This window comes from Neolamprologus brichardi, chromosome 18, assembly GCF_056152115.1.
Source record: "Neolamprologus brichardi isolate AB-2024 chromosome 18, ASM5615211v1, whole genome shotgun sequence".
Classification (NCBI taxonomy): domain Eukaryota; kingdom Metazoa; phylum Chordata; class Actinopteri; order Cichliformes; family Cichlidae; genus Neolamprologus; species Neolamprologus brichardi.
In genome coordinates, this window is record NC_142121.1 from 3,538,576 (window position 1) to 3,599,523 (window position 60,948).

The 60,948-nt window shown below is 40.9% G+C and overlaps 5 protein-coding genes across 5 annotated transcripts in view; 2 read left to right on the forward strand and 3 right to left on the reverse strand.

Moving 5' to 3' along the window:
• The window catches only part of il20rb (interleukin 20 receptor subunit beta), a 10,133-nt gene extending 8,020 nt beyond the window's left edge, over nt 1-2,113 (forward strand). The window contains exons 6-7 of the mRNA XM_087831724.1: nt 426-580; nt 818-2,113. Of these exons, the coding sequence (XP_087687850.1) occupies nt 426-580; nt 818-946 (284 nt within the window). The 3' untranslated portion in view covers nt 947-2,113. The remainder of the gene's footprint in view (nt 1-425; nt 581-817) is intronic.
• A 2,592-nt stretch (nt 2,114-4,705) lies between these two features.
• LOC102776635 (uncharacterized) lies at nt 4,706-6,945 on the reverse strand. The gene has a single exon (XM_006804617.3). The coding sequence runs from the start codon at nt 6,833-6,835 to the stop codon at nt 5,183-5,185; it is 1,653 nt and encodes a 550-aa protein (XP_006804680.2). The 5' UTR covers nt 6,836-6,945; the 3' UTR covers nt 4,706-5,182.
• A 14,385-nt stretch (nt 6,946-21,330) lies between these two features.
• Nucleotides 21,331-28,613, reverse strand: LOC148097326 (uncharacterized). The gene is made up of 2 exons (XM_087832199.1): nt 28,478-28,613; nt 21,331-23,564 (listed from the first exon to the last, which is right to left on the reverse strand). The coding sequence occupies exon 2, from the start codon at nt 23,438-23,440 to the stop codon at nt 21,773-21,775; it is 1,668 nt and encodes a 555-aa protein (XP_087688325.1). The 5' UTR covers nt 23,441-23,564; nt 28,478-28,613; the 3' UTR covers nt 21,331-21,772.
• Nucleotides 28,614-31,237: 2,624 nt separating this feature from the next.
• Nucleotides 31,238-43,512, forward strand: LOC102776344 (uncharacterized). Its single transcript, XM_087832568.1, has 4 exons — nt 31,238-31,347; nt 33,383-33,502; nt 36,198-36,305; nt 39,181-43,512. Exons 2-4 carry the CDS (start codon nt 33,442-33,444, stop codon nt 42,888-42,890), a joined length of 3,879 nt encoding a protein of 1,292 aa, XP_087688694.1. The 5' UTR covers nt 31,238-31,347; nt 33,383-33,441; the 3' UTR covers nt 42,891-43,512.
• Nucleotides 43,513-58,823: 15,311 nt separating this feature from the next.
• LOC102799678 (uncharacterized) lies at nt 58,824-60,494 on the reverse strand. The gene has a single exon (XM_035916596.2). It carries the CDS (start codon nt 60,492-60,494, stop codon nt 58,824-58,826), a length of 1,671 nt encoding a protein of 556 aa, XP_035772489.2.
• Nucleotides 60,495-60,948: the final 454 nt, after the last annotated feature.

Below are 60,948 nucleotides of genomic sequence, written 5' to 3' on the forward strand. Positions count from 1 at the left end.
AAAAGTCTTCCCTTTCCCAACACTTTTTAAAAGAAATCCAAATTTTAAAAAAACATTCACAATTTTAGAAAAAGATCTTCATTCTCTTATTCCACATGATCTGCCTATAAAGTCTTTACTTCACAGAAACATCAAGATTTGTGCTTATAATTCAATTCAAATATGGAAGCTTCCTTGTTGTCCAGATGAGGCTTTTCTTAGTTTTGGAAACAGTGGTCCTTGTTTCCTCATCAATTATTCAAAATAATTAAATGTTCAATTAAAAAATATCTGAACATTAGAAGCAGAGAAAAACTATAAAATCCAGAAACCTAAAGAACTAAAAGGTCTGAATCTAATTCTGATCTAATACCATTGAACAGACATTTTTAAAGCCAGCATTTATGCAGTGAACTAGAAGGTTTTGACTCCCGACTCATCTGCAGATCCAGATGCTCCTGCCTGGAAGACGCCGACCACCCTGACGGTGACGGTCATCATCACGGCGGGACTCCTGTTTGTTTTATTCTGGTCCATCGTTCACTGTCGTCCAGAAACCTGTAAAACACATTTCCATAAAGAGCCTCTGCCACAGTCTCTGGTCAGTGCTGCCTGTGGTGTAAAAGATCTGAACCAGGAAGTCAAAATTTATATCAGCAAACCTAACAGCAGCAGTACTTTAGCGCACCCTGCTGGTGATACATAATTATTGTTTCTACCGAATATCTGACACCTAAATCATAAATGCACATAGTAAAGACTAAGTTTGAGGTTCAGTGTGATTAAAATGATCTACTGTTTAGTGAAGTTTTCCATGTCTTGGTCTGTTTTTCTACAGAGAGGTAATTGGGACATTCAAATCCCAATGAGCCCTCAGGAGAAGGAGCTTTGTGACCAGATGGTGATGAAGCCAAATCGAAACTCCTCACAGACTGATGCTGCACTGATAGCCCATCAGGAAGACTAAACCAAGCTGAAACTCACTGAGAATCTACAGCAGGACAACAAGGAAGTAACGTCGTGCTACAGTCCTGCAATATAGCTGTTGGAGGGTCACACGGAGCAGCACGCAACATTTGAATGGTCCATTTATGAGTTTCTGATCAGAGTTGGAGGTGGAAGAAGAAGCCCCTGTGAGCCCTGATTTATCGACAAAGCTGACAAGTGTTTACATTCCCTCTTGACTTCTCTTCAGAAGACAAAACTGGGTATTTGTGTGACTTTTAAAGCGCTACGAAGCCCACAGAAGGAGGACAGGATTTATTCAAGATTCAAGCAGATCCACAGTGGTAGTAAACAAAGATGTAGGGGAAAAAAAAACTTTGGAAATGAAGAGACGTTTTAAGTATTACTGTGTAACTGCTGATTGTGAAACTGTTAAGCAAATGAACCATCACACTTTGATCGTGAAATGAAGCAGTAATGAATGAAGCAGGGATACAGGCTTATTTTCACCGAGTACATTTAAGTTTATTACTCAAGAAAATATATTTACCAAGATTAAAGATTACATTCTGTTTGAATCGAACCAGTATGAGCTTCTTACAAAGTCATCAGACCAGCAGACCAACCAGAGAGGATTCACTGCGTGTGTCAGTCTATAAAATTCAGTTCAAAAGTTGTGAGCAACATGCTGCCTACAAATTAAACAAACCATCAGACCTGCAGTAGGAGCTCGGACTGACTTCAGCTTCTTAATATTTTGGTACTAAGAGTTGTTAATGCTCATTTTAGAGCAAGCTTTGCAAATCTGTACTTAAAACACTCTGGTGCCAGACTCTGTTCTTATCTTACAGTGCTACCTCTTTAGTTCTTTTAGTGTGAAACTACATGTGTTGATTTCTAGCTGGTGCTTCACGTTAATGTCGCCTTTGTTAACGTGTATAATTAAACTGCAGCGATGTGTACGAGATGCTGTCACATCACTGTTGAAAATGTGCTGTTAGGATGAAGTTATAATTAAAGCACATGCAGTGTGTCATATTGTTTTTGAAATAAGCTTGCTGTGATGGAGCAGATATTGTTGGGTTACAGATGAGCATTATTTGTTTTCTGTAACCTTGGACCTGAGGGGTGAGCCATGAAGTCAGCTCAACATTGTCAGGCTTTCTTGGTGTTTGCTGGCTCAACAAAACCTGAAACTTCAGTCAGAGAAAACCTGTATCAGAGAGGTCACACTCAGTTTCTGCCTTTAGGAGAAACTCGATACCACACTTAGAGCGTGCTGTCGAGTAAACAACCAATGTGACAGAGACGATTTTAAACAAACGTTGAATGTTGATCTACTCTGGACCAAGTGATGTGCTCAGTGTACTCATTGTGGTCCGTGGATGTGTATGTAATGTGTCATTGCAATGTTATATATAGATATAGATATAGATATATATATGTATATACATTAAAAAAAATTCCCCACTCGCCCCTGTGGGCGGTCAATCCTTCAAGCTCGGATCCTCTACTAGAGGCCTGGGAGCTTGAGGGTCCATGTATATATGTATATATATATATATATATACATATATACATATACATATATATATATATATGTATGTATATATATATATATATATATATATATATATATATATATATATATATATATACATATATATATATATATATATACATATATATATATATATATATATATATATACATATATATATATATATATATATTAGGGGTGCAACGATACACAAAATTCACGGTTCGGTTCGATACTTTGGTGTCACGGTTCAATATTTTTTCGATACAAAAAAAATGTTCATGCTTTTTTAATTTGTCATTTATTAAAATTATGAATAGATATTTTAACTCAAAAGTACAGTTTTTAAATTTAATGTTGCTGAAACAACAAAGTAATAAAAAAATAAATCTATCTGATGGAGAAATCCCTCATCTTTGGAAAAGAGAGTTTATTACAGAGAAATGTCTCTTAACAAAATAAAAGCTCTACTATACGCTTCTTCTGGGCTATATTCTCAGCAGCATATTAAACATATCAGGTCCCCATAAGGAGAATCATGTGCTAACGGCTGTCTAAATGACTCGGGTAAAGTTTGTAGCATGCGTGCTTGTTGTTTTTGTCTGCTTCCACTTGTCTTTGCACGAGGATGCTGTCGGAGTAAATGTGCAGTCATATTCGTTGTGTTCCCACTAGTGCTGGCAGCGTTAATCTGAAATGACGTTAACGCCACAACACGGCAAATCTCCGTTAACGAGCTACCGCGGATCACCCCGTGCGTGGGGCTGGACGGCCAACACGTTAACGAGCTAACTGCGCTAACGCACTAGTTCCCACCAATGTAACTGAGCATTGCTGGCACATCTGACATACTGTTTTACTTTAGTCCATGACGCGCTTACCTTCAGGGTCATACGTCACATGAAAACCAAAATAGTTCCAAACGCCAGATCTGAATGAGGGTGGGGGAGGTTCAATTTGCCATGTTGCAACGAGCTTAACTTCTGTCTTGCTAGCTTGCGCTGCGCTCAGTGGATCTGCGCTCGACAGTGCAGCCTAGGCGGAGTAGTCGAACGCAGATCCACTGAGCGCTCAACACAGACAGCACCGTCAGAAGAAAAGTTGATAAAATGAATTAAAAATTTTGAATTGTTCGATACATATGCGTACCGAACCGAAAGCACTGTATCGAATGGTTCAATATCGATACGAGTATTGTTGCACCCCTAATATACATATACATATATATATATATATATATCCAATGAAGAAAATTCATTGAATAAACGTGTTTGTGGATTATCAGCCTTTAAATCTTTTTACTAGGTGTTCTGCGCCTCTTGCTTTTGCCGTACTGGAGTTGTGATGGATTTGAGCCTCCCTGCAGTCTGAATTGGATGGATGTGTGGATATGACACATTTTTGTTAAGGTCATGATAATATTTACTGTTTTAAGAAAAAAAGAAACTAGATTGTGAGAAGCGTCTTCAGAAAGCATCATTATTGCACTGTATAACCTATGAGGAAATTTACAGCAGGGCAATAGGCCATGTCAGGTATTATCATTGGAAACACTCTAGAAGATGAGTATTTATAGTTTTGCTTTGTCGTAAATTTGTGAAAATATAATTATTTGGGGGCAACGGTGTAAGTCAGTGTTTTGCCCTTAGTCTGCATGTTCACAGACTAGCCCAACATTATTATTATTATTTGGTGGTAACTCAATCTGCAGACATTTTACTCACTTACAGAAATGAGGAATTTGGTCATATTGCCCCTTAAGATTAAAGGGAGTTTTTCTCACGGCATTGTATGAAGCAATTTACGTCATATTTTGGTAATTTTTATGTCACTTGTCACCATTTGAAACTATATCATTAATAAAAAAAAACCCAAAAATTAATTTGTCCAGTTTCACAGCTGTGTGAAGTGGAGAGAGAGAGACCCAAATGCAGGCACTGGCTTATGTGCAACGAGTGAGCTTTACTTACACGTGGTGTACACACAATACAACAGGTATGCACAGACACGAGCTTAACACTATCAGACATGGCAACAGGGAGGGAACAGAGACACAGAACAGAAAGAGCTCAAAACACAAAACCTGAGAAGTAGAAATACTAGGACAAAATATTAACAGTGACTGTTTGTCACCTGTTTATAACTCGAGTTACCATCATTTCTACACTGACTGCAGTACAGAGTGAGTGAGATGCCAATCTGTGCAATGAAGGATCACGACAGACAACAGCTTATGTGCTCTCAAGTTTATCAAAGTTTATTATTTAATGATGTCACCATCATTCAGCAGGCTATTACAAGAATAGACATAACATGTAACTCAGAATAAAAATCTCTTATATCAATGATATTTGCATTTTATGACATAAAAACATTAAGCAGGTTTAAAACATGGAGAACACAGTGTGTGTGTCAGGCATTATAAACAGTTAAGAGGGAATAAAATAATTGAATGAAGAAATAAAACAGTTATGTTGTGATCACTGTTGTATGTTATTTGGGTTTTATGTTGTCTAAAGTGATGTAAAAAAATGATAAAGCATTAAACTGTAAAAAAAAAAAAAAACATTTAGAATTGCACAAGTGGTAAAAACTTAAAATTACTTAATATTGCTGTTGCTGGCTGAGATTTAATGCCTCTAAATATTTGATGCTACTTCTGTCTTTATTTACCTTATGTTATTTGTGAATTGTCAAAGATGTAGCATCAAGAAATGTTTAATTACATTTCTCCACGTGAGCCATGAGCTCTGCTTTTTCCTTCATGGACATCAGAGACTGAACTCGTTGCTTCCAGCCTGGTTTAGCCTCAGATTTCTCTCCTTCAATAAGCATGTCGATGTACTCTAGAGTGGACAGAGGGTTTGGCTTCAGTGCTATCTCTTTAAGTCTGTTCAGACACTCTGCAGATCTCTCCACCAGTTTCACCACCTCAGCCTGCAAACAGTCGTACTCAGCATTCAGTTTGTCAACCAGTGCTTGAACAGTCATCTTCTCTCCTTTGGCCTTCAAGTACTTTTTTCTCAGCTCCTTTATTGTTCGTTTCTCTTTAACTTCTTTATACACCCATTTATACTTCTGATTATAATGTACATTCCAGATGCATTTCCCTGGGCACTCTGTACAGTATCCATCTGGCCCCATTGCTGCACAGCCATGTTTATCTGCATCATTTGCTATCTGGCAAGGGTAGTGACAGGTGTAATGACACTGCTTGCAATTCGTGATGTAGTTTCCAGGATTCGAAATATCCTTCTGAACAGGGATTTTAACAGAAACTTCAAACTCAAAGCTTTCATTTCTGCTGATCTCTGCCTTGCAGTTTTTAATTTTTTCACTCGTCTCTTTTATCTCCTCAAGCTTGGCTAACCCAAGTTTCACCTGCAACTGCAGATTCTCAACTGAAATCTCGAGCTCCTTTCTTTCTCTGAGGACTTCCTTTGTCAGTGTCAAGCTTTTGGTTACTATTTTATTCAAAGCAGCAAAAAACCTCTTCATACTTTTCGTCCCCATCTCCCAAAACATCTGATTGAAGTCCTCTTCATCATCATCATTATCATCATCATCATCATCATCACTCATGCTTTCTGCTACAGCTGATTTGTTATTTGCAAACAGTGCTGAGTTATTGAACTTGAAGTGAACCGGCAGTCCGTCTTTTGTTTTAGGACATGGGACTCCTGCAGCATTGATCGCCTCTAGAACTGATGGTCGTTGACTGTCTGCAAATGTCACCAGAACCCTGATGTTTTCTGCCACATCTTTGCCAAAGATTGAGAGCACTGAATCAAACACATATCTTTGTGCTGCTGTGAGTCGTGCTAAAGCAGCCTGAGCTACAAAACACACAGCATCGATTTCACTGACACCATGTGGGAAAGTGAAGAGATTACGTAGCTGCTCTACAGTTTCTCTGTCTCTTTCTATGCCTCTTGTATCTCCAAAGCCTGGAGTGTCCACAATGGTCAGAGAGAACGGGATTTGAAATCCCTCCTGGTGGTTGATTTTGTAAACAGCGACTTCAGAGGTCTGACTGTGAGCTTGTGATGTTGACTGAGTTTCATTCACTAAGTTAAAGCGATATGGATCCTCCCATTTAACACCTAAAATGTAATTGATCATCCCGTTGATGAGAGTTGTCTTCCCAGCACCGGTTGCACCCATAAGCATTATGGTGCGATTAGGTTTACTGGACTCTTCTCCAATACTGAAACTCTTGCATCCATCGACATTGAATGTCATGTTCTTTTCCAGGTGAACCATATAAACTGGGAGAAACCCTGGTGGCGTTTCAAGTGGTTTGCTGACTTTTATTTTAACAGCATCTGAAAGCTTTATGGAGCCACCTCCTTCTTTAAAAAACCCAGACATTTCCTGTTGTGTTGTATATTATTTTGTGAACTTACAATGGAAAAGTTATTTTTCTAGTTCTAAAAAAGCAAATATTTGAAATGATGTGCAGTCAACTTAATGTCTTCTGCTCTCGAAGTGACTGAAGATCTGCCAGACCCAAATCTGCAAAAAGACAAATACTCAGAATTCAATCATAATACAAACTGGCACAGACTCAGATCAATATGACATATAGAAAGATGAAGTGGTGCTCAAATACAGTATCATTAATCATAATTGATCTCTATTTAACCTGAAAAGACTGCATTACAACACAGAGAGATAATTTTGTAAGACGATGAAACAATATGCACGGAGACCAACAACAGTCTAATATTGAGCATCTTTGTGATGCCATCAAAAATTGTGGACTCCATGCTTTGTAACTGCACAGAAGTTGACAAAAGTTGTTCCACTTTTCAATTTCCAGATTTGTTCTTCATCAAAACGCAAGAAACATGCAGCTATACGTCATAAAGTGATAACAAATTATGTTTATCCAGATGAAACAGAAAGAGTCTTGTGTGGTTAGGTAAGATACTGAGGAGAACATCAACTAGAAACTAGACTGAGGGAAACTAGAACATAGAAGGATGATTGCATGCATGCATACAAATACATATAACACATATAATCTAGGCAGGTCTGAGGCCTTAACTCATTTGGTGTCTCACTATATTTTACTCTACTTGGCAACAGATGACCAGAGTCAATAATTAGCCCCAGAGACCCTGAGGGCTTGAAGTTTATTACCTTGTATGGAAGATGTTATAGAAAAGAGAAGTTCTATGTCTGTTTATAGCCATTAAAGATGTACAAGATGTACCATTAACTGTGACTAATGTCTTTAACCTATTTTAATCTGTGATTGACGCCATGGGGGGCGTGTACCCCACTGCTATATGATTAAAGAATAAGAGAATATAAGAGTTATTGGTCAGTTTATGGTTTAATAAGTGTCAAGTTCAGAAGTGCAGACTTCCTCCCTACTGGAGACGTCCAGTAGGTGATCCGGCGTGGCCGTACTGGAGATTGACCATCTACCAAGACTTGGGACCTTGGTTTAAAAAAAGGTTGTGATCAGAGGATCATTTTGGGAGACACTTATTTGTGAGAAAAAGAGTAATACCGGACGCAGAGGTCCGAGGAGTTGACATATGATTTAAGAGAACTCAAGCCAGCCGTGAGCTTGAGCGTAACAGTAAAGTGAGCCAGAAGGAAACCAAGGTTTACCGTGTTGAAGTAACTCTGATAATATTACTGCAGGTTATGAGAGATGATTAAAGCATTACCTGTGTCTGTGAAGATCCGCTGTGGTCCGTAAAAAGCCGTGTTTCTGTTGATATTTCCTCAAAGTCTGCGGACCGGTTGAGGTCTCACAAAAGACGTGCAGCTGTGTTGATATCCGGATTCGCTGTGACGTGTGACATAAGAAACTGTCTGAAATGATTTAAGTGCCACTGGAAGCAGGTTATGTGTGTGTGAGGCTTTGAAGTCTCTTTTTCCTTTCTCTTCTTTCTGGTTAAGAAAGTGCGGAGTTAAAACTTGGGTGCGGTCACTTCTCCTTTTAAATTTTAATGTAACAGGCACGTTGATCAAACCAGAAACGTAGTAATAAATGAAGGTGTGAGCATCCTCCTGATTGCAGAGAATTTATAGAATTATTTGAGTGAGTTTCCTTGTCTTTAAAAAAAAAAAAAAAAGGATTCTGCACAGTGAATCGAGGAAAGGTTCCCCTATCAGACTTTTAATTCAAGCACATTAACTGGTTTTACCTTCACTATTTTGCTGACACCTGTCACTCATGGGGAGCCCGGAGAGGTGTTAGTGGAGGTGTTGGTTTGTTGTGAAACATCAGATAGAGAGTTTGATTTTTCTAGAGCAGAGATTTTAACCGAACCAGAGTTTCCCAGCTTCCTGGCTGATTGTGTAGAACTGCGTGAAGGCTTAGCCCAAGTTCTGGCACAGCACGGTTATTTAGAAGAGTGAGAATTTCCACAGTAAATGTTGGTGTGCCATATTATTTTGTTTCAGTGGAAACTGAGAGAATTTCTAGGTGTCAGGACTGGCTGGTTTGTGCAGTTGAAACCATTTGTTTTTTTTATCAAAATTGTACCAGCAGATATTGATTCAGCTAAGAGCTACTGGGTGCGGCCAACTTCCCCTTTTTACTTCCCCTTTTAACCCTTTAAGACCTACCATAGAACCAAGTTAGCTGCATTTATCGTACACCTGCATCCTGTATAGATCAGTTTACTAAAGAAATTTCTGTAATATTAGAAAAACACAAGGAAAAGGTGACTTTTTTTTGTGGTGATTTTAACATTGATCTATTGAAGGTAAACAACCATAATAAGACTTCAGAATTTATTGATACAATGTTTAGTTTTGGATTCCATCCATTGATTCTAAAGCCGAGCAGAATAATGATGGATAGTGCCACTTTGATCGACAATATTTTTGTCAATAAGATAGACGGCAAGATACATAGTGGACTGTTAGTCACAGATGTAAGTGATCACTTGCCTGTCTTTTCAGTGTTTGAAATGAACAATCAACTTCATTTTCAAGAGGAAAAGCAGTGGTAGAATAAAAACACCAGAACAAATTGCAGCTTTTAAAACAGACGTAGAAAATTATGACTGGCAAAAAGTTTATGTGGAAGACACTAATGATGCATACAATGCGTTTTTGGATATATTTTTGTCAATCTATGACAGCCATTGTCCAATTAAAAAGTTTTCTGGAAATTATAAAAAGAAAAAAACATGGTTTACACAAGGTCTGGAAAGAGCCTGTAAAAAGAAAAATAGGTTATACAGGAATTTTTTGACACATAGAACAAAGGAAAATGAAGACAAATATAAGAAATATCGAAATAAATTAACATCTATTATGCGATATGAAAAGAAGAGATATTATGAACAGCTGCTTCAAAAACATAAAAGTAATATTAAGGCTACCTGGAGTGTATTAAATAGGATAATAAAAAATCAACATAATATATGTTCTCCAACACGTATTGTAACAAGAGGTAATGTAGTGATTGAAAATACTGAGAGCATAGTTAATGAATTTAATGATTACTTTGTTAATGTAGGTCCCAACTTGGCAAAAGAGATTTCTGTACCAGGAGGAAATGATGAAGTAGATTCTACTTCTTCTAAATGTAGCTCAATGTTTCTTGGTGGAGTCTGTGAGAGTGACATTGTAGAAGTGGTGAGTAAATTCAAGAGTAAAAAATCCATGGATTGTGACGACCTTGACATGTCGCTAATTAAAGAAGTTCTTCATAGTGTCCTTCAACCGTTAACATATATTTGAAACAAATCATTTCAAACTGGAATTTTTCCAGATAAAATGAAAATTGCCAAAGTGATCCCAATATATAAAACTGGTGATAAACAGATTGTGTCAAACTATAGACCGGTATCTTTACTGCCTCAGTTTTCAAAGATTCTTGAAAAACTATTTGCAAACAAACTAGATTCTTTTATTGATAAATATGATTTATTGAATGATCATCAGTATGGGTTTAGAAGAAATCGCTCAACATCTCTAGCTGTGATGAAATTTATTGAAAATATTGCAACGGCTGTGGATGAAAAACAGTTTGGAATAGGTGTGTTTATTGATTTACGTAAAGCCTTTGATACGATAGATCATTCTTTACTTTTACAGAAGTGTGAAAGGTATGGTTTAAGAGGTCTTGTACAATTTTGGTTAAATAGTTACTTGAATAATAGGTTCCAATATGTGAGTATTAATAACATGAAATCTAAACTTAGAAAAGTAACTTGTGGAGTTCCGCAAGGATCTGTTTTGGGACCTAAGTTATTTTTACTTTATATAAATGATATTTGTACAGCCAGTGATACTTTAAAATATGTCATGTTTGCTGATGATACAAACTTATTTTGCTCTGGAAAAGACATAAAGAAATTACTGAAAACAGTGGAAACAGAACTCATGAAGTTAAATAGATGGTTTGTATTTAATAAACTATCATTGAATGAAAGTAAAACAAAATTTATGTTATTTGGAGGTAGTAAAAGTAATATTAAAGTAAAATTGAATTTAAATAATGTTGAAATTGAAAGAGTATATGAGACAAAATTTTTAGGAGTAATTATTGATGATAAACTTTGTTGGAAACCCCACATAGAACATGTGAAACGGAAATTATCCAAGTCTATTTCTATTCTTTATAAAACAAGAGATTTTTTTAATAAAAACTGCCTTTATTTATTGTATACTTCCCTTTGTTTGCCTTATATGACCTACTGTGCAGAAATTTGGAGGAACACATACAAAACATATTTGGATTCAATATTTAAATTGCAAAAAAGAGCTATCCTCCGTGAATCGCAACCTTATCGTGGTGGAGGGGTTTGTGTGTCCCAGGGATCCCAGGGGCTATGTTGTCTGGGGGCTTTTGCCCCCTGGTAGGGTCTCCCATGGCAAATTGGTCCTGGGTGAGGGACCAGACAAAGAGCGATTCAGAAGACCCTTATGAAAAAAACAGAGGGAACAGTTTACCCTGCCCGGGATAGGGTTACCGGGGCCCTGCCCTGGAGCCAGGCCCGGGGAGGGTGCCTGAGGGCGAGCGTCTGGTGGCCGGGCCTTAGTCCATGGGGCCCGGCCGGGCACAGCCCGAAGAGGAGACATGGGCCCATCCTCTCGCAGGCCCACCACCTGCAGGAGGCGCCATAGGGGTCGGGTGCATTGTGTGCCGGGTGGCGGCCAGGAGCGGAGGCCCTGGCGGACTGACCCCCGGCTGCCAAGACTGGCAATAGGGACATGGAATGTCACCTCTCTGGTGGGGAAGGAGCCTGAGTTAGTGCGTGAGGTTGAGAGGTACCGGCTAGATATAGTCGGGCTCACCTCTACGCATGGCTTGGGCTCTGGAACCAGTCTCCTGGAGAGGGGCTGGACTCTGTCTCAGTCTGGAGTTGCCCCTGGTGAGAGGCGGCGGGCTGGGGTGGGTATTCTAATATCCCCTCGGCTTGCTGCCTGTACGTTGGGGTTTTTCCCGGTGGACGAGAGGGTTTGTTCCCTGCGCCTTAGGGTCGGGGAACGGGTCCTGACTGTCATCTGCGCTTATGCGCCGAGTGGCAGTTCGGAGTACCCAGCCTTCTTAGAGTCCCTGGGGGGGGGTGCTGGAAGGTGCTCCACCTGGAGACTCTGTTGTCCTGCTGGGAGACTTCAATGCTCACGTGGGTAACGACAGCGAGACCTGGAGGGGCGTGATTGGGAGGAACGGCCTCCCTGATCTGAACCCGAGCGGTGCTTTGTTATTGGACTTCTGTGCTAATCACAGTTTGGCCATAACGAACACCTTGTTCGAACATAAGAGTGTCCATAAGTGCACGTGGCACCAGGACGCTCTAGGCCGTGGGTCGATGATCGATTTTGTAATCGTATCACCAGACCTGCGACCATATGTTCTGGACACTCGGGTAAAGAGAGGGGCTGAGCTGTCAACTGATCACCACCTGGTGGTGAGTTGGATCAGGTGGCGGGGGAGGACGCTGGACAGACCTGGTGCACCTAAACGCGTAGTGAGGGTGTGCTGGGAACGACTAGCAGAGGCCCCAGTCCGCGAGATCTTCAACGCACACCTCCGGCAGAGCTTCAACAGCATTCCGAGGGAGGCGGGGGACATTGAGTCCGAATGGACCATGTTCAGCGCCTCCATTGCCGAAGCTGCTGCATTGAGCTGCGGCCGCAAGGTGGTTGGTGCCTGCCGTGGTGGTAATCCCCGAACCAAATGGTGGACACCAGAGGTGAAGGGAGCCACCAGGCTGAAGAAGGAGTCCTATCGGGCTTGGTTAGCCTGTGGGACTCCGGAGGCAGCCGACAAGTATCGACAGGCCAAGCGGAATGCGGCTCGGGCAGTGGCTGAAGCAAAAACTCGGGTGTGGGAGGAGTTCGGAGAGGCCATGGAAAAAGACTTTCGGACTGCCTCGAAGAGGTTCTGGCAAACCGTCAGGCGTCTCAGGAGGGGAAAGCGGTGCTCTACCTGCACTGTGTATAGTGCTGGCGGAGCGCTGCTGACGTCGACTGAGAAAATTGTCAGGCGGTGGAAGGAATACTTCAAGGACCTCCTTAATCCCACTGACGCGTCTTCCGAGGAGGAAGCAGAGTCTGGGGATGAGGGGAGTGACCCGCCAATTTCCGGGGGCGAGGTCACTGAGGCAGTTAAACAACTCCTTGGTGGCAGAGCCCCTGGTGTTGATGAGGTCCGCCCCGAGTTCCTGAAGGCTCTGGACGTTGTAGGGCTGTCCTGGTTGACACGCCTCTGCAATGTTGCCTGGAGATCAGGGGCAGTACCCGTGGATTGGCAGACCGGGGTGGTGGTCCCCATCTTTAAGAAGGGGGACCGGAGGGTGTTTTCCAACTACAGGGGGATCACACTCCTCAGCCTCCCCGGGAAAGTCTATGCCAGGGTGCTGGAAAGGAGAGTTCGTCCGCTAGTCGAACCTCTGATGCAGGAGGAACAATGCGGTTTTCGTCCTGGTCGCGGAACACTGGACCAGCTCTTCATCCTCTCGAGGATACTTGAGGGTGCATGGGAGTTTGCCCAACCAGTCTACATGTGTTTTGTGGACTTGGAGAAGGCATTCGACCGTGTTCCTCGGGGTGTCCTGTGGGAGGTGTTGCGGGAGTATGGGGTGTCTGGCCCATTGCTACGGGCCATTCGATCCCTATACAACCGTTGCAAGAGCTTGGTTCGAATTGCCGGCAATAAGTCGGACTCGTTCCCGGTGGGTGATGGGCTCCGCCAGGGCTGCCCTTTGTCACCGGTTCTGTTCATAATTTTTATGGACAGGATTTCTAGGCGCAGCCAAGTGGCGGAGGGCTTTCGCTTTGGTGGCCTCAGAATCTCATCTCTGATCTTTGCGGATGATGTGGTTCTGTTGGCTTCATCGGGTGAGGGCCTCCAGCTCGCACTGGAGCGGTTCGCAGCCGAGTGTGAAGCAGCGGGAATGAGGATCAGCACCTCCAAATCTGAGACCATGGTTCTCAGCCGGAAAAGGGTGGAGTGCCCACTCCGGGTTGGGGATGAGTTCCTGCCCCAAGTGGAGGAGTTCAAGTATCTCGGGGTCTTGTTCGCGAGTGATGGGAGAAGGGAGCCGGAGATCGACAGACGGATTGGGGCTGCAGCTGCAGTAATGCAGACGCTGCACCGGTCCGTCGTGGTGAAGAGGGAGCTGAGTGTAAAAGCGAAGCTCTCAATTTACCGGTCGATCTACGTCCCTACCCTCACCTATGGCCACGAGCTGTGGGTAGTGACCGAAAGGACGAGATCGCGGATACAAGCGGCGGAAATGAGCTTCCTCCGAAGGGTGGCTGGCCTCTCCCTTAGAGATAGGGTGAGAAGTTCGGCCATCCGGGAGGGGCTCAGAGTAGAGCCGCTGCTGCTCCACATCGAAAGGAGCCAGCTGAGGTGTTCCAGGCATGTCCCACCGGGAGGAGGCCCCGGGGCAGACCCAGGACACGCTGGAGAGATTATATCTCTCGGCTGGCCTGGGAACGCCTTGGTGTTCCCCCGGACGAGCTGGAGGAGGTGGCTGGGGAGAGGGAGGTCTGGGCCTCTTTGCTTAGGCTGCTGCCCCCGCGACCCGGCCCCGGATAAAGCGGATGAAGATGGATGGATGGATGGATGGAGAATAATAAATAAAGTTGGATATAGGGAGTCCACCAACCAGTTTTTTGTAGGATCATCTATGTTAAAATTCATGGACATTATATATTCTAAAACTTTAGAAATGATATATCGTGTGATTAAAAAGAATGTTCTGATTTGTATTTTAAGTATGTTTCAACTAAGAGATGGAAAATATGATTTGAGGGGGTCTTATAAGTTTGAAATGCCTAAAGTGAGAACCAATGTTAAGTATAGATGTGTGTCAGTTTTGGGAGTGAAATTATGGAATGGACTTAATGATGAACTGAAGATGTGTTTTTCTTTGTCATTCTTCAGGAAGATTTTAAAAATTAGTATTATACAAGGTTATAGAAATTTGGTTTGTTAAAAATGGTTTGTGTTGATTTAATTTCTTGATTTATCATTGATTTATTTTCAAACTGTTATACAACTTATTTATCAATGCTATTTATTTTCTTGGTTAAGGATTTGATTATTTCTATGGGGGTAAGGGATAGGATAAGTATAAGCCATAAGGCTTCAGCCTATTCCTTTTTCGGTTATTGTTTGAGTACTTTTATGTAAAATTATAATCTGTTGTTGTTGTTGTTGTTGACTGATATAAACATTTTAATTTCAATTTCTTTTTCAATTTTCAACTCTGCCAGAGCTTATATTATATTTTTACATGCTGTAGTGCCATTTTTGGGAGCATTTCAAGTTGCTATACATCAATACAACCATTATAGCCCAGATTTTAATAATATGTCTGCATTAAGTGTATAGTAATTACATAAATTGCAAAAAAGTGCAATAAACTACAAACAATTGAAAATCGTTTTTGTTTTTTTAACATATATTTCTAGTTAGAGAAATTTAAGAGGCTTATCCCTCAAAACTGTAAATACAAAAAAGTTGCACAAAATAGTTTCCCACCACAGGAAATTTATTTTGAGTGTCTTCATAGTTTTATTTTTGAAATACACCAATTTTTATATACTGCAGGAAAAATGAAAATAAATATTATAGTGCAAATTTGCAAAAAAGCAGCATATGCATCAAAATAAACTATTTCCAGCAGTGCAATATGAGTCCTAAGCATCCCAGAAACGACACAGAAAGTCATAAAGTCAAAGATAACTTTTAAAAACACCAGTATAGGCTCATGAGGCCTTGATGGTAAAAAAAAAAAATAAAAAAAAAAAATAATACATTTCCGTGAAAATGATGTCACTTCCGGTTTTGGGCAGGTAATGGCGGACATGCAAAGGTTTGCGCTGACGTCTATTCTAACGTAGGAAGTGTTACAAACAGCTGATGGATCGGCAAAGCCTGTTTCTGGAATATTATGTTTTTGTCGCTGCAAGTGCTTTTTATGCAGTTTTTGCAAAGCTATATGTGGAAGGAAACTGTGACCGAGGACAAGCTGATGGCATAAGATGTAAGAACAACTCCTCCGGTTTCATATGCAAAAAAAAATATTGCGCTAGCTCACGTGGTTGTAGAGCTACCGGGATTTAAAAATAGTTATGCAAAACAGAGCGTGAACGCTCCCACCGGTTTTAAAGGGTTAACAGGAGAAGAAACACGCACTGTAGGCCTCTTTGAGATTAAAAGAATAACGTTGCTTGTCTCTTGGTGATTTTAAAATAGCAGGCCTTGCTGAACGGTGTGAGTTTGACTTTAACAGAAAGAGAAGAGAATTGTTTTTAACTTTGTGCAGGTCTAAGGTAACTGAACTATAGAACTGCGCAGTTTTTGTGTTGGCCTGCATTTCCTCTTTTTACTGAGGACCTGTCTATAAGCTGCACGAAGTATAAAAGCTCTGTGCTTGGTTTTTTAGAGCAAGAGTTGCAGCTGGTGTGGTGCGTTTATTTTGAAGAGCTGATAATTGTGGCTGGTTTGAGAATTTATGAAGCAAATGCTGTTCTGACCCCGTGTTGGTCAGTGAGTGTTATATCAAGCAGGTACGAAAAGAGGAAGTGACTGTTCGGTGGCTGCAGGGCTTCTGATAAAGAAATAGGGAAGTCACCTCAAGGAACTTGCGAGGAGGAGTCATATAGCAGCCATTTTGTGCAAATCTCAGAGGAACCAAAATGGAGAGCTCAACTATGACATCTAGTGGACCAAGGCTATATAAGCCACTAAATGATCAGCTGGAGGAGCTGAACAAAGCCATCCACATGTCTTGTTCAAGAACAACTAAAGCGGCAGAGAAAGAATTCAAAGCTGTAAGGAAATATGTGGAGAAATTATGTGCTGCCCAACAAAAAACTTTACAGGACAGACAACCTCTCTCCCTGATCTTCAAAGAGGAAGTTGAGAACTGTGTGAAAAGATTACAGCAACTGCAGCAGGAAACACTGACTCATCCAGTGAACAGGCAAACCAAAGCAGAAATAAAACTCTTGAAGGAAAACCATGGAGAATGTTGCAAATGGACAATAGTGTGCAAAGGAATTTCCAATTGGATGAAAGAGGATGAGGAGGCAAGTTCACCTCCCCAACAACAAGAAGAGAAAGCAGAGACAACAGAACAGGTGCTTACTGTGTTGAAATCTCTCCATGATTTGCAACAAGAGAACAAGAAACTGGAAGGACAAATACATCTTCTGAACACAGCCAAAGAGAAACTGGAGCATGCGCATGCGAAGCTAGCACTACCTTTTAATGCTCTCCCCACCTCTTCTGAACTACTAAGAGACACACTGCCACCACCCACACCTTCATCACTAGCGAACCCATTACAACAGCTATACCCTTGGGTCACGCAGGCGCCATCTGCTCCGCCCCCTCCTTACGCCTTCCCTGTTATGTCTCTAGCAGGAGGAGAGCTCAGAGGGCCACAAGGACAAAAGGGCACAGTAATTGGGGGATTTGCAGATGTTGTACGCATCACCCCTGAAGCAGTAGGTCAGCCACTCACTGTTCAGCCCAGGGCGTTACAGCCCATGGGTGTGGGAGGAACAACAGGAGCCGCAGCTAAGGCTGGAGGCTCAACTTCATCTCCCAAGTTCATAGATTTCATGGAGTTGGACCCACTAAAAACACATGGGGGAACTGGAGCTGAGGACCACCCGAGTGTGAACTCAGCTGCCAGCCGTGAGGGGCCAAAAAAGGGAACCTCTTATACCCCCTCAACAGGTGATATGGCCTCACCAGCGGACGAGGTCCGGAGGCTAGAGTTTACCCCTTTACCAAACCCAGGTAGAAAAGAGCAGCCTAAGCCAATAAAGATATCTGGAACAGAGAAGGGCCAGTGGCAAGGAGAGGTTTATGGAGAAGTCCATGCTGACAAAGAGGCTTTGGCAGACATCCTGCAAGGAGTAATGAAAGTAGAAGAGAGAGTACAAAAAGAAAACTTGGCTATTTTGGATGAAGAAGACGAGATGTTGGAAGAGAATGAGCCTGACTGTGTGGAAGGTCGTGAAGTTCGACCTGACACCAAAGTTGGGGGAATGAAACTGCGTTCACAGAAAACTGTGCCTCGGATGGACAAACCAAAACAAAAGATGGTCAGGACAAGACCATACCTGGGCGAGAAAAATGGCAGTCCGTGTTCAAAAAATATGATCAGCTGAAGAAGAAAAGGAAGTGCACTTCAAGAATAGCTTAGACAACCTAGAATGGGAGATGCCCCTAATGTGTGGAGCAAAGCAGGAACCAGTCTATCGCTCCTACAAAATAAGAGATTTGGAGGCGCTGGTTAAACAGCTCCTACCCATAACAGAGGGAGGAGCAGCTTGGTTAAGGAAGTTAAGGACCTTAACAGAAGGGGAGGAGTAAGCTATCGGCGATTTTCGCGCTGTGGAGGAAATTGCTAACACCACGACTCTTCCAAATGACGTGCCATATAACAGAGTAGAAGACAAGCTAGCTGACGCAGTTCGTGAAAAATACATGACTCCAAATTTAGGTTCCATACCAAAAATAACCTGGGATCCAAAATACACTCCCAGAGAATTTCCAGAGAGAGCTAAGCAACAATGGCTGTCACAAACTGGCATACATCCAGGCCAGGAAGGAGAGCACCGAGCTTGGTTTCGTGGACACATCTTCTCATTTAGTGTTTTTTCTTTATTTTCATGACTATTTACATTGTAGATTTTCACCGAAGGCATCAAAACTATCAATGGAATAATGTAGTAAACAAAAAATATTTTATATTTTAGTTTCTTCAAACTAGCCACCCTTTGGCATTCTCACATTGAGCTTCATGAGGTGGTCATCTGAAATGGTTTTGGTAAATGGCCTGTATTTGTATAACGCTTTACTTAGTCCCTAAGGACCCTAAGACTTTACACTACATCCAGTCACACACACACACACACACACACACACACCAGTGTGTGTGATGGCAGCTACATTGTAGCCACAGCCACCCTGGGGCGCACTGACAGAGGCAAGGCTGCCGGACACTGGCGCCACTGGGCCCTCTGACCACCACCAGTAGGCAACGGGAGGCAACGGGTGAAGTGTCTTGCCCAAGGACACAACGACTGAGACTGTCCAAGCCGGAGCTCGAACCGGCAACCTTCTGATTACAAGACAAACTCCCAACTCTTGAGCCACGATCGCCCCAAAGGAAAAACATTAAATGAGATTACTTGTAGATGCACACACACTTTGATCTCAGCTGTGTGTGGTGATAAATCACACACACACACACACACACAAACACACACACACACAGATTTGCAGTATTCAAATTATTCAAATTTGAGGAAAATGCAAACTATCTGTGCAGAAACTGCAAAATGGGCAGCAGGAAACAGGTTTCAAGTACGAACTCAACCCTGAGGTTTAGCTGGATATCAAAACATAGTAAGTAACTTCACATGTTCACACCTTTAATTTGCCATCTTAAAATATACATACCTGAAACAGACTAATAATTCATTTCCATGATACTGGCAGGTTAAAGTAAAAACAAAAAAAGCTAGAGAGATGGAGATGAGTTAAAACAAACCTCTGCTGGCTGTTTGTAATCCTCCAGTTGAACCCAAACGCTGCTGTGTCTTGCTGATGTTGACTTCTGTTTGAAAGTGTATGAAAAACAGAAAAAACAAAGTGAAATTAGAAAAGCAAATAAACCTTAATATTTGCTTAATTTTTAACTTGTCGATGGTTTTGTTGTGAAGCTAAAATCTTGAAGAATCTGTAAATACACCAACTTCATTCATCGTCTGTCAAATTTGATATAAATAACTTGACCTTTTAGTTCTACACAAAACACTGCCAACACCATCGAGAATACAATGATTAGATTAAAAATGACAAAGAGACACCAATATTTGGATACGTAGTACAAATAATATTATAAATATTAAATGTTTTCATAAATTAAATGAACATATCTAAATGAAACAAACATAACACAAAAGACACACACACACTCCTCGTGCCTATGGTACGACAGCTTTTCTCCGTGCCCCTGGTACACTGCGTAGAAGCACTTTGCCACCCACCCACACACACACACACACACACACACACACATATATATATATATATACATATAAACAAATAAAGAGCTCAGTGAACATGAACTTACTGTGAAGTGTACCTTTTATCAGAAAGAAAGATTTTTCTTTTCACTTTACTTTCAGGTTTCTTTAATGTGGCAAACAGGCACGCCCCCCCCCCCCCCCCCCACCCCCCACCCCCATACAGGCTTAGCCATGCTGCAGCAAAATATAAAGGAAGTTAGCTGTAGATGACATGAAGTAGTTTTCAAACTAAACTAATAATAATGAAAGATGTTGAAAGTTAAAAATGAATTATTCTAATTTACAAGTTGTTATGCATTCGTCTCCCATTTTCGTACATTTTGAAAAATAAAATTTGACTGATTTTTTCTTTTTCTCCTCTCTCTCTCTTTGTGTGTGTGTTTGTGTGTTTTTTTGCCCTGGGTACAGGAAGAAGAACATATGGTGGAAGTGAACAGGACAGGACTGTGTAAACAAGTATGAATTCTCAGAAGTCCTCCACACCCTCATTTACAGCAAAGCTGAAAGTGAAAGAAGAGCTGCTGCAGGACAATTGCGCCTGATGCCAACATGAGCTTCAGATGAACACAAAGGGTCTTCATGACCAACACTCACATGTGAAATTTAGACAAATATAATGCCAAATAAAACTGGAGTAAACTCATTTATTCCAGAATGTATACACTAAATGATGTTTTCTATAGGCCCAAGAACAGCACAAGATCTGTTTCTAAATTGTATCATAAATACTGCTCACATCAATGCACTTACAGTAGCCGCAGTAAAACCAAGAGAAAAATAATTCAAGTTTATATTCAATGGACCAAAATGTAGGTTGGTTTCATGTTGATCTATGACTTCATCTAGTACTTACCAGGTGAGGTAAATGAGGTAAATACAATCTCATATGAGTAACATGACCTTTTAAAGAACTGAGCCGAAATGCAGAAGTAGTGTTTCAGGAAAAAGGTATATATGACTTCCTTAGACAGCATTATGACTTTTCTGTATGACTTTGAACAAAAAGAATTTGGTGCACAAGTTTGATTCATTTTGGCTTTTTCTAATTTCTTAACATTTGATTTGCTGTAAAATGACAATCATAACTTTCAGCAGTGATTAGGTGAAGACCCAGTAGGTGATGATTACTTGTAACATTGATTAAATTCAATACAGTAGTTGAAGGAGTGAATTTTTAATATGGGTGGACAGATGACAGATGTCTTACCATGTCAAAAACCTATTGATCCTTCAGATGGATGAGCTAACAACACAAACATCACAACAATACAAACGTAGTTATACTTTGACATTTATTGGTGCATCCATCATTCACCACAACAGATGTGAACACTATCATAGACAAAAACATAATGAAGCTCAAAAAATGATTTTATATATTAGTAACATTTACATTTGCACAAATGTGACTTTGCACTATATTTATCGTTTTTATCCCAAATTTACTTTGAAGAGTTAAGGTTAGAAAATTAATTATTACAATTTAGTTCAATGTAAACAAAACAGATTAAGAAATGATATTGAAATAAACACAAAGCTGAGAGTAGCGCGTGTCAAGCAGACTGTGGAGAAGAGCAAAACAAATTCAACCAGAAAATAAAAAATCATTTTTGTCATTGTGCTGTGTTTACATCTTAAATTACTTGCAGTAGTGCAGCCAAGTGGTGAAGCACGCACTTACATTGCAAAACAAGTTCAAACTGAACTGTGGTGAAGTCGTTCTCTGACTCTGGACGAGTTGCCTTGTTGACTCGACTAAGGATTGACATCAAGTGATTCTTGATGACGCAGGAGTTTCTTGCCTTGCTCTATTTTAGCCATTGTCTCTGCTTTTTCCTTCATGGACATCAGAGACTGAACTCGTTGCTTCCAGCCTGGTTTGCCCTCAGATTTCTCTCCTTCAATAAGCATGTCGATGTACTCTGGAGTAGACAGAGGGTTTGCCTTCAGTGCTATCTCTTTAAGTCTGTTCAGACACTTGGAAGATCTCTCCATCAGTTTCACCACCTCAGCCTGCAAACAGTCGTACTCAGCATTCAGTTTGTCAACCAGTGCTTGAACAGTCATCTTCTCTCCTTTGGCTTCCCGATACTTTTCTTCCAGCTCCTTTATTGTTCTTTTTTCTTTAACATCTTCATAGCCCCATTTGTACTTCTGGTTAAAGTGTACATTCCAAATACATTTCCCTGGGCACACTCTACAGTATCCATCTGATCCCATTGCTGAACAGCTCCTTTTATCTGCATCATTTGCATAGCCACAAGGATAATGGCAGGTGGCATGACACTGCTGACAGTTGGTGATGTAGTTTCCAGAGCCAGAAATGTCCTCCTGAACAGGCTTTTTGACAGTAACTTCAAACTCAAAGTTCTCATTTCTGCCGATCTCTGCTTCATATTCTTTAAGTTTTTCCCTCGTCTCTTTTATCTCCTCAAGCTTGGCTAACCCAAGTTTCACCTGCTCCTGCAGATTCTCAACTGAAATCTCGAGCTGCTTTCTTTCTCTGAGGACTTCCTTTGTCAGTGTCAAGCTTTTGGTTTCTATTTTATTCAGAGCAGCAAAAAACCTCTTCATACTTTTTGTCCCCATCTCCCAAAACATCTGATCAAAGCCACCTTCATCATCATCATCATCACTCATGCTTTCTGCTACAGCTGATTTGTTGTTTGCAAACAGCGCTGAGTTATTGAACTTGAAGTGAACCGGCAGCCCGTCTTTTGTTTTAGGACATGGGACTCCTGCAGCATTGATCGCCTCTAGAACTGGAGGTCGCTGACCGTCTGCAAATGTCACCACAATGCTGATGTTTTCTGCCACATCTTTGCCAAAGATTGAGAGCACTGAATCAAACACATATTTTTGTGTTGGTGTGAGTCGTGCTAAAGCAGCCTGAGCTACAAAACACACAGCATCGATTTCACTGACACCATGTGGGGAAGTGAAGAGATTACGTAGCTGCTCTGTGATCTCTCTGTCTCTTTCTATGCCTCTTGTATCTCCAAAGCCTGGAGTGTCCACAATGGTCAGAGAGAACGGGATTTGAAATCCCTCCTGGTGGTTGATTTTGTACACAGTGACTTCAGAGGTCTGACTGTGAGCTTGTGATGTTGACTGAGTTTCATTCACTAACTTAAAGCGATATGGATCCTCCCATTTAACACCTAAAATGTAATTGATCATCCCGTTGATGAGAGTTGTCTTCCCAGCACCGGTTGCTCCAAGAACCATTATGGTGCGATTAGGTTTACTGGACTCTTCTCCAAAACTAAAACTCTTGCATCCATCGACATTGAATTTATCATTTTTTAGGGGAATGACATAAACCGGGAGATGTCCCAAATGTGATTCCAGCAGTTTGCTGATCTTTTTAACAGCATCTGAAAGCTTTATGGGGCTTTTTTCTCCCATTAAGCGGCTGAACATTCTCGTTTTGTTTTATATTAATTACTAAATTTACTATGAAGACGTTGCTCTTTCATTGATCTTTCTCGCTCTGTGCAGTCAGCATCAATATCTTCTGCTCTGGAGGTGTTGTTCAGGCCCAAATCTGAAGAAATATGAAATGTACAAAATATAAATACACAGAATTAGAGTCATCAAGTTTAAATAGGCATGATCTGTGCTTAACAATGACTGTGTATCTTAAGTGAGGGAAGACATTATATCGATATTGAGGGAATGGCATTCTGCTCTATCGCTGTACTCATGGAGATGTCGAAGAAAAAAAAAACGATTTATTTGTTTTATGTAGAATTGTCGCCTTAGGTCCTTAAATTAGCTTAAAATGGCTAAACTACACAAAAACCACCACATTTTATTCTGAGCCCAAAAATTATCCCCATTGAAAATAAAATGTTTGATCCCACATTTATTATGACATCAACTCATGCATTCCTTTATGTTAAGATTTTAGTTTGGACTACTCACTTTCAGTTTTAAATTTATATATTATTCTTTAATGTGGTGACTTTTACCATTCAAAGCATGCAGTAAAATTTTACTTTTTTCTGTTTTCTGCAAGGGTGCTTTGCTAATGAAAAGATAAGTTTGGGCCATTATTGCTGTTAGATAATGGAGTGTGTGTATACTCGTGTGTGGGTTGTTAGATTTGTATTGTTTATTGTCATTTATGCTTAGTGTCCTGATTCGTAATTTGAGGTGGAGACATACGACTGGAGGTCCATAGTGCGTCAAAACGATGATTTTATTAAAACACATATATATATATATGGGAGACCGAGCACGATCTCAAACAGCATCGATCTTCTTCGAACAATACATGGGGTGTTATATATATACGAAAATATGAGTAAAACTTATGAGTTTTACGAAAATAAAACTCATAAGTGATAATAAACCATAAGTGATGCAACAGTAATAATAATGATTATGAATAGTAACAGTAAAATAATTTTCCATCTCCACATTAGAAATATTTAACCATATATGCTTAGAGGTGGATAATCGATTGTGTAGTGATAGGATGTGTGATTCTTAATAGTCTGCAAAGACTTTGTGTGCATTCCAGAGTGTTCTGGCATTCACACCCACATCCTGGGAGCATGGGAGAGGTCGTACCTTCTCTTATTGTTTTATGGTAGGATAAACGTAGCTATGTCAGTTTTAGGCTAAGAGCCTTTTGTTTAGATGGACCGCTAGACTCCTGGCACCAGCTTTGGGGAGTCTTCACAGGGTCACATCTTGACCCCACACACACACACACGCACACACATACTTACACAACGCGCAGGCAAGGTACTCTTTGTTTGTATGTAGACGTCATATGTTAATGAACCTATGTATATTCATGCAACCTCAATAAAAGAGCAGAAACTCTGCACCCAAGTTTCAAGTTACAAGTACAAATGTTGACCCTACTTTCCATCCTTTCATCTGATTGGCCAATGTCATGTCAATCACAAATTTAACTATCCAATCAGAGAACAGATGGGTTTGGCTATTGAAGGGGTGCTTTATGGAGCTTCAGGTCCTTGAAGGGAATAAATGCCCTTTTACATGACAGCCCAGCATTTTCCTTCATCACCAGGAAGGAAAACAGTCTGTGGTCGTCCGAGTTTGGTGATTTTTGTGTCACAGGTTTACGTGCTTAATACAGGGACCTCCAGAGCCTTTTCAACAGCGCTGCGGACCTGGGAAGGGGGGAGGGGGGGGGGGGGGCAGTGTTCACTAGTGGGGATAGTTAGAAAGCTTTCTTCGTTATGAATTAGCGATACATGTTTTTATTGAACATTTGAAGATAAAAAAAACAAACTCTTGTAGAGGACATAAAGTCCGAGATAGAAGCGACAAGGAGCAGGTGCATCTAGTACAGGTAGAGCTGCTGCAAAGACCCACAGAGTTCGGCAGCCAGCGCAACTAATTCTGGATCCTTGGCTTTTAGTTAGCAGTTAGCATTAGCAGCACATGCTACATCCGATGTGAAAGGACCTTTATGCTGCGCACTGTGACTCACAGCCATGGTCCCGGGTCAGCCCTGACTTTGTGTTAAACTAATCCTAAAGTAATAATGGTGTTTCTAACGACTGATATACCACAACTTTATCCTTTCAACAGCTGCTGAAAGTTAGGGGATCTAACTTCTATTTGAAAATTTATATAGAGATCATACAGCTTCAAACTGTATCACCCTTCAAGGACCTGCAGTTCAAAAAAGCGCCACTCCAGCAGCCAAACCCATCTGTTAAATTAGTGATTGACATGACATTGACCAATCAGCTGAAAGGAAGAAAAATAGGGTCAGAATTCGTACTTGTAACTTGAAACTTGAAACTTGAAACTTGAGTGCAGAGTTTCACACGTATTTTTTGGTCCACACACAAATTCTTTTTACACATACAAATACTGATTTACAAAATATTTATGACCACAATTTGAGCCCATAGTTACCCACCAGCTCGATAGCTAGTCGGGGGGATAACAGCGAACTCCTGGCACATCGTTTTCAGATCTCCGCGGTCTTTTTCTACTCAGGTTAAACATGACATATAGGTCACTTAGATAACTTAAAAATGTTATTGTTTGGCTTTTTTCAGTGTTTTATTTGTTCGTAAGTAAATCGCTTTGGCTGAGATTAAGGCTGAATAAACGTCAAAGAGAACACACTATTGTTACCTGGCTGGGACGATAAAACCAGATCAGTTGTGATATTGCTTCCTGGGGTCCTTGAATGGCATATGTACTTGGCTGTGATGACAAGTTGAAGGTGAGGCTGGAGCAGGTGTGGCCTATCAGAAAAAATGCAATATCAGGTATTACCAGAGCTAGTGATTGGTAAAGGCTGTCATCTCTATTTACTCAAAAAGTTTTTTAAAAAACAGTTTTTATAGCAATGATAATTAGCACCATGTGCTAGACCCAACATAGAGATCTAGTTGGACAGACGTTTGAGGCCAGCCCAGTCTCTGGTGAGGCCGAGGGCAGAGTTACAGTCTCTGAATGGGACGCACCAACGAGGAATCAAAGACACTTTCTTGTAAAAGAGTGGCTCATTAACAAAAAACACAGCGGCCAGCTTAGAAACACAAACTTCAGGAGCAGACTTGCTGACTTCAAAGGAGGCAAAGGAGAGAGCCAGGTCCCTGGCTTGTAGTTCCTCTTTAACATCAGTGCTGATCACAACAGAGGTCTCAGGAAACTGGAGTAATAAAAGAGTTCCTCTATTAAAGTAGATATGCTGTTAAGTCCAATGTACAATGAGCTCTCCAAGCCGGGAGACTGACAGACCTTAGGCATCCTACTCAAATCCTCTCAAACAAACTAGAGTCTGCTGGGTCCATGGTGGTTATGTCTTTCTGTCAAGGCAGCCCGTGTAGCAGGCACCGATTTGCAGGAGTCAGATTAGACTGATTGCATTGGCTAATTGTGCAGCTCCTCGGCCAAAGGAGGAAAAATCATTTTCTGTCCAGTGAACCACCTGTCACCTGACTCAAACAGGCTCTCCTCCACACTGTTCTTATTTTTAAAGTGCTCTCCAAACAAACATTATTATTAACATATTTTCCTGTTTGAGTGCAGCTAGCCAAACAGCGCATACCTACTTACTGCTAAAGAGTAATGATGTGTGATACCACTGATTTCGACGTATTTTACGTCCACATGTGACTCCGTTTACGCTCAGCCATTGTTGTGAGTGCGCACGCCAGCTGCGACACATTTATACAGCCATATATCGCATATGACTATGAAAGGCGGAAGAGGAAGTAGTTCCTTCCAATTTAAATGATAAAGGAGATTTTAATGATATAGTTTCTTTCCACTGCGTTCCTGTAAATGAAAAACTACAAATTTACCCCAAAGTACTAAAATATCGATATTTTAATTGAGAATCGATTCTAGAACATAAATTACTGGTATCGGAAGAATCGATATTTCAACATCAATCCGCACACCACTACTAAAGAGACATGAAAGTAAAAGTGGACAGTCTATCGTTTCTTTCTTAACATAAAATGTATTGTTTCAGCCAGGAGCAGCATGTAAGTGATCCCCTTAGACTGATTTTTAGTTTTAATGTCCAAATTTTCCTCTGATTCTGTCACTAGCCTTTATATGTGTAGCATTTCATGTCCCCATTAATGTTATCGTTATTGGTGACACTATGATTATTATTATTATTATTATTATTATTATTATTATTATTATTATTATTATTATTGATTGTATCATTATTATTAATTCGATCTTTAATTTGATCTGCATATATATGTGTGTGTGTGTGTGTGTGTATTTATATGTGGAAAGGAAAGAAATGTGTAAACATGAATATGCTGTAATAGAACTAAAGTATCCACTTATAACCACGAGTGTCTTGTAATGTCTGTTTAAAACATGGTACATAGTCATTTGTATTGTAATTTAACCTGAAACCTCTGAATGTAACACTTTTATAAGCAGATTTTCCACATGCAGATCAGTGAAGTTCCTGCCTCTGTAACATTAAAACTGTACAGAAACAAGCAGCACTGGCATTGTTTTCATTTTGAATATTTAATGTTTAAACTTTTACGTGAGTAGTACATTTCTAAACAAACTTTACTTCATGCTGGTGCATTATGTCATAAGCTAACATCATCAGTTGTCACCTTTCAGTCTCTGTCCTGTCTGAAAAACCCATCAGATTCATTTATCATTAGGATTCCTTTTAGTTTTGATTATCACAAGATTACAGAACACAAAATGGAGTGAAAATAAAATATTTATTACATTAAATTGTAACAAAAAATCGTATAAGTTATAAAGCTTGTAATTACTGTAGCACGCAATGTTAAAAGAAAATATATCCAAACAATACAAACTTTACATAAACCTTTGTTGATCTTAACCTCCACTGGCACGTGGTGCTCAGGCACCCCTTACTATATAATTAGCCCCTTTTTCAGTTTATACAACTCAATAACAGATAAACAGTAAAATAACCACTCAGTTTATTTGTCAACTTACCACTTAGTATGCCTCTGACCAGTAAGGGAGAGCAAGTCTGCTTTACTCTGTGGCTCCTCTTGGGCTTTTATGCAGGGTGCTCATTTCATGTAGTGTGAAAAACGTGTTGTTTGGATACACTCCAGCAGCACTACATCGAAACCTGAAAGAGGTCCACTGTCACATGTTTAACTATTGCCAATCCAAGTTATCAGTTATTGGCAAGCTAGTGATAACAGTAGCTATAGAGAGTGCAGAGTAGACAATTGTTGGAGGAGAACTTTGGAACTTTTTTCAAGTTGTCATGATTGACAAAATGTGTAATTTGACACATTTTCTCAAATCACAAAATGTTACAGTTCATGTTTAAAAGCAGCTGTCGAGAGAACCTGAAGTTTTCAGGGAAGTTTTCAGGACACATTTCTATCTTTGTTTGTGCTGGAGAGGAAAGTGAAACATATGAGTTAAAAGACTGACTTTGTGCAGACTCTTCAGCGATGACTGAATTGCAACTGATCATGCTGAAAGCGATTTATTAGATTTTTATACTTAAGAAAGAGAAAAGTAATCACATTTAGAGGTACATGGAGTTTAGAGTTCCTTTTTATACTTATTAATTTAAAATAATAATTTTGTCAATAAGATAATTTTTAAAATGTATATTTAACATTTGTACATGTACAATTCAAAATCTTCAAATTTGAAACACACTAGATTGGCAGGGACTTTTGTGACACGCGTCAAGTCAGCGTTCGAGCTCGTCATGCCCAAATCAGCACAGAGAATCACGAAATTCTCTAATTCATTCAAATTAGTCTGGAAGGACAGATGTCGTGATCCTGGCTGACTCGACAGCCAGTCTGTGGTTATTTTGTGCCATAATGTCTCTGGAGACTTCGCATTCAGTAATTGATTTGATAATTGAGAGACAAGCTCACATCTATTAAATACTTTCTTTTCTAAATCAGTGTTACAAAAATATTGTCATGTGTCGACCAGATTCAAACGTAGAAACTGAGTTGTGCAAGTAAAGTGATTTTATTTACAGTGAAGGTGAGTTGTGCTATTTATAAAATCTTCTAGTTATTCACAGTTCAAGAGTCTCTTATTTACAAGGTCCAACAAGGGAGGAGATTCCAAGGTTTTCTAGAGATTCAACGTTTCCAGAAAATGAATTCTTTGTGGTCAGTGTGTTGTACGTTTGTGTACTTGGGGGGGTTGACAGCAATATTAGTGTTTATGAGGGTTTCTTTTCTTTGCCCCTTTTGTTTGAGACAATGATTTGTCTGCTAAACAACAACAAGAACACCAACACCCCAATATTATCAGTATGTGCAACTCACTTTGTATAATTATTAATACTACTACTATTACTATTTTAATTTTTTTTGCTCTGTTCTTATTCTTCCCAATTAGGACAGTAGTTATTACATGGAAGACAAACCAAAAGATTTAAAAAAGGAAACAACACCATCCCACTGCCACATCACCTCATGCACACTTATTTGATACAGATATGATGCACACATATGATACAGGGAGACCAAACTGAGAAGTATGAACAGACCAGGTTTTACAATTTAGTGATTTATTTATTTTTTTTGTAACAACAAGAAAGTAAGAAAAGAGAAATAGGAAAAAATCCATGAATGAAAATATAAAACAAGGTAAGTTCATCGAAAAAGTTTCTGGACCAGCTCTTTTCTAATAAGTTGTCTGAATCAGGACTGAACTCCTCCCAAGGATAAGAAAGACGAAGACAATGAGAGATCCAGCATTCGAAGAAGCATTTGTCCTCCTGGCTGTGGGTGGTGCGCTCACTTGATGGTGGCTCTCTCTGTGGCAGAGTATCACTTCCTGTTCCTGTTAAAATACAGTGGGGTTTTTTGTGGCGCTTATCTGAGTAGCCAATCTAATTAAGAACTTTATATATAATGTCTTATTTCACAGTGTAATCTTCACTTGCTTTATCCAAAGCACACTCTCTGTTAAATATAGTCACTGTATTCACTCACTGTGTCTTTAGGGATTCACCAGCTTAGCTCCCCAGCAGTGGAGAGTAGACGTTATCACAGTAGATGTCTTTCAGAAAGCGCTGTAACTAAGTTTAAGAATATAATCCAGCCACTGTTATCATCGTCAATGCCCTGTACCAACACAGAGCAGAGCAGCTATCTGAACGCTACCCCAACAGAGGTCGATTATCTTGTTAATAATTTTACCTCCTCACTACGTACGACTCTGGATACTGTAGCTCCTGTGAAAACTAAGGTCTCTAATCAGAAGTACCTGACCCCGTGGTATAATTCTCAAACACGTAGCCTAAAGCAGATGACTCGTTTCCAATGTAGATTAAAAATGTTTTAATATACATTGTTTTATGGAAAACAAGTGATATATCCTCAATTAATCATGATCAGTGAGTAGTACATAACACCACTGCACGAAATATTGATTGAAACAGTTAGTAATTGAGTTAATAATGAAATATAAATAATGTTTATTTCCCTGAGAAATGAACATAACGGTATGGTTAAATGTCAAAGCTTAGATAAGGCTGTGACACTCTACACTGACTATTGAATTTCAACTTGATTTCCTCACTTGGAGAGTCATTAGTCATTTGTTATTGGCAAGTTGATAATCAGAGTAGACATTGGACCTGCTGTTGGAGGAGCACTTTGGTCTTTTTTGTTTGTTTTCATTTGTTTTGAAATGTGACAAGAATTTTCAATTGAAACATATAAATAAGACAAAAAGACATAAATGACAGTTGGTTTTTCAGTCAGACTCCCTTTGTCGAGTCTGTTTCTCCTCTAAAAATGGGAACATTTCACTGGGCAAACAGTTTCCACAGTTGGTTATACACTAGTTCTTTTTTTCTACGTATGGTAAGTGGGGGTAGTTTGACTCTGATCCACAGTCAGTGTGTAATTTGCAGCAGGTTGCTGTAGCGTCTGCCAGCAGGTGGGCAGCAGCATCAGTTAAACCCAACTAAAACCACATATGCACTGCTGTAGATGCAGCAGCTGCAAGATTTTAAGCACATTTAAGAATGAATACAAGTTTAAATGTGTGCTCAAGGATGTTATTACTCAATCAAACTCCAGTGACAAAATAATTGTATTTCACAAAACAGTTTACTGCTGCTTTGAGGAGGTTGTGCTGTTCTCCTGTCTTTATGACTTATGTTGGGTCTAAACACACAAACCAGAGGCCAGAAACCAACTACTAACTTTAATAAAATAATCATAATAATAATAAAATCACTGTTTTTGTTGATGCACTTTGGTGCCTTGAAAAGACCAAATTGTTCTCAGCATACAAAGTTTTTGTAAAAGCCATCAAACTTTGTTATCTGTTCACACGTAAAATTGTAATATTAAGTTAATGTATACCTACAAACAGTGAGTTGTTATTATTCCTTATTGGATTATGTGTCTCACTCTCAGGAAAAAAGCTTTACATGCAGTGAGAGTTATGAGTAAAAGCTCGTAAAAACATATAAAGGACTTATTTACACTGTCCATAGACTATGTATAAAACCATGGATATGCTGACTTTTGTTAATCATAATTAAATTTACTATGTAAATGATTAAAATATTGTAAAAGGATGTTGAAAGGTAATGTTAATGTTGCTCATGCACAGGTTTTGTGTTACATGTTTAAGAACCAGGGTTCACTGACAAGCTGTGGCGTTCTAAGCCTATTTAAACAAATCACAGGGAGAAGTTTACATACAACTGCACAAATAATGACTAAATGTTAGACTGACTTTCCCACTGTTTCAGGTACACTCCACCAGTATTGCACTTAAACCTGAAAGTGTCATAAATGTCTGTTTTGCAGGCCAAATGAACTCAAAACAACTTTAAAAATATAAAAATAATTGTAAAATATTTTAATTTAAAAATAATGACAGTGCTGAAAGCAGGGATTGAAATACTAGAAGTAGTTTTGAATTTCAAATTCAGTTTTATTTTTACAGCACCTAATCACTACAACAGTTTTCTCAGGGTACTTTATATTGTAAGGTAAAGGTCGCACAACAAAGCAACGAAAAGAGAAAAAAAACAATCACATGACCCCTTTGAGCAAGCGCTTTGGTGACAGTGGGAAGGAAAAAATCCCTTTTAACAGGAAGAAACCTCCAGCAGAACCAGGCTCAGGCAACTGGGGGGGGGGGGGGGGGGGGGGTTAGGGGAGGAAGACTGGACGACCTTTTTGTGTTTTTGTAGGAGAAAACACAACAAGGGAGCACAAAACTGTGAGCGAAGAAAAAACTGTAGAGGAAGCATCCGGGAGGATGAACTTAACTGAGAAGTAAGGCGAGGGATGTCAGTCTAAATAGAAAGCACAAGAGACAAAATACTAATACGATGAAGCAGGAAGTCACAAAATATGGGAACAGAAAAGTGGACTCGACACAGAGAACAAGAGGACAGCAAAACAAACTCAGGAAACGAACTGTAATTACAAAAAGTTTACATTTTCAAGAACAAACTAAGCAGAAAGATGGAAAAGTGAAAAAAAAATCAACTATAAGCAAACTAAGAAACAAAATGAAGATATTTACCAACAACAGAACTTAAGAGTAAAAACCACAAAACCCTCGTTAGAAGACCGTCAGCTTTGACAGAAAATGAAAAACTGCTTCATTTTCCTCCGTCATGTTTATAACAATCGTAAAAATAAATCTTGTTTTCGCAGTTGTCATATGGCACATTGAACCTGTGGAGAAATAATTGATCAGCATAAATGTTCAATAATGTAAACCTTTGTTTGTTAGTTAGAGAATCCACTCCCCAAACCATGTTGTTTTCCAGAAAGTTACAAATTCACATTTTAGTTTTGTCTGAGCATCTTCAGTTTGCAGATAATGCTCATAAAGTTTAAATATATTATTGTTTTTCTTTTTGTACAGTCAGCAAGTCATGTGATTTTCTGTCCTGCCACCTGATTAAAGATCTGGGGGCGGTCCCTATGAAAGAGGATATAGTGTGTGAAACTGCAGCCTTCCCTAGGACACTCAAACATTCCTGCTGTAAGTACGCTGATGCTCTCTCCGTCTTTTTAATGTTCTCCTGTACACACTGCTGTGGATCTTTGCTAAATTCTGTCATCATTTAAGTCATTTCACAAAGGTCACAGGGCAAAGGTGAATGCTGTGTGTAACCTGGTGCTTTGGTTCTTACTTAAACATTGGTTTTGATGAAGGTAAGGACTAAATCTAAAAAAGAAATGTGCACGAGAGCTTTATATCAAAATTATTTTTTTAAAGCTAAAGTGTATCTTAAGTTATTCATTTATTTTACATTTTACATTTTAAAGCACAACTTGCTTTTAAATCTGTTTTTGTTTGTTATACAGACGTTATCTATGGTGCAGTATTCAAAAGATTCTCCATCTTCTTTATGCCAAGCTAATTATTTATTCATTAATGAAACCAAATGTTTTTGTGGGAGACTGAACCACACCATGACTGTAGTGTGTTCATCACGTGCACTAGCTGTGCTGTGAGTTCTGCCACTTTTACTCTGTCACAAATAATTATACGTAGGATGAACTGAGCACAGTTGGAACAGAGGGACATCTAACTCACATGTGCAACAAACGTGAACTCTCATTTTGGTCCTGCACATGCACATTAGTATCATCTCTGATCATTAGAACTTTGAAGTAGGTGAGCATTTCAAATCTTAAGATATTGGTTTATTTTTGTGTTCACCACTAACAGCTTTTGTGCTGGATCAGCGTGAGTCATTGTGATCTTCACTCTAAAGACTAAAGACTGACGTATGTCATGAAATGGTGTCGTTTAAAGAAATCAGCCAGTCAAGAGAAATGTTTTGGAGGATCAGCGGGGAACAGTCTGATATTCAGACAAATGGTTGAACATTACTGGTTAAGAGTAATGCTTATAAAAATGTACAAATCTAACTAAAACATAATTTACTGTTTATTATATGTGATGACTGATATTCTGGTGTCAGCTGTAGAAAAAATAAACTACTTTTGGATATTATGGATTTTTTTGTAGTTTAGACTAAGGAAACATTGCATAAAATATGTCGTATTTTCACTCACTAGCTTTTTCTGGGACAATGGAAAAAGTAAAAAGTGTACTCTACATTAGTAATTATGAAAATGATTTTTAATATTTCTGACCTGACTGACAAGAACTGCAATTCCTATGCAAATTGCTTCTCTTCTTTGATCAAATATGTCAGAAAATACATGAACGTAACTAAGTTACCGATGTTTAATGTAACCTTTACAATAATTACATTTAGGAACATGATGTGTTTGAGTTTACGGACTGAGGTTTATCAGAAAATAAACCTTATATAAGTTACATAAATAACTATAAACATATTTTACAGCAGAGGCAACATTATTCTAGCCCAGCACTGGGTCTCTTTTATTTACAGTAACCAAATCAATCAGAATCACAATACTTATCAATATCAAATGATGAGAATAGGAAGTTGAACACAGCGTAGAGAATCTGGTCATTTTTAAAAAATAAAATGACTAAAAGACTCAATGCTTCACCTCTAAAACGCTCAAACGTTTCATTTGGATGGCCCTGGTATTTTGCATACTGTCTCAAAAATAGCATATATTAACCCTTTTTTTGTTACTTTGTTACTATACTTAAGTAGAATTTTTGTTATTTTTTCTGACAACTTCTTACTTTTACTCCCTATTTACTCCTAACTTTTTCAAAACAAGCCCATTAATTTAAGCCTAAACAGTAACACATGAATGTGTTCCTGTGAATGTGTATTAATCACCAGGAGATGTTGCATAAAAAGAAATGAAAGACCCCAAATCGTGTGCTGTATTGGGTTGTTAGTAGGGGGTGTTAAAGTAGGCTGGTGTTTTTGTTTAATTTATCTTTTTGGCACAACACAAGAACAACTGCAAGCTTAAGTTACTTCTGCATAGCTACCCCTACTGAAGACGACAGGCAGTGACGCCTTGTCGCTGTGGCAGGTAATTTGAAGTGCAGCGTTTCTATCAGTTCAACAAACATCAGCAAACACACAAACTGTTTGTGTGCCGTTTGTGTCACAGTGTTGCTCAAGGTCAAGCTGCTGTATTTCACAGGGAGAGAAAAGAAAACTCACTTCAGTCAGAGATGGAGAAAAATAAGAAAGACATGACAGGTGAGGAAGAAGAGAGCTTAGATTTAAAGATAAGGACTGCTCAGCGGTGTTTGATAAACTGGACATGTAAAGCTTACAAGTCCTTATGTGTTTAAATCAGATGTTGGGTCTGTACAAGTTACATTATGTTTTTTCATATTACATATATGCATTTCATATAACAAACTGGGGCAGACTAACTGTGTTATTTAAAGGTTACATGAAAATCCTCTGCAGGTTAGTGCAGGATAAACAGGTTAGGTTGCTACAATGTGTGACTGGTGCACAGTGGCTGTGGTTTCATGGTCAGAGTTCGGTTACATCAACTGTAGCAGAGATTCATATGATTTTTAGCTGATGGTTTTATTTTTTAGAAATAAAATGTAGACTGAAATAAAGTTTGTATTTCTATCTACTAATATTATTTTATTATGACAATAATATAGCACATGGTTCAGTTGGCTTTGTATAAAAATAGGTGGTAGAAATGTTCTTTAAGGAGCTACTTTTACTTTCTTACTTTGAGTACATTTCAGAGCCTGTACTTGAGTAAAGAAGTTGAAGCAGTACTTTGTATTATCTGCTCAGATACAGAGATGGATGCTGAAGCTAGCAGAACGATGGAGGTCGCGACGCTCGGCCGGCCCTTCAGCCTCGGGATGCTGTATGACTGCCGCCAGGATTTAGTCATACCTGGTAAGGATTCATGCGTAGTAATTCAATATACAGTGGTATGCAAAAGTAAATTAATTAACTTTTAATTAATTAATTTGTTGGTTAAGTTGGTTGTTTGGATCAGCAATTCCATGTAAATATATCATATAGCAGATGAACACAATGATATTTGAGAAATGAAATGAAGTTTATTGGATTTACAGAAAGTGTGCAATAATTGTTTAAACAAAATCAGGCAGGTGCATAAATTTGGTCACCCCAACAGAAAAATTATATCAATATTTAGTAGATCCTCCTCTTGCAGAAATAACAGCCTCTAAACGCTTCCTATAGCTTCCAGTGAGAGTGTGGATTGTGGTTGAAGGTATTTTGGATCTTTCGTCTTTACAAAACATCTCCAGTTCAGTCAGGTTTGATGGTTTCCGAGCATGGACAGCCCGCTTTAAGTCACACGATAGATTTTCAATAATATTCAGGTCTGGACTGAGATGGCCGTTCCAGGACGTTGTACTTGTTCCTCTGCATGAATGCCTTAGTGGATTTTGAGCAGTGTTTCGGGTCGTTGTCTTGTTGAAATATCCAGCCTCGGCGCAAAATCAACTATGTCACTGATTCTTGAACATTGTTGTCAAGAATCTGCTGATACTGACTGGAATCGATGCGACCCTCAGTTTTAACAAGGTTCCCAGTCGCTGCACTGGCCACACAGCCCCACAGCATGATGGAACCACCACCACATTTTACTGTGTTTCTCTTGGAATGCTGTGTTCTGTTTCCGCCATACATAACACCCCTTGTTATGCCCAAATAGCTCAATTTTAGTTTTATCAGTCCACAGCACCTTATTCCAAAATGAAGCTGGCTTGTCCAAATGTGCTTTAGCAAAACTCAAACGACTCTGTTTGTGGCATGTGTGCAGAAAAGGCTTCTTCTGCATCACTCTCCCATACAGCATCTCCTTGTGCAAAGTGTGCTGAATAGTTGAACGATGCACAGTGACACCATCTGCAACAAGATGATGTTCTAGGTCTTTGTAGCTGTTCTCACCATCCTTCGCCTCTGCTTATCTAAGATTTTTCTTGAGCTGCCACTTTGGGCCTTAACTAGAACTGTGCTGTGGTCTTCCATTTCCTCAATATGTTCCTCACAGTGGAAACTGACAGCTGAAATCTCTGAGACAGATTTTTGTATCCTCCCCTAAACCATAATGTTGAACAACCTTTGTTTTCAGGTCATTTGAGAGTTGTTTTTTTGAGGTTCCCATGCTGCCACTCTTCAAAGATGCAAAGAGGAAAAAAACTTGCAATTGGCCACTTTAAACACCGTTTCCAATGATTGGATTCACCTGTGTATGTAGTTCAAGGGTCAATGAGTTTACCAATCAAATTTTGTTTACCAATAATTAGTGCTAAAGGTAAACAAATCAATAAATGACAAGGGTGCCCAAATTTATGCATCTTCCTAATATTTTAAGTTTTGCTTATAGTTTAAGTAACTATTGCACACTTTCTGTAAATCCTATAAACTTAATTTCACTTGTCAAATATCATTGTGTTCATCTGCTATATGATATATTTACATGAAATTGCTGATCCAAACAACCAATGATTTATGAAGAAAAATCATGAAAATTATCAAGGGTTCCCAAACTTACCACAGTACATGAACTAAAATCCACAATCGACATCCCATCATCAATTCTGAATAGAAATAAATATTGTTCTTGACATAAACACATTTGTTTTAATAAAAAGAAAACAATGTTACAAAATACAGTAAATGTGAAAACTGTTGAGTGCACCACTGTGGTTCAGTGGTTAGCACTGTAGCCTCAGGCTACTTGGTTTGAAATCAGGCCGGGCCCTTTTTGAGTGGAGGCATGCATGTCAGGTTGACTGGTGATTCTAATTTGGCCCCATGTGTAAATGGGAGCATGAATGGTTGTCTGTCCCTATGTGTTGGTCCTCCAGCACAGTGTACTATGACAGATAAGACATATAACACTGAACTGATAAGTAGAACTGGAAAATGGATGTATAGAGGGAGGGATGTGAAAATTGTTCAATGTGGAAAAAAATTAGACTAATGCCAGCTGTCTGTGAACAATATGCTGTGTTTACCAGACTTGGAGACACCCAAAGTGTCATAAGCATGTGTCACGCAACTTACAAAAGTAAAGATTTTACACTTTAACAAATACTTAAAACTAAGGATATTTCCTGTACTGTTATTATTTTAGCTAGCTTTACAAGTTCAGTTTTCTTTTTAAATGCCTTTTTTTTTTTTTAGATCACTGAAGTTTATCTTCACGACTTGTCTTTGTTCAATTTTAGTTAAATATATTAACTTTAGTGCACAGATGCTCATTTTAAGCCACCATCTGCATTCCAGTGGCAAGAGGTGCTATTTAGTGAAGTTTAGTTGCTTTTAAAGGTAGACTTTTGAAAATATCATTTTTAATGTTCTCACACATGTAATTTGTTTTGCTGAGCTTGAAAACAACTTTCTTATTACTAAAAATAAAGAGGCAATCCATCTGGTTAAAGCTACAAAGAAAATATCCAGTATTCTGAAGCTCCACAATGAAAAACACAAAAGCATCGATGTTCTTGCCATTTTTCATTGTTTCCATCCATCCGTTCGCTTCTGCTTATCCTCTTCAGGGTCGCGGGGGGTGCTGGAGCCTATCCCAGCTGTCACAGGGCGAGAGGCGGGGTACACCCTGGACAGGTCGCCAGGCTGTCGCAGGGCTAACACACAGAGACAGACAACCATTCGCGCTCACATTCACTCCCGCATTCACACCTATGGGCAATTTGGATTAATCAATTAACCTATTCCCACAGTGTGTTTCTATCCAAAATAAAAAAATATTTTAACTTGTATTTTTTAACAGGAATGACACTGTGGGACTGTAATGACCTGGAAAAAGATAGACGAGAACAAGAACAACCTAACACTGAATGTGAAATAGTTGCATCTGAATCAATTGAGGACAAATCTTCAGCATTAAATGTTGAAGCATCCCTGAAGGCAAGTTTCTTGGGAGGACTGGTTGAGGTTGGAGGATCAGCCAAATACCTCAATGATCACAAGACATCCAAATACCAGGCCAGAGTGACACTGAACTACAAAACTACAACAAAGTTCCAGGAACTGTCAATGAATCACCTTGGAAGAGGCAACGTAAAACATCCCTATGTTTTTGAGCAAGGAATAGCAACACATGTAGTCACAGGTATCCTTTATGGGGCTCAAGCTTTCTTTGTGTTTGACCGTGAGGTTTCTAAAGAGGAAACTCATCAAGACATCCAGGGCAACTTGAAGGTGATGATCAAGAAGATCCCCTTGCTTTCCATAGAGGGTGAAGGGTCCCTGAAAATGGAAGATAAGGACAAAAAAAGTGTTGAGAAATTCTCCTGCAGATTCTATGGAGACTTTTTCCTTCAGAAACCTCCAACAACATTTCAGGAAGCTGTAGAAGTCTACAAAAGCCTTCCAACATTACTAGGAACCAATGGCGAAAAGGCCGTACCAATGAAGGTCTGGCTGTTACCTTTGACCAGTTTAGATTCTTGTGCTGCTAAACTCGTCCGTCAGATAAGTATAAGACTAGTTCAGGAATCACAGAGCGTCCTGGAGGACTTCAGTGAACTGGAAATGAGGTGTAACGATGCACTGAGAACTTCCACTGTCCAACAGTTCCCACAGATTAGCAAAAAACTGAAAAGTTTTAAAGAAATGTGTTCAGAGTTCAAGCTGGGATTTCAGCAAATGTTAGCGAAGAGACTACCATCAATCAGAGGAGGAGGAGAAGAGGAGGCTGAACTCGCTGAGATCCTGAAGAAGAGACATTCTTCACCTTTCAACAGCAAAAACCTGACTGAGTGGATGGACTGTAAAGAGAGAGAAATCAGTATCTTAAAGTCTTTCACCAACATGATGAAAAACACCAAGACTGTCCCATCTCAGAATAATCTACATAAAGAACTTCTCAGTGCAGAGCATGGCCTGTGTTTTGTTTTCACCTCACTGGGGAAGGATGAACCATACCTCTCAGCTTTATCAGACTACCTGAAAGAAACAACCAAAACAGACGTTCACGTTTATCATACTTACAATGTAGAGAAGGAACAATGGTACCTTTCAAAAGAAGTAGCAGATGATATGAGGAAGAAAGCAAAACTCTTCAGTGATTTTGCAGAGGCCAACAAGGAAAACAAGAACATTAAGTTCCTGACAGTGGGGTTAACTAATGAGACTCAGAAAAGTTCCAGCATCTACCTTTATGAAGGTGGATTTGCTGTCAGTGAGAACTTTGAGCCTCCTTCAAAGCCTGAAACTGTGACTGTAGCTGACATAAACCACAACAGTGTGACACTGAAGATTTCTCCACCCAGATTTGGAGCAGAGAACATCACCTCCTACTCTGTTGAGTACTGTGTCAGTGGAGAGGATGGATGGCAGCAGAAGACAGAAGCAAAGGCTGAAGAAGTCACAGTGAGAGATCTGAAGCCAAACACAGAGTATGTGTTCAGATGCAGAGCAGTGACCTCAGCAGGTGTCGGACCAGCTAATGTAATCAGTGATGCCATTAAAACTTTACCATGCGGCCCTCCTGGAAAACCTCAAGCTCAGCCATATTCAAGTGAGATATCAGTTAGCTGGGAGAAGCCTGTTGAGCTTGGACAGGATGTCCAGATATTGAGTTACATAGTGGAATACGCAAAAACAGATAGCAGCTCAACAATAAATGACCTCGAGTGGAATGAAGTAATTTCAGGAGGTGAGAAGGCCATCATTTCAGGGCTTCAGTCAGAGACACAATATGCAGTCAGGGTCAGATGTGACTGTGGTGTAGATGGAAGAAGCAAGGAAAGCATCATTGTTAATGTCTGCACAACAAAGCGTGAATTTGCACGTCTGGCTGAGTACCTAAAACATATCAGCAAGAAAACAAACTCAAAGCTGCCCTCAGTTTACAAACTGCCCCTGGAAGAAAACGATATGGACATAGATGGATGTCGGAGGTATATGTTTGGCAAAGAAAGCATGAGGCAGAATCGTACAATAATGCTTCTTGGAGCAACAGGATCAGGAAAGTCTACTCTCATCAATGGAATGATCAACTACATTGTTGGTGTAGAGTGGAACGACGGTTTCAGATTTAAGTTAGTTGATGAGGATCCAACAAGTTCACAAGCTCACAGTCAGACATCTGAAGTCACTGTGTATGAAATCCACCACCAGGAAGGCTTTAAAATCCCGTTCTCCGTGACCATTGTGGACACTCCAGGTTTTGGAGATACAAGAGGAGTAGCAAGAGACAAGGAGATCACAGAGCAAATCCACAGGCTTTTCACCTCTCCTAATGGAGTCAGTGAGATTGATGCAGTGTGTTTTGTTACTCAGGCCTCTCTTGCACGACTAACAGCAACACAGAGATATGTGTTTGACTCGGTGCTCTCCATTTTTGGCAAAGATGTTGCAGAGAACATTGAAATGCTGGTGACTTTTGCTGATGGCAAAGAACCACCAGTTCTTGAGGCAATAACCGTTTCTGCAGTCCCGTGTCCAAAAACTGAGTTAGGGCTTCCGGTTCACTTCAAGTTCAATAACTCAGCATTATTTGCAGACAACAGATGCAACAGAGACTGTGAAGTGGATTTTGATGAAGATGATGCCAGCTTTGATGAAATGTTTTGGAAGATGGGAGCCAAGAGTATGGAGAAGTTCTTCACTGCTTTGGGTAAAATGGAAACCAAAAGCTTGCTAATGACCAAAGAAGTCTTAAAGGAGCGCAAACAGCTTGAAACAGCCATTGAAGGTTTGCAACCACAAGTTAGAACTGGATTAGCAAAGCTTGAAGAAATTAGGACAACCAAAGAAAAGATCAAAGAGTATGAAGCAGTCATAACTTCAAATGAAAACTTTGAGATTGAGGTGGATGTTATTAAACCAGTCAAAAAACCAATCACAGAGAAAGGAGCATTCATCACCAACTGCCAGAAATGTTCAATAACATGTCACTACCCATGTGCAATAGCACAAGATAGTGAGAAACGTGGCTGTGCATCAATGGATATGAACGGCATGTGCACTGTCTGTCCTGGAAAATGCATTTGGAGTGTGCATTTCAATCAGAAATACAGCTGGGAGTATGTTCAAGTAAAAGAGAAGCAGACAGTGCAAGAGCTGAAACGCAAGTATGAAACAGCTAATAAAGAAAAGATGACTGTTCAGGAACTGATTGAGAGGCAGGAAGAAGAGATTGTTCACCTTCAGGACATGATGGTGTCCCTCATGGATCAGTCAGCTCAGTGTATAACTCGACTGCAAGAGATCAGCCTGAGGCCAAACCCTCTGACAACCCCAGAGTACATTGACATGATGATTGAGGGAGAAAGATCAGAGGTCAAAGAGGGTTACCAGGCTCGAATCAAATCTTTGGAGGCAATGAAGGAGAGGGCAAATCTTATCTCCAAGGTAACGCGACGAGACAAACTTGCAAAAACGGAGGAGGAATTATCTGAAGAAAGAAAGGAGAAGACGGAAAAGCAAGGCTTTGTTAAGAAAGTTCTAAATTTCTTTGGATATTCAGGTTAATATTACGAAGGTCTACAGATATGTCAGCAGCATTAAGAGGACATTAAATGATTTAAAAGAAAACTCCTGGATTAAATAAATATGTTACAATTGAAGCTTTTTTCCAAGTCAAACTAAAGTTATCATGATGTCAGGACTTAAAATTCCATTTTCAGAGTGTGAAAAGACTTTCATTGTAATTTTTCCACAGCTACTTAATAGATCAAAAGCCAAACTAATGTGAATGCCATGTCATATCTAAAACATTTAGTAGTCTCTGACAGGTGTAGCATTGGTTCTAGACAGATCCTTAAAGGCTGAACCTAAGTAACATTTCCTGCTCCTTGTAGTAATAAAACTTATAGTACTTAACACACTGAATCTTTAGAATCACATGTCATTAGGATGATTTGTTCTTAATTTTATATCATTCAGTAGTTTGGATTGATGCAGAATTTACTTGTGAAATATGTTGTCACTTTTTAAATTATAACAGATTTTTTGTGATTTATATATTCAATGTGAATCAGAAATATTTCTACAAATGCTGAATTAAAATCCCATTTAAATTTGATTATTAAAACGGGTGAGCTCAAATGTTATGATTAAGATGTGATAATAAATTATCCTGCTGGATATGTGCTGCTGTATTTTGTCTCAAGTTGTTTTTAATTTCTAATCTTTTATATCTGTAAATTACATTTCTACACTTCTACACTACAGTTCAAAAAAGTGCCCCTTCGACAGCCAAACGCATCCGTTCTCTGATTGGATTGTTACATTTGTGATTGACATGACATTGACCAATCAGATTAAAGGAAGAAAAATAGGGTTGCAGGGGGTTTTTTTTGGCTAAGTCCACACACAAATCTTTTTTACACACACACAAATTCTTTTTACACATACAAATTCAACCTATTATTATCAACCTGTCCTTGGCCCACGCTGTGGTACCGGCCTGCTTCAAATCCACCTCCATCGTCCCGATACCCAAAAACTCCAACCCATCTTGCCTCAATGACTACCGCCCAGTAGCACTCACCCCCATCATCACTAAGTGCTTAGAGCAGCTGGTCCTAGCACACTTCAAATCCTGTCTCCCCCCCACCCTGGACCCCCACCAATTCGCATACCGCCAGAACAGGAGCACAGAGGATGCAGTCTCCATCGCACTGCACTCTGTCCTCTCACACCTGGACAACAACAACACATACGCCAGAATGCTGTTTATAGACTTCAGTTCAGCATTCAATACAATCCACCCCTCACAACTCATCAGAAAACTGACAGACCTGGGCATCAGTCCCCTCATCTGCAAATGGTTACTGGACTTCCTGACCAACCGCCCCCAACATGTCCGGCTGGATAACCACTGCTCATCTACAATCACAATGAACACCGGTGTACCACAAGGCTGTGTGATGAGCCCCTTCCTCTACTCCCTCTTCACCCACGACTGCAGACCTGCTGATGGTTCCAACACCATCATTAAGTTTGCAGATGACACCACGGTGATTGGCCTCATCAGTGACAACGATGAGGCCGCCTACAGGGAGGAGGTGGATCGTCTGGCTGAGTGGTGCGACACAAACAACCTGCTGCTTAACACTGAGAAGACCAAGGAGCTCATCGTGGACTACAGGAGGAATGCTGACCCACATCCACCCATCCACATTAAGGGGACGGCTGTGGAGCGTGTGAGCAGCTTCAAGTTCCTGGGAGTCCACATCTCCGAGGATCTCATCTGGACGACCAACTGCTCCAAGCTGGTCAAGAAGGCTCACCAGCGCCTCTTCTTCTTGAGGACTCTGAGGAAAAACCACCTGTCCTCAGACATCCTGGTGAACTTCTATCGCTGTACCATCGAGAGCATCCTGACCAACTGTATAACAGTCTGGTATGGGAACTGCTCCGCCTCGGACCGGAAGGCGTTGCAGAGGGTCGTGAAAACTGCCCAGCGCATCGCCGGAGCACCACTTCCTGCCATAAAGGACATCTACAGGAAGCAGTGTCTGAAAAGGGCTGGGAAAATCATCAAAGACCCCAGTCACCCATCACATGGACTCTTCACCCTCCTGCCCTCTGGGAGGCGCTACAGGAGCCTCCGGACTAAGACCACCAGGTACCAGAACAGCTTCTTCCCCACAGCTGTCAGACTCCTGAACTCTGCCTCCTGACATCTGACCCACGTTAAACTCATGGACTGGACATACACACACCCACAACCACCTACACACACACACAATGGACAACCGTACCCTCAAACACACAATAATAACATGGACTGAACCACCATTCACAATCACTAGCACTTTATACAGCCTCTGTAGAAATTATCCACATATCTCACTTATCTTAACTGCACTACTGTATAGTTCTGTGTAAATAATCATACGATAATTTTTAATCCTACAATCCTACAACTGTTTATAACTTGCATAGTTCACATTTCTGTATAACTGTATATCTCAGATTTCTGTATAGTTTTTTATTTTCATATTTATATCCTGTTCATAGCCTGTACATAGCTGTACATAGCTTGTACTCACTACAGCCTGTACATACTTATAGTTATAGAATATTCATAACATACTTCATACCGTGTACATTATAACATACCATAATAGACCCATTTCTGTAACATACTTACATATCTATATTATTGCTAATATATATTGTAATATATCTATATCACTAAAGCACTTCTGGATGGATGCAAACTGCATTTCGTTGCCCTGTACCTGTGCATGTGCAATGACAATAAAGTTGAATTCTATTCTATTCTAATTCTAAATCCTGATTTACAAGTACAAAATATTTATGACCACATTTTGAGCCCATACTCCCCCCTCTTCCCAGCGTGAAGCGGAAAAAACGTGCGAGAGAGAGAGAGGGTGAGAGAAAGAAAAAAACCCCACGGCTGGCAATAAGGAGCCGGCTCACGTCGTTCACGTCAAAGATCCGGCTCTAAGAGCCATTTCGTTCACGACCGACCCATCACTACTCATCAACAAATATACGTAGATTAATTTAACATGAAACAGACTGCGTCCACAACAAGTCAGTACAGCTGTGAATATGGCCAATTCTCAGTTACCAGTCAATGATAAAATAATAGCTTTTATTTTCTGCATGCATCAGTCAACCACTCATCCAGAGGATCTTCAATCCCAGAAAATTCCTTCTCCTCATTTGATAATGTCTGTCATCCTTCCATGCCCTGGTAACTGGCCCATCCAGAGCTGTATGATTTTGAAATATACATACAACTAGCCAAACCACACCTTGATCACGCCAACCCTTTTCAATCCTGAGGATGTCCAACGCCAGCCTAGTCTGGACTGTGAAAGGTGACTTTAACGCCGACTGTTCTGACAGTCCTGTGTATTACATTCCCTGGTCACATTAGCCAATCTCTGCACATTGGAATAAACATAATCAACATGGTCAACATTATATTTAGTGTTATTTCAAAATAGTATAGATTCTCACCCTCAATCCCTACGGGGTTAGCTAAATTATGTTTATCTAGAACTCTCTCTCTGTCTCTAAATTTTATGCTTGGAGTCACATTTTAAGAATTTGACCATAAGTGACATTTATGGTGTTATCACACCCATCAGGGCTTACCTTTCCCACTTTTCGGTGATATTCCTCCCTCGAACATTTGTAATTACCCTCCTTTGGTCGCGAAAAACTGGTGGTGTGGCCAAGTGGGTGCTATAGGACCAGGGTTTATCATTACACAGCTCTGTTTTGGATGTGACAAATCATATCATACCCTTTGTTATTGTTTTGGTTTTGGCGATTTTCCTGTAAAATATTTAATTGGCCTTTTACAATGGCCTGCGATGGTGAATGGTAAGATGTTCCAGTGATCAATCATGTCAGAACTTGTTCTCCACTTCTTTCAGATGTTCGTTGTTACAGTGGAATCTCTTGTCTGATTTTTAATGATTCTCGGTACTTCATGTCTTGGTATCAGTTCATTTCACAGCCATTTTATGACTGGGTTTGCGTCTTTTCTTTCCAGGGTGTTGCTTCTTCGTAGTTGGTGAATCTGTCCACCATCACAAGAAGATTTCCATGTTCTTTGGTGTCTTTTTGTCAGCTCCTCGTGTCTGTAGAATCCATTTTCATGTCCCCAAAAGGAGCCTCCAGTGTTGTAAACTTCCCTGTTTAAACACTGGTACAGCTGCTTTGGGTTGTATTCATTACAGGTGTTGCGCTCACACAGTTTTCCACCATCTCTTCCATGTGTGGGTGTCACTTACAGGCCTTCCATGTTCTTCTGAGTCTGTTTCTGCTCTCATGTGAAGGACCATGTGGTGGTTTTAACAATAGTTGACCAAGTTTTGTTGGGGCAACTTGATCTCTCACCATGTACGTCCACTATTCTGTGTTGTTTGTTTCTCCATCCGCTCACTGATCTTGTAGGCTCCTGCCTCTTTGTTTTAATGTCATCTTCTGTCAAATGATGGTGATGACTCCTCTGTTAGCGCATTCATTTGTCAGGTCTGCTGAGTCTGTATAGATGTTTTACTCCTTCCTCCTCCTGAAAGTTGTATTGCCTTTGGTGAGAGACAAAATTTCTGCCACCTGAGCTAAGGCAGATTGTGTGATGTTTCCTTCAAGGCTCTAATTAACCACAGCAAGCTTTCTCAAGATCTGGATGTACCAGTGGCTCAGTTTATAGATCTGATGTCAATCTGATGTCCACAACAGCTTCTTTTGCAGTCATGTTGTTGATGTTTCCTTAATGTCATTCCTTCAGCCATGTTGATTACTTACGTGCCATAGGTGATGTGCAGCTGTATAAGTATGCTGATTTTGATTTTCCGCTGATTTTCTTGTCCATTTTCCATGTTGTCCAATCTCCCTCCTTTTTCTGAAAAAGTACGACATTTACACTTTCGTCTTTTTTAGAAACCTCCACACTGAGAGTGGCAGTCCCCTCCTTTGCAGTTCCCAACCATGCAATGTGATACTCTAATCAAAACACAGCCAATAAAACACAGTTTTCTTCATGCAAAAATCAGTAACTCAAAATTAGCAGCCAAAGGGTTAAATCTGCAGTTCCACACTCTCGTGTGAAGCTACAGTCTCCCCCTCCAGTCTCTCTTGTCCTCCTGCTCCTGCAAAAAACAGAACAAAGTAAAGCATCCACCCTTTTCTTACCGGCTGTTTGTCAACATTTACTAATCCTAAAGTTGGTGCAGTCTTCATCTCAGTATCAAGTCAGTCAAAACTTTAGTCTACGTGGTCATCACAGTCCAGTCACACGCATTCATTCACACATATCCATACCAGATATTGCTGATAATGGAGTCCCACATGCAACCTATTCCAGTCTCCCTCAACAGCAAGATCACGTCAGATTTTTAAAAGGAAAACAATTCTTTATGATTTTGGACTGGATTGACTCGCTGCAATGCTTTTAGATTCAGGACTTACCATCTCATGTGGTCAGTGTCCCATCATATAAGTGAATTTCTCCAAAGAACATTACAATCATGGAGAAGCACACTTTGTGACAGTTTCCAGTAAGAATAGTTCATAGCACATTAAATTTCAATCCTCCAGGCCTGGATAAACGAGAGCTGATTCTGAAATCATGAACTCACAAAATATCACCGCCGGTGGATCACACCTCTCAGATTTCTTATCTCAGCGCACTGTAACAAACGCAAAACAAAAGTAAACAATAAAAAAATAAAATAACAACTACTAGGGCCAGTTCCAGAATATGTCCAAACAAAAAACTGTCTCTCTCTCTTAGAGAATGTCATGGAACGGACATATTATAGTTGTTTAAGAAGTGTTACTACCACCTAGTGGTAGCTAAGCAGAATGTCTTTTTTGTAGAGGAAGTGGTCTACAGGAAGTAGTGTGCTCTTTAGCTGCTGCAGTGACAGCATTTGTAATCTGATGGCAATCTCTGCAATCCTGGTGTTAAAGTCCACAATATCGGCTTCATCCGTAAGTTCCTATACATTTAATGTGTATTAGTAAGTTTTGACACTGTTTTGAGTTAAATCATATGGAGGCAGGTAGATGCTTGTATTTTTTCAGCAGATGCTTCATCTGTGGTCGTGTGTTTTTCACTAGAGCAATGTTATTCTCCCAGTGTAATGGAACATGTCTTCATTGTGTATTTTGTATTCCTTTTCTTTGTACAGTTTTACAAAAGAGAGAGAGAGAGAATTTATTTTCATCATTAAATCCTGCCAAACACAACAAGCGGCCTGTTTCTTGGAGGATGAAGTGCTGGGAATAAAGATTGTTAAGCTAGCTGTATAGCTGAAATTACGTTGCCTGCAACAAACTTTAGTGAGGACAGCATAGAGAAAGAAAACAACCCAAACCTCACTGATAAAATAAACCTAGTGCTAAGAAAAATCAACAGAAAACTCACAGGAAATTTTTCATTCTTCCTCAGGGAACAATATTGTTTTGGAATTTTGTTCCTCCAGGAATTAAATCTCAATCATAGAAAATGTGTATTTTACGTCGTGCTGAGTCAGTGTGTGTGTAGATGTGTGTGTGTTCATCACTTTCCTGTTCTGGTGTCTTGGGTAAACCACAGCCTGAAGCGTGCCCTGGGGTCCTGCTCTCCTCCTTCACTCTGTTTGCGACCATTGCTGCTGCTGCTCAAATTTCTGTCATCCTGGTTCTGGCCCCAATTGGGGCAGTCCTTTCTCCAGTGTCCATGCGCACTGCAGGTGAAACCTGCATCTTCTTCTGTGTTTTGTCCGTTCTGAGGTGGCTTTTGACCCCAGTTGCTCCTTCTGTCTCTGTCAATAACCATGTCCTTGGTTTTCAAGGTGTTGATCATTAAGAAAGACTGATCACACCATGAAACAAACTCATCCACAACAGGCCCATGGGAATCCTCTTCACCATGAAGGAGGCTTACAATGACTGTGTCATCTGCATATTTAATAAAATGCCTGTTGGCCTGCGTATTGCGACAGTCATTAGTGTAAAAAAATATATACAGTAGAAGAGAGAGACAACAACCTTGTGGTGAGCCAGTAGAAGAGTTCAGTTGTTTGGAAAAACAGCCGTTTACTCTCACACACAGAGATCTGTCAGTTAAAAAGTCTAAAATCCAACCAACGAGAAAAAGAGGTTTATCAGCTAAAAGATGTGGCTGGATAGTATTAAAAGCTGAAGAGAAATCAATAAATAAGAGCCGAGCATGAGCTTTGGTGCCATCAAGATGGCGATACAAGAAATTCAACAGAGTGACCACTGCATCATCAACACCTCTACAAAGCCTGTATTCAAATTGTAGTGGGTCGATTAGCTTTTCTACTTGCTGCAGGATCTCCTTCCTGATAAGTTTTTCAAAGGGCTTCATCACTAAAGATGTTAAAGCGACAGGCCTAAAATCATTTAATGTTATTTCTACCCATCTTTGCCTCTACCTTATCCTTGTATTTTATTTTGGCTTTTTTAATTTCTGATGTGATTTACTTCCTAATTTCTCTAACTTTCAAGATATTCCCTTCAATAAAAGCTTTTTTCCTTTAATGAATCAGCCTCATAAGAGCTTTTGAAGACCATGGTTTTTTATTATGCACAACTTTTAAAGGAATAATCATATCTCTGCAAAAGGAGATATAGCTGCAGACAGTTCACGTCAATCAGTTCACTAATGTCTCTGCATGATTCTGTAAACACCGACCAGTCTGTACGGTCAAAGCAGCCCTGCAGGGCTAAAGAGGCGTCGTGACTCCAAACCTTGATGCTGTGTTTCCTCACCTTCTCTCTCCTCAGCACAGTTTTATAAACTGGCAGAAGATGCACCGTGTTGTGGTCCGAGGATCCGAGGGTGGGGCCTGCCACAGATGTATATGCACCTTTTATGGAACCATAACATAGATCCAGAGTCTTATTGAAGCGTGTGGGACAGTTCACATACTGATAAAAACTGCCCAATGCTTCCTTCAAGTCACAGCGATTAAAGTCCCCCAGAACAATATTAGGGGCCTCAGGAGAGAAGGATTGTAGTGAGTGGATGACATTGGAGATGGTGTCAGTCGCATTCTTTGGATTCGCTTTAGGATGGATGTAAATGACGGTGATGTTAATCTGTGGGAATTCCCTCGGCAGATAAAACAGCCTCAAAGACACAGAGAGGAGCTCAATGTCAGGCAGACACACCTTTTTACAGACGGTAACGTTTTTACACCATTTCTGATTAATATACAAGCACACTCCTCCTCCGTGAGATTTCTGGGTAGCTCCGGGGTCTTGATCCAAACGTATGGGAAAACCAAAGCCATTTAGTTCCAGAGAAGAATCAGGGTCCGAATCCCTGAGCCAAGTCTCTGTGAATGCCATTAGACATATATCCCTGTAGTCACATAAATGTGCAACATTCAAATGCAGTTCATCCGATTTACTCCTCAGAGACTGCACATTAGCCAGGATTATTGATGGTAAAGGAATACGATTGTATCGTATTTGCTTCCTCAATCGCTGATGTAGACCTCCCTTCATACCCCACTTCCTTGCTTTGACTCTGTTAAAAACAAAAGTGCCCCTGTGGTTACCGGATAATCCAGAGCTGGAAAACACTGGAGGGTGAAAAGAATCCAGAGATGGGCCATTCCACCGAAGATCCAGAAGAAACTCCTGTGAGTATTGTAACAACCCTTATTGTGTTATAGCACCACTAGGGGGGGGTTGCCCTAGGCACAAACATCCTCCACTGCAACCACTGGACATTCAAGGTATGGACATCGAGGCTGTGGACAGCTACAGGTACCTTGGTGTTCATCTGAACAACAAACTGGACTGGACTCATAATTCAGACGCCCTCTACAGGAAAGGGCAGAGCAGGCTGTACCTGCTGCGGAGACTCAGGTCGTTTGGAGTGGAGGGCCCACTCCTGAAGACCTTTTATGACTCTGTGGTGGCCTCAGCCATCTTTTATGGTGTGGTCTGCTGGGGCGGCAACATCTCTGCTGGGGACCGGAAGAGACTGAACAGGCTGATCAGGGCCAGCTCTGTTCTAGGATGCCCTCTGGACCCAGTGGAGGTGGTGAGTGACAGGAGAATGGCGGCTAAGCTGTCATCCCTGTTGGACAACATCTCCCACCCCATGCAGGAGACTCTGACAGCACTGAGCAGCTCCTTCAGTGGCTGCGGCACCCACAATGTGGGACGGAGAGATTTCGCAGGTCTTTCCTCCCCATGGCTGTCAGACTCCACAACAAAGACTTCAACTGATCAAACACACACATGTGCAATAAGACTGCTATATGTGCATTTTTTTTTCTGACAAAGTTGTACTTTTGTATTTTCTCACTCAGTTGTATATAGCATTTGCATTCTATTTTATTCTATCGTATATATTATTCTATTGTATATAGTATTTTATTTTATTCCATTCCAGTGTCTTCTAATTTCTGCTGCATAACTTTGCACTTTTGCTGTAACGAAACAAATTTCCCACCTGTGGGACTAATAAAGGTCATCTTATCTTATCTTATCTTATCGTAGTAGTTGTGGGAGTCTCCTAGTGGGTGTGTGAGTATTAGTGGTGTGTGATACTGCATATTTTGGTATCGATCCGATACCAAGTAAATACGGGCCAGTATCGCCGATACCAATACCGATACTTTTCAATAAATAAGGTGGATGCTAAATTGCTAAATCGCAATTAATTGTAATGACCTTAAGTGTTTTTGTGATGTTTCATTTTTTATTATTAAATAGTTAAAACCCAGGACATAATTAGGAGAAATAATTTATTTATAATTAAATTTTAAAAAAAGCTTTATTATTGTGGCGGGTTGTGGTCTGCGATGCCGCTGCAGGTGAGATCGACTCACCTTCACGGCATCTACAATCATGCCTCGCCGGCTTAAAACCTGTGCGCTGCTTGTGCTGTTGTTGTTTTTGGTGTTCATGTGTACGGCTGGCAGCAGGAGAGCTGCAGCCATTACACGCTGCTCATGTTCTGTTCTCAGGAGAAACCTTACCATTGTAACGGGCTGGCGCCGGCGACTACCGATCCCCGCACGTGTATGTACGGACAGAATAGAGCCGTGGAGACCTGGCTTGTATGGTCTTATGTTGCTGACAATGAATAAAGGTCTGTTGTTTAATTTAACTGACTGGCTTTGGGTTTTCCGGCTAACCTCCACACCACATGCCCGCTAGACCTGCTAGCCGCTCCTTGCTCTCCAGACTGCTGTTACAGTATGTAATTGTTTGTGAGTAGCAATGACCCCAAACAACAATAATAATAATAATAATGGATTGGATTTATTTAGCACTTTTCAAGGCACCCAAAGCGCTTTACAATGCCACTATTCATTCACTCTCGCATTCACACACTGGTGGAGGCAAGCTACGGTTGTAGCCACAGCTGCCCTGGGGCAGACTGACAGAAGCGAGGCTGCCATATCGCGCCATCGGCCCCTCTGGCCAACACCAGTAGGCGGTAGGGTAAAGTGTCTTGCCCAAGGACACAACGACCAGGACAGAGGGCCCGGGGATTGAACCGGCGACCTTCCGGCTACAGATGCGCTTCCCAACCCCCCTGAGCCACGGTCGCCCGTCAGGATTGAAAATAAAACCATGCGAAATTAAAAAACCCATCTTCATTAAAAAGAGAGTTCCACAAAGCACAAGCCAATGCTTTAGGATTTCCTCAGGCTCAAAAAATAAAAAGCATAACTTAAAAATGAAATAAAACAAGTTAAAACACTGACAGACACAAACTGCTGGTCGCCGCAAGGGCAGCGCCCCCCCCCCCCCCCCCCTCATTCCTCTCAGGTGGAGGAGAAGTAATAAAGAGAAGATGGAGGAAAAGAAATGGGGGAATGAAAGAGCAAAAAAAGGGGGAATGGGGGAGAATAGGAAAAAAACACTAAAAGTACAAAGCACAAGTAAAACACAGTGGTTCTCCAACTGATCGCATCTTTTCAGTTTTTGAAAGTGCAGAAATATGAGGCTTTAATCCACAGTCAGTATGTTACTGCAGTTGTCATGGTCCTGGGTCATTTTGACCCAGTGTTCTTAGTTTTCCTGTGGTTTTGTATTTTGTTCCTTATGTTCATTAGATTGTTTGGTTTGGTATTTGGATCCCCCCTGTGTCCATGCTGTTATTGTGGTGTTTGTTCTGGTACCGTGTTCCCGTCCTTTGTGTTCTGTGTTCTCCTCATCCCCTCGTGTATTCATCCTTGTTCTCTGCCTCTATCTCTGTGCTCATCTCTGTGTACTGTGTTGTGTTCAAGGTCCACATCTTGGTGTCAGTATTTTCAGGTTCGTGTCCTCCCCGCTCTGTCACGAGTAATTGTCCTCAGCTGCGTTCCCCGTGTGTTCCCACTTCCCTCATTACCTTCTGTGTATTTATGTCAAAGTATCCCTTTGTTCCGTGTTGCGTCGTCCCTCTAGGTTGTGTGCATTTCCCGTGTCTTCCCAGCGCCTCAGCTTTAGTTTCTCCCAGTATAGTTTTGTATGACTTCTTATGAGATACTCTCCGTGTACAGAGTCTGGTGAAACGAATAACCCACGCCTCGGACTCACGGACAATTGCCGTCGGACTTAACGCCATAAGGGCAATCGAGGGTAACCCTTACCTTCGCCAGCTCACCTGCTATGAGGGCTTTATTGATGAACTGAGCCGAGCCAAGGAGGCGTTACAAGCTCGTGAGCTGGCAGACAGCGTCTCCTCCCGGGATTCCACACCACAGCGACAGCAGACAGAGATGTCCGCCAGGCAGCCGCTGCAGCAGCAGCGAACTAAGCTCGCCGCGACGGTATCGCAACAGTGGCTGCTAAAACTAGAGGGTTTTTCGGCGTCGCTGCCACAGAGCCCTTCTCCATCCCCTCTCAGCTCTGACCGTCCCTCCCTTGCTGCTTTCCTAGCAGCGATGTGGTCGGATGATGAAGAGGAGACCGTCACCCCCGCATCATCACCGGTTTTTCCCGTCACCTCCGTTCCCTCATCAAGGAGGAGACGCCATCCACGTCGTCGCCGGTCCTCTCCTCAGCCGGATTCCGGGACTTCTGAGCAGACGGCTGGGGTGAGTGACAAAGACACTCTTTCTGTTCACTCTGAGGCTAGTTCTCACTACTCTGAATGCAGGAATGCAAACTCTGTGACTCTTGCCTCAGGCTCTAAAGGCTAATGATCTGTAACTGTTGAATCCGAACCCGAACTTCTTATGAACTGTTGTACTGCCCAGAGGGTCAGCTCAAAGATCGTTTTTCCTACGTTTGGACTCATATTTGAGAAAGATTATCCTTCGCTAGTGTTTCCTAGGCCTGAAAACGTGAAGTCAGCATTACCTGAGTTAGAGACACCAGTTTCTGTGCCCTTTACCTGTGTGTCTGCTGAGGATGATTGTTTTGCAGTTCAGCTCACCACTGGGGCTTTAAAACCTGCCTCCTTAGATATTAAAGCAATAAAATCCAAGACTGTAAATGTTCCTGTGATAGCTCGACCCCAGCTCGTTACTTCTGAGCCATCACACCAGGGGAAAGCCCATTCTGACGTATCCACTGATTCGAATGTTATTGAGTCAGGGGGCTCTACACCCACCACTGTTTTCCCCAGGTTTACTGCTTCCAGCAATCTGGAGGTAAAAGACTTTGTTTCATCTGCCTCTCCAGTGCACAGAACTATGTTTACATCGGCTATTAACCCCTCCTCTGACAGTAGAAGCATGGTTAGCTCCGAAGAAAGTAGCCCTAACACTGTTGGTGCCTCAGCTGACCACGTTTCTCTAGAGTCTGTAAACACTGAAGGTGGTGCTTTAGTGCCTGTAAGCTACAGCTTTAGCACACTTAACGCTACAAAGTCAGAGCGCTGCTCCTCATCCGCTCAGTCAGGGCAGGGAATTCATCTCTTGCCGACTGTTCTTTCTAGGCCCGCCTCCCAGGCCCCTTGTGTTCTAGGGATAGCTGCGGCCCACCACTCCCCTGCACCTATCTTAGTTCCCCAGGTGAGGGGGGCTGGCGCCCAGCTGGTCGCTGTTCCGGTTTCCGGGTCGGCTGAGGCTCTGCTGGTCCCTGCACCCGTATCAGCTCCTCGGGTGGAGACAGCAACTGCCCAGTCCCTACCGAAACCGGTGCCAAACGCTGAGGTGAGGCCCGCCAGGACCCAGCCGATCTCTGCACCTGTACCTACTCCTCATCCGCATTGCAGGCTCAGAGGAACCGACACCACCACCTGTCCTACATCCGCTCCCACACCCATCATTACACTCAGCTGCACAGGATGCCCCTCGGTCAGTCAGTCAGCCTTCTCCTCAGTGTACAGTCCAGCCTTCTCTCCAACCGCCATTACTACCACTAGTTCAGTTTGCTACCCAGTCTCCCTCAGTTCAATCTGTAGCCACGTCTCCTGTGTCCCCGCTAGCCACGTCTCCTGTGTCCCCGCTAGCCACGTCTCCTGTGTCCCCGCTAGCCACGTCTCCTGTGTCCCCCGCACCTCAGTCACCTACCCCACCTCAAGCTCCATTTTCACCTGTACCATCACTTCAGTCATCAGTTCGATCTGCCACTCAGTCGCCCTTAGCTCCATCATCCACTCCTCCACCCATTACACCTCCACCCATTACACCTCCACCACAACCGTCACTGCAGTCCCCGGTTCAGTTTCCTGCAGCTCATCTGTCCCCAGTGCAGTCCCCAGTGCAGTCCCCAGTGTCCCCAGTGCAGTCTCCTGTGAAGTCATCAACTCCACCACCTACTCCACTCTCACCACCACCGTTACTACAGACATCAGTTCAGCCTCCGCATCCACGCCTGCAGCAGCCTCCGCATCCGCTTCAGCGTCGCCTGGTCCAGCGGTTGTTACACCGCCGCCCAAGGTACGTCCAGCACCTCAGCGTCGTCGGCCACTTTCTGGGTCTCTAGCCAGACGTCATCACTGTCTTGGGTTGCCTCCGGACCAGCTCTATTGCCTCCTTTGCTGTCGCCGCCGCCTTCCGCACGGCCGGCCGCCTGAACTGTTTCCACGCCGCCGTTGCCGTCCGCATGGTCGGCATCCTGAACTGCACTGTTTTGCACTGTTGTGTTGCCATCCTCCAGGTTGACCTCCCGAACTGTTTTTTGTTTGCTCCCTGTGCTCCAGTTTTTGTGGTTATCTTGTTCTCGGACTATTTTCAGGTTCGTGTCCTCCCCGCTCTGTCACGAGTAATTGTCCTCAGCTGCGTTCCCCGTGTGTTCCCACTTCCCTCATTACCTTCTGTGTATTTATGTCAAAGTATCCCTTTGTTCCGTGTTGCGTCGTCCCTCTAGGTTGTGTGCATTTCCCGTGTCTTCCCAGCGCTTAGCTTTAGTTTCTCCCAGTATAGTTTTGTATGACTTCTTATGTTCTTGTTAATAAAGACCTGCCTTTGAGTTCATCCCCGTGTGTCTAGAGCCGTGCATTTGGGTCCTCTCTTGCCTTCACACAGCCGCCCCATGACAGCAGTAGGCTGCAATAGAGATGCCTATAAGAAGACAGCAGGAAACAAGTTAAAGCCACATACTGCTGTGAATACAGTCAGCAGCAGCAACAGCAGCAAGAGTTTAACTACAAAAAAGAATCAGAACACATGATTCCTGCTAACTTAAATGGCTTGGAGTTTTTTTCTGCTGTTTTAATCAGTTACTAGGTGTATGAACACATTAGAAGTCAGAAATCAAACAAAGTTTGAATCTAACACGTGGAGAACATGCCAACTCCATGCAGAAAGGCCCGGCCAGGTGATGGAGTCGAACTCTGGACCTTTTGGTGTGCTAACCACAGTTGCCTGTGCTAGAAAACAAATTTTCTAGCTTCTGAAAAGCTTGTGTCCCAGGAGCACTAACTAGGTTCTCAGCCAACTCCGAACCTGACCTCCCTCGTCATCTCTTTTATTGACAACAAGCAGTTACACAAATATCTCAGTGAGCGTTTGTGTGTGTTATTTCCTGTTACACCATATATGGCTCGACCTTTTAACGACATCTTCAGTCACTCCATTTATGGCGTGACCTTTCAACGAACCAACATGTACAAAAGCAGAAGTGAGCAGTCCTGCTAAACTTATAAAACCAGAAGCTTGTGGTTTCTAAATGTACAATGGAAACCTATAGCGACGAGACAGCTTCCTACATCTTAAGTACGCAACCTAATATGAAAGAAACATTTTATCAAAACACATACAAGCAATGGTTATATATATCTTAGCACAAATGACAATCTTTAAAGAATCAACTCTAACACTCTGTACTAAGAAAGCTTGAAGAGGCTCAAACTGTTCGAACACTATGGCTTATGTGTCTGCCTATTGCCACGGCAATGACTGAAGATGGCCTTGATATATAGTCAGAAGTTTACTTTCACTCATCATGGCCATGAATGTTTGCCAATAGTTTGCTTTTAATTATCTTTGAACAATTGTTTTTCCAAGGTGGAATGATATAGTATACATATTTGTTTTAAAGAAGAAGAAGAAATTGAATCACAATTTATTTATTTTGGATTTTATACAGGCTCAAATATATGCATTCACTTAAATCTTTTAATAAGAAGTACTCATAAGCCAAAGCATATTAACCACTTTATTTATCTTAGAATCAGAAAATTCATTGAAGAGTTAAGGTTAGAAAGGACATGATTAATTGTTTTTGATTAAATTGAATGATTCAACCTTAGATAAATAAAAAGAAAACATATAAATTTTAAAATGAGCATGAAGATGAGAATGACGTGTCGACCAGTAGAAAAGAAAATACAGTTGATCAGGAAATAAAAAAACCAATGAATTTTATTATGTTTTATTTAACTTTGAAGTTGCTTGTAGTAGGTTAAGTACATATTCTTTCTAAACTTTCAGAATCATAAATACAAAAAGAGGTGAAACTTTAAAATCATTCAGAGGTTGCTGCAGCTGGCTGTGATTTTACCCTCTATCATTATCTGACTGCCTGTGACTATGTGCTGTTTCATGGATTTGGCTAAGGATTGACATCAAGTGATTCTTGATGACGCAGGAGTTTCTTGCCTTGCTCTATTTTAGCCATTGTCTCTGCTTTTTCCTTCATGGACATCAGAGACTGAACTCGTTGCTTCCAGCCTGGTTTGGCCTCAGATTTCTCTCCTTCAATAAGCATGTCGATGTACTCTGGAGTGGACAGAGGGTTGGGCTTCAGTGCTATCTCTTTAAGTCTGTTCAGACACTTGGAAGATCTCTCCATCAGTTTCACTACGTCAGCCTGCAAACAGTCGTACTCAGCATTCAGTTTATCAATCACTTTCTGAACAGTCATCTTCTCTCCTTTGGCTTCCCGATACTTTTCTTCCAGCTCCTTTATTGTTCTTTTTTCTTTAACATCTGTATAGCCCCATTTGTACTTCTGATTAAAGTGTACATTCCAAATACACTTTCCTGGGCACTCTATACAATATCCATCTGGCCCCATTGCTGCACAGCCACGTTTATCTGCATCATTTGCTATGGCACAAGGGAAGTGACAGGTGGCATGACACTGCTGACAGTTGGTGATGTAGTTTCCAGAGCCAGAAATGTCCTCCTGAAATGGCTTTCTGACAGTAACTTCAAATTCAAAGTTTTCATTTCTGCTGATCTCTGCTTCATGTTCTCTAAGTTTTTCACTCGTCTCTTTTATCTCCTCAAGCTTGGCTAACCCAAGTTTCACCTGCTCCTGCAGATTCTCAACTGAATTCTCGAGCTGCTTTCTTTCTCTGAGGACTTCCTTTGTCAGTGTCAAGCTTTTGGTTTCTATTTTATTCAAAGCAGCAAAAAACCTCTTCATGCTTTTTGTGCCCATCTCCCAAAACATCTTATCAAAGCCTCCTTCTTCTTCATCGTCATCACTTATGCTTTCTGCTACAGCTGATTTGTTGTTTGCAAACAGTGCTGAGTTATTGAATTTGAAGTGAACCGGCAGCCCGTCTTTTGTTTTAGGACATGGGACTCCTGCAGCATTGATCGCCTCTAGAACTGGAGGTCGCTGACCGTCTGCAAATGTCACCAGAACCCTGATGTTTTCTGCCACATCTTTGCCAAAGATTGAGAGCACTGAATCAAACACATATTTTTGTGTTGGTGTGAGTCGAGCTAAAGCAGCCTGAGCTACAAAACACACAGCATCGATTTCACTGACACCGCCCTGAGCAGTGAAGAGATTACGTAGCTGCTCTACAATCTCTCTGTCTTTTTCTATGCCTCTTGTATCTCCAAAGCCTGGAGTGTCCACTATGGTCAGAGAGAATGGGATTTCAAATCCCTCCTGGTGGTTGATTTTGTACACAGTGACTTCAGAGGTCTGACTTTGAGCTTGTGATGTTGACTGACCCTCATCAACTAACTTAAAGCGATATGGATCCTCCCATTTAACACCTAAAATGTAATTGATCATCCCGTTGATGAGAGTTGACTTCCCAGCACCGGTAGCTCCAAGAACCATTATGGTGCGATTAGGTTTACTGGACTCTTTCCCAAAAGTGAAACTCTTGCATCCATCGACATTGAAATCTTTTTTTTTTTCCAGTGGAATTATATAAACAGGGAGAGGCCCTGTCTGTGTTTCTGATTGTTTGCATTTTTTTTTAATAGCATCTGAAAGCTTTTTGGGCCCTTCTTCTCGTTTGAAATATTTCAACATTATTGTTGTACGTCAGTTATTAAATTTACTACAAAGATCTAAATTTTTCTTCTTTCAGGAACAAATATAGTGGCTTCTGCGCAGTCAGGTTCTTGTGTTGTTAAGATGTTCTTTCAGCCCCTGATCTGCAGATGAAATGTGTATTCAAAAATTAAAATACACAGAATTAAACTCTATTTTTAACTAGAAAAGCATCATCTAGTTTGTACGTTAAACAGACATATAAAAAAGACATAATTAAACAGACATAAAAACAGAAAACCAGCTGAGTTTAGCTGCACTGTAGCACAAAAAGCAATATGAAAACAAGTAATTAACAACCAGTTCATGTTTTAGAAACAACCAATGAGCTGATGGCCCTAAAACAAGAAAACGTAAACCAAGCCGGTGGCCACTGATTGTTTTTTCTTCACATTTACAAGTCTTATTTTTATACTTTAACCATTACAAACAT

Excerpts from the sequence above, each read along its gene's own strand:
- LOC102776635 (XM_006804617.3), bottom strand. The coding sequence starts at position 6,835 with ATGTCTGGGTTTTTTAAAGAAGGAGGTGGCTCCATAAAGCTTTCAGAT.
- LOC148097326 (XM_087832199.1), bottom strand. The coding sequence starts at position 23,440 with ATGTTCAGCCGCTTAATGGGAGAAAAAAGCCCCATAAAGCTTTCAGAT.
- LOC102776344 (XM_087832568.1), top strand. The coding sequence starts at position 33,442 with ATGAAAGAGGATATAGTGTGTGAAACTGCAGCCTTCCCTAGGACACTC. Across the intron at positions 33,503-36,197 it reads GACACTCAAACATTCCTGCT|ATACAGAGATGGATGCTGAA; the intron begins GTAAGTACGCTG and ends TTATCTGCTCAG. Across the intron at positions 36,306-39,180 it reads CCAGGATTTAGTCATACCTG|GAATGACACTGTGGGACTGT; the intron begins GTAAGGATTCAT and ends ATTTTTTAACAG.
- LOC102799678 (XM_035916596.2), bottom strand. The coding sequence starts at position 60,494 with ATGTTGAAATATTTCAAACGAGAAGAAGGGCCCAAAAAGCTTTCAGAT.